This window comes from Ranitomeya imitator, chromosome 10 (assembly GCF_032444005.1).
Source record: "Ranitomeya imitator isolate aRanImi1 chromosome 10, aRanImi1.pri, whole genome shotgun sequence".
In the NCBI taxonomy this organism is placed as follows: Eukaryota; Metazoa; Chordata; class Amphibia; order Anura; family Dendrobatidae; genus Ranitomeya; species Ranitomeya imitator.
In genome coordinates, this window is record NC_091291.1 from 43135037 (window position 1) to 43195984 (window position 60948).

Here is a 60948-nt window from a genome sequence, read left to right on the forward strand (position 1 = left end):
CTGCTAACATTAATGATCTTTACTCAAAAGAAAGAAGGGAGACGTACAAGAATTATATATGCAAATTGCCTCTTCTGAGAAAAAGAGGACTTAAGGTACCATCACATTTTATAGTGGTATACACTTATGTCCTTTCTATCCATTAGGTCCTGTGGTTACTAACTTGGACAGATACACTCTATGGGTATCTTATTGTACTTATTTATAAACACATGTATTTTCTTTTGGAAAGAAATTTTTGCATTATGATTGTGCCCATATGATGTTATATATTTGAAATGTTATATTGGTTGTTCCTACCTTCTGTGCCAAGATACATTCTAGTCTGTGGGCTGTGTTTTGTACTACCGTCATTACGGGTATTTTTGGTGTATTTTAATTGGTTTTAACCCCTTAGTGACAGAGCCAATTTGGTACTTAATGACCGAGCCAATTTTTGCAATTCTGACCACTGTCACTTTATGAGGTTATAACTCTGGAACGCTTCAACGGATCCCGCTGATTCTGAGATTGTTTTTTCGTGACATATTGTACTTCATGTTAGTGGTAACATTTCTTCGATATTACTTGCGATTATTTATGAAAAAAACGGAAATATGGCGAAAATTTTTAAAATTTTGCAATTTTCAAACTTTGTATTTTTATGCCCTTAAATCAGAGAGATATGTCATGAAAAATAGTTAATAAATAACATTTCCCACATGTCTACTTTACATCAGCACAATTTTGGAAACAAAATTTTTTTTTGTTAGGGAGTTATAAGGGTTAAAAGTTGACCAGCAATTTCTCATTTTTACAACACCATTTTTTTTTAGGGACCACATCACATTTGAAGTCATTTTGAGGGGTCTATATGATAGAAAATAATGAAGTGTGACACCATTCTAAAAACCCTCAAGGTTCTCAAAACCACATTCAAGAAGTTTATTAACCCTTTACGTGCTTCACAGGAACTGAAACAATGTGGAAGGAAAAAATGAACATTTAACTTTTTTTTGCAAACATCTTAATTCAGAACCATTTTTTTTATTTTCACAAGTGTAAAAACAGAAATGTAACCATAAATTTTGTTATGCAATTTCTCCTGAATACGCCGATACCCGATATGTGGGGGTAAACCACTGTTAGGGCGCACCGCAGAACTTAGAAGTGAAGGAGCACCGTTTGACTTTTTCAATGCAGAATTGGCTGGAATTGAGATCGGACACCATGTCACATTTAGAGAGCCCCTGATGTACCTAAACAGTGGAAACTCCCCACAAGTGACACCATTTTGGAAACTAGACCCCTTAAGGAACTTATCTAGATGTGTGGCGAGCACTTTGAACCCTCAAGTGCTTCACAGAAGTTTATAACGTAGAGCCGTGAAAATAAAAAATCGCTTTTGTTTACACAAAAATGATCTTTTCGCCCACAAATTCTTATTTTCACAAGGGTAACAGGAGAAATTAGACCACAAAAGTTGTTGTGCAATTTCTCCTGAGTACGCTGATACCCAATATGTGAGGGTAAACCACTGTTTGGGCGCACCGCAGAGCTTGGAAGAGAAGGAGTGCCGTTTTACTTTTTCAATGTAGAATTGGCTGGAATTGAGATTGGACGCCATGTCGCGTTTGGAGAGCCCCTGATGTGCCTAAACAGTGGAAACCCCCCACAAGTGACACCATTTTGGAAACTAGACCCCTTAAGGAACTTATCTAGATGTGTGGCGAGCACTTTGAACCCCCATGTGCTTCACAGAAGTTTATAACGTAGAGCCGTGAAAAAAAAAAATTGCATTTTTTCTACAAAAATGATCTTTTTGCCCACAAATTTTTATTTTCACAAGGGTAACAGGAGAAATTAGACCACTAAAGTTGTTGTGCAATTTCTCCTGAGTACGACGATACCCAATATGTTGGGGTAAACCACTGTTTGGGCGCACCGCAGAGCTTGGAAGAGAAAGACTGCCGTTTTACTTTTTCAATGTAGAATTGGCTGGAATTGAGATCGGACGCCATGTCGCGTTTGGAGAGCCCCTGATGTGCCTAAACAGTAGAAATCCCCCACAAGTGACCCCATTTTGGAAACTAGACCCCCCATGGAACTTATGTAGATGTGTGGTGAGAACCTTGAATGCCCAAGTGCTTCACAGAAGTTTATAATGCAGAGCCGTGAAAATAAAAAATATTTTTTTTTTCCACAAAAAAGATTTTTTAGCCACCAAATTTTTATTTTCACAAGGGTAACAAGAGAAATTGGACCCCAAAGGTTGTTGTCCAATTTGTCCTGAGTATGCTGGTACCCCATATGTGGGGGTAAACCACTGTTTGGGCGCACGGCAGAGCTCGGAAGGAAGGAGCGCCGTTTTGGAATGCAGACTTTGATAGAATGGTCTGCGGGTATTATGTTGCGTTTGCAGAGCCCCTGATGTACCTAACCAGTAGAAACCCTCCACAAGTGACCCCATTTTGGAAACTAGACCCCTCAAGGAACTTATCTAGATGTGTGGTGAGAACTTTGAATGCCCAAGTGCTTCACAGAAGTTTAGAATGCAGAGTCGTGAAAATAAAAAATATTTTTTTTTCCACAAAAAAGATATTGTAGCCCCCAAGTTTTTATTTTCACAAGGGTAACAGGAGAAATTGGACTGCAATAGTTGTTGTCCAATTTATCCCGAGTACGCTGATGTGCCATATGTGGGGGTAAACCACTGTTTGGGCGCACGGCAGAGCTCGGAAGGGAAGGAGCGCCTTTTTGGAATGCAGACTTTGATAGAATGGTCTGTGGGCATTATGTTGCGATTGCAGAGCCCCTGATGTACCTAAACTGTAGTAACCCCCCACAAGTGACCCCATTTTGGAAACTAGACCCCCCAAGGAACTTATCTAGATGTGTGGTGAGAACTTTGAATGCCCAAGTGCTTCACAGAAGTTTAGAATGCAGAGTCGTGAAAATAAAAAATATTTTTTTTTTCACAAAAAAGATTTTGTAGCCCCCAAGTTTTTATTTTCACAAGGGTAACAAGAGAAATTGGACCGTAGAAGTTGTTGTCCAATTTATCCCGAGTACGCTGATGCCCCATATGTGGGGGTAACCCACTGTTTGGGCGCACGGCAGAGCTCAGAAGGGAGGGAGCACCATTTGACTTTTTGAGCGCAAAATTGGCTGTCGTGTTTGGAGACCCCCTGATGTACCTAAACAGTGGAAACCCCCCAATTCTAGCTCCAACCCTAACCCCAACACACCCCTAACCCTAATCCCAACCTCATCCATAATCCTAATCACTAACCCTAACCATAATCACAACCCTTACCCCAAAACAACCCTAATGTCAACCCTAACCATAACCCTAATCAAAACCCTAAATCCAACACACCCCTAATCCTAATCTCAACCCTAACCTCAAACCTAACCCTAATCCCAATACACCCCTAATCACAACCCTAACCTTAACCCTAATCCCAAACCTAACCCTAATCCCAAGCGTAACCCTAATGCCAACCCTAACCCTAATACCAACCCTAATCCAAACCCTAACCCTAATCCCAGCTCTAACCCTAACTTTAGCCCCAACCCTAGCCCTAACTTTAGCCCCAACCCTAACCCTAGCCCTAGGGCTACTTTCACACTTGCGTCGTTTGGCATTCCGTCGCAATCCGTCGTTTTGGACAAGAAACGGATCCTGCAAATGTGCCCGCAGGATGCGTTTTTTGCCCATAGACTTGTATTGCCGACGGATCGTGACGGATGGCCACACGTCGCGTCCGTCGTGCACTGGATCAGTTGTGTTTTGGCGGAGCGTCGGCACAAAAAATCTTTCAATTAAACGTTTTTTTGTACGTCGCATCCGCCATTTCTGACCGCGCATGCGTGGCCGTAACTCCGCCCCCTCCTCCCCAGGACATAGATTGGGCAGCAGATGTGTTGAAAAACTACAGCTGCTGCCCACGTTGTGCACAATTTTCACAACGTGCGTCGGTATGTCGGGCCGACGCATTGCGACGGCCCCGTACCGACGTAAGTGTGAAAGAAGCCTAACCCTAAGTTTAGCCCCAACCCTAACCCTAAATTTAGCCCCAACCCTAATCCTAAATTTAGCCCCAACCCTAACCCTAAATTTAGCCCCAACCCTAGCCCTAACCCTACCCCTAACCTAACCCTACCCCTACCCCTAACCCTACCCCTAACCCTAACCTAACCCTACCCCTAACCCTACCCCTAACCTAACCCTAACCTAACCCTAACCCTACCCCTAACCCTAACCTAACCCTACCCCTAACCCTACCCCTAACCTAACCCTAACCTAACCCTACCCCTAACCCTAACCCTAACCCTACCCCTACCCCTAACCCTAACCCTACCCCTAACCCTACCCCTAACCCTACCCCTAACCCTAATTTTAGCCCCAACTGCTGTTCTCCTGCCGGCTGGCAGATGGAAACAGATGGCGTGCGCACTGGGCATGCGTCCGCCATGTTCTGCTGCCGGCGGCCAGGAGGAGCAGCAAGAGGATCCAGGGACCTAGGTGAGTATGCTAGGGTCCCCGAATCCCCCTATTTCTCTGTCCTCTGATGTGCGATCACATCAGAGGACAGAGAATTACACTTTACTTGTTTTTTTTTTTTTTTGCGGTCGCCGGTAAACAGTTAATTACCGGCGATCGCAAAACAGGGGTCGGTAATACCGACCCCGATCGTGCTCTTTGGGGTCTCGGCTACCCCCGGCAGCCGAGACCCCAAAGATTCTCCCGGTGCCGGCCGGCGGGCGCACTGCGCATGCGCCCGCCATTTTGAAGATGGCGGCGCCCACCGGGAGACACGAGGAGCATTGGGGGAGCTAGGTGAGTATTGGGGGGCCACCTGGGACCCCTTTTCTCTGTCCTCCGATGTGCGATCACATCGGAGGACAGAGAAATTAAAAAGAGATCGCTTTTTTTTTTTTTTTTTGCGATCGCCGGTAAACGGTTAATTACCGGCGATCGCAAATGCGGGGTGGGTTAAAAACCCCCCGAATCATGTTCTCTGGGGTCTTGGCTACCCTCGGCAGCCGAGACCCCGGAGAAAATCGGCCTCTGGGGGGCGCTATGGACTTTTTCCACAGCGCCGTTAATTAACGGCGCTGTGGTTTAAGTACCCTTAGCGGCCGCCGTTAAAAGGCGTATCGGCGGTCGCTAAGGGGTTAATGTATGGTCTGTTTACAGTGTTTGTGTAATAAACTTTGGATATATATTTTTTGCTAACTTTGTGATCCTGTTGATCTCCTATTCAACATGTCTTTTTTGCTCTCTACAATTTATTCCGATATTTACCCTGGTTACAAGTGAACACATCGCTGGATCGGCATCACACACGCCGATCCAGCGATGACAGCGGGTGATCAGTGACCAAAAAAAGGTCCTGATCATTTCCCAGCGACCAACGATCTCCCAGCAGGGGCCTGATCGTTGGTCGCTGTCACACATAACGAGATCGTTAGCGAGATCGTTGCTACGTCACAAAAAGCATGACGTTGCAACGATATCGTTAACGAAATCGTTATGTGTGAAGGTACCTTAAGAGATAACGTTTTTCCTTGTGGAGAGTGACATACCAGCTCTGGCTTGTCAAAGTAAGGAGGTTTATTCGCCGTGCAATGCTCCTCTGGGAAATTAAATATGCAAATTGCCTCTTCTGAGAATCAGAGTCAGAGAGGCCCGGCGCTTGCACACTGCAGTACTTTGCTCTGCCCTCAACAGGGCAGACAAAGTACGCTTGCGCCAGAGCCGCAGCTTGAAGACAAGAAGAGGACTTCATCGTAAGAAGATGGGAGGCCCCAGACCGCGACACCCATCGGATCAGACCGCCCGCCCAGGTGAGTATAATCTAACCTCTTTTTCTCATCTTTCAGGTTACATCGGGAGGCTTATCTACAGCATTCTAGAATGCTGTAGATAAGCCCCTGATGCCGGTGGGCTTAGCTCACCTTCGATTTTGGGGGTGACAGGTTCCCTTTAACATAGGAACCCTTCTTTGATTTCACCTTCATAATTCTTGCATCCATTGAACTTGTGAGTTTTTGGAGAGTTTCTGCTTGTATTTCTTTGCATGAAGTCAGAATAGCCTCCCAGAGCTGCTCCTTTGATGTGAACTGCCTCCCACCATCATAGATCTTTTGCTTGATGATACTCCAAAGGTTCTCTATAGGGTTGAGGTCAGGTGAAGATGGTGGCCACACCATGAGTTTATCTCCTTTTATGCCCATAGCAGCCAATGACTCAGAGGTATTCTTTGTAGCATGAGATGGTGCATTGTCAGCATGAAGATGATTTTGCTCCTGAAGGCACATTTCTGCTTTTTATGCCATGGAAGAAAGTTGTCAGTCAGAAACTCTATATACTTTGCAGAGGTCATTTTCACACCTTCAGGAACCTTAAAGGGCCCTACCAGCTGTTTCCCCATGATTCCGGCCCAAAACATGACTCCTCCACCTCCTTACTGACTTTGCAGCCTTGTTGGGACATTGTGGCCATCCACCAACCATCCACTACTCCATCCATCTGGACCATCCAGGGTTGCTCGACCCTCAACAGTAAACTAGACTGTTTGAAAATTAGTCTTCATGTATGTCTGGGCCCACTGCAACCATTTCTGCTTGTGAACACTCTTTAGGGGTGGCCGAATAGTAGGTTTATGCACCACAGCAAACCTATGAAGGATCCTACACCTTGAGGTTCGAGGGACTCCAGAGGCACCAGCAGCTTCAAATAACTTTGCTGCTTTGAAATGGTATTTTGGCAGCTTCTCTCTTAATCCAATGAATTTGTCTGGCAGAAACCTTCCTCATTATGCCTTTATCTGCATGAACTCTGTCTGTGCTCAATTTCAGTCACAATTCTCTTCACAGTATGATGATCACTCTTACGTTTTCGTGAAATATCTAATGTTTTCATACCTTATCCAAGGCATTGCACTATTTAACGCTTTCAGCAGCAGTGAATTCCTTTTTATTTCCCATATTGCTTGAAACCTGTGGCCTGCTTAATAATGTGGAACATCATTTTTAAGTAGTTTTCCTTTAATTAGAATCACCTGGAAAACTAACGGGCAGCACGGTGGCGCAGTGGTTAGCAACCCCACCAAGGACTACATCTGCAAAGAGTTTGTATGTTCTCTCCGTGTATGCGTGGGTTTCCTCCGGGTACTCCGGTTTCCTCCCACGTTCCAAAGACATACTGATAGGGAATTTAGATTGTGAGCCTCAACGGGGACAGTAATGATAATGTGTGCAACCTGTAAAGCGCTGCAGAATATGTTAGCGCTATATAAAAAAAATAAAGATTATAAAGAAAGATTATTAGTTATCACATGTGTTTAAGATTGATTTCAGTGATCCATTGAGCCCTGAGACACAATACCATCCATGAGTTTATTTGAAAAACAAAACAATTAAATATTTAAGACACTTAAATCCAATTTGCATAATAATTTGGGACACGGTTTATATAATGCAGACCCCCCCACTGCTAGAGTTCTATAAATGTTACATGTGCAGTGATGAATTTCCCACTGTGAGGAGACCTGCAGTTTAATATGCATTTATGTTCAGAACTTTCTGCAAAAAAATCAAAATTCATAGCAAAGAGTCGACTGAAATCCAGATCGACGCAAATCTGGAAAAGTAGTTGCTACTAGCAACATAATCAATACCACCTAACATCGCAGCCACACAAAAGTAAACAGCTCCAGCCATTACATTTGGGGTGAGTCTATTAAATGTTTTACCAAAAGTGGCGGCATGAATTTCAAGTTACCGTAATCATTTTGTGTGGTCCATGGGTGAAGGTATAAATAACTAAATTGTCCCTGGCGGAAAAAATGATTTTGCACCAATGCTTTAGCCCTGTACAGGGATATGGATTTAAAATGGGGTCCACTGGATTACTTCCATGGAAGGGCTGTTATCCAGAGAAGTGAATAAGAATCAAAAGAATAGTTGGGTAGCAAGGTCAGAATCAGGAGGTCGGTGTGGAGAGAACATCATAAAGAATGAGAATAGTCAAATAGCAAGGTCAAAAGTCAGGACTGTCCACTGGGAGAATAGCAAGGCACAAGTACACAGAAGCTGGTCAGATTATAACTGGCAGAGAACAGAAGGCTTTCATTGAAAAAATGCAAAGTGTCTCCTTTCCATTACACTGCTAATCATGGACAGCACATGGATAGCACATTGAAGTCATCTGTGTGCTGGGCATGATTTTCACAGACCAAAAGATTTTTATCTGTAATTTTGATCCGTGATTCAGATCAAAAACAGACAAGACTCTATAATTTTTTGTGGACCACTCAGTCCACAAAAAACACAGACGTGTGACCAACCCCATTGACTATAATGGGCAGGCGTTATATATGTGAAAAACGCAGATAGAAGACATACATGACCCACAGATTTCTGAGTCAAACCCAATCAATAAGTTGAGATCTCAGGTTTGAGGCCAAAATTAATTCAGACCCTAAAATTGACCTCAAAATTCATTTAGCTGTCAAGATGTCAACATCTAAAATTATTTTAGTATTCAAAATGCTGAACTGAAAGAAATTTAGACCCAGGAATTGGCCCCAAATCAATTCAGACCTTCACTTAACCCCCAAATTAATGTAGTCCCCAAAATAAATTCAGACCACAGAGTTTCTTTAATGGAGACCCTAGAGTTGACCTGCAACATTATTTGAAACCTCAGATTCAATTTTGTTGATACTTCAAGCCCCAAACTCAACTCCAAAAATCATACAGACCCAAGACAACCTCAAAATTGTTGGGAGTTGGGACTCAGATGTTAGACTAAGACCGTCACTCACTGCAATGGTCCTTTTCCTCCCTTATTGGAGATTAAGGGCAGAAGAGTGAATGGAGCATCGGGAAGATGTAGTCTGCCCATTACACACAGAACCAATGTCAACAGCATGGATGGACAGAAGTCTACAAAGTGTCCTTCAGTTTGGTATGGTCCATTATTCTGTATATAGCAGTATCTCCCAACCTTACTTTCCTAGAGAACCCTATTCCGCTCGGACAGAGGATTACGACACATGTCCAGACTTCTCAAAGTAGCGATACCCAAAGGCTCCATTACCAGTATAACAACAGATAAAGGTTTCACACAGAAATCACACTAAGGCCAAATGCTTACATAGACTGATTCCCACCTTCCTATAATTCAGTATTCTATTTTCAAGCACTGCCATCGCATTGTCACATCCAGCTTCAAGCACCCTCTCCGACTGGCAGTCATCCTCTTTGCAGATCACTATACTTAAAGGGAATTTTTTTTTACTATAGGTCTAAAAAACAAACAGGCAGGTAGTTGTTAGCTATCTACTAGTTCATCCCGGTGTCGGCACAGAGTGGTCATTGGCCGCTCCTGCCAGTGATTCAGCTGTTCAACATCAACAGAGCAAGTCTTCCTCTTCCGCTCTGCTCTGTCAACAGGGCGCGACTGCCAACATCATGTTGATTGACAGCTGAATTCCCACAGTTAGGCAGTGGGGAGCCAACCGTAAATCAGCATAGTGTCAGCAGTCAGGTCCCATCAACAGAGCAGAAAATAAGCTGCTGCTCTGTTGACATGATGTCAACAGAAGCGCTGAATCTGTAAGAGATGTCTGTGACTGTTCTATACCGGCAGAGATCGGATCCGGGCACGACAGGTAGGTAGGAAGCAACTACCTGCCTGTTAGCTTTTAGGCCCATAGTAAAAAATAAAATTGTCCAGTACAAGTAGTTGCCTCCTACCTACTTGTCGTGCCCGGACCGGTTCATTTATCTCTAAACCCCCAAGGCCAATATTAGTTCACCTAGAGCTGCTCTTCTGCGCAGGTCTACTCAGAAAAGTCCCCATCTGGAGACCTGCTCATCATAGCAGTTTGCTAGGTCTGAGGCTAATGCACCAAACAGGCAGACAGCCGCGAGCCACATGTCATGGACTCTTGAGCCACAGGTTGGGGATGCCTGCTCAATAGACACCATCATTACACCCCTGCACCTACTTATCAACTGCTGTGTGAATTAGTTTTCAGTCTCTGAATGGAAGAATATATTTTTTTCCAATAGCTGGAAACTTAAAATCGTTATTAGAAATATAGTAGTAAGTGGCACAGGTTGGGATCATACGCTGATTTTATTTTGGTATGGAGTCACAAATGCAGGTACGGTATTGGATATTATTGTTTAAAAAAGAAAAGATGAAGGCTCATCTATATATTCAAGACAAGAAGTATCAAAATAGGTTTGGAGATCCTGAATATATATTTCACATTATCTGTGATGAAGACGCAACTTCTGTTCCTGGAAATACGGTACATTTTTCTTTTTTTTGTTGCATCCATGTTATCCGTTAGCCACAGCAAGATGTATTGTGTCCTCTTCATACATTCCGCCATCTAATGCTTTCCGAAGCTTGAACCAGAAGAATTCATCACCCTTGGGGTCTTCAGGCCAGTTAATGTATGTATTCTGCTTTATCAGCTTCCGTAATTTGTGATAGGCAGAAAGTCTAAAAAAGAAATTGAACAACATAATGAGCTGTGAGGATCTCTGGCTGTGGGAATAAAAGCCTATCATAACACAATAGATGTTCTCATCACACAAAGACTTCAATGGCTTTTTTAACATTTATTTTTACTAATGGGATTTCTAAAAGCTAAACCATCATGAAACAGGACCCGACAGAATCCAAAGGAAGAAATAAAGCAGATGAAATCTCACACACTCAGATGACTCAAGTTCACCAGAGGACAGGAAACACAGTTTTCGGAGATTATGGCTCTGATCCTTTATTTTCTACTATAAATAGCTCACTTGTCTGAACGTCTCCTCTGTCCAAAAGTGTAAATTTGTGTGGGAGCTGACCTATCTCTTTAGTGCTTTTAGTGGGAAATTTAAAAAAAGGATTGGACCAACATCTTCAACTGGACCAATATAATCACCAACGTGTGTGCATCAAGGTAAATACTCCGTAATCGAGATCATGTCTGACCATGAGGACCTGGTAGTGGAGGGAACTCCTCAACAAGCAGAGCTGAAGACTTAAAGTAAAGGCCTCCATGCACATTGGATTAAAGTAGGTTGTTGGTTGAATGATGAATAGAAAAAAACATCTATATTAAAAATGCACAGAACAAAGTTAGTAAAATATGCATGTACTCTTTATTGCCATACTAGCTGTACTACCCGACTTCGCCCGGGTTAATAACTGCTGTTAGCAAAATAAAATGTGTTAACAAGCATTTGTTCTGTACACAAAAACCACAAAACAAATAGATAGAAATATAATTATTAAAAGGCAAAAACTAAGCTAACAGAAGCATTTCACAACATATATTTCAACATCAGAGATATTCCACACAGATTTAACTAAATTGGCCAAGTAATGTGGAGTAATCTTCTACTACTTATTCGAGAGCCTTTTGATAAACGACATTCTTAGTTTTTCCTTCAGGTGCAAAGACGAACAGATTTTTGGCTGTTCCAACTCTTGAACAGGCCACATAAAGTTGACCATGAGAAAAGCATGGAGATTGTAAATCGATTCCAACTACTTTCAAGGACTGTCCCTGAGCCTTGTTGATGGACATAGCAAATGCCAGTCGAACAGGAAACTGGAGGCGTTTAAAATCAAAAGGCAAATCAGATGGAATGAGAGGAATTGTTGGAATGAAAACATCTCCTGTGGCACATCCTGTCAAAATGGGTTGCCTCAATTACATGTGGAAACAGCTTCTTAATCAAGAGTCTTGTTCCATTACACAGCTTTGGTGGATCCAAATTTCTCAATAGCAGAATAAGTTTTAGAAAGAGGTTGTGAGGATGAAGTCCTTGTGGCTCCAAGGAATTGAGGAACTCAGTTGGATAAAATAATGATTGAGCAGGGTCTAGTACTGTATCCACTGACTTATAGGTTGTGCACACACTTGGAAGGAGATTTAGAATTTGAAGATTGATCTTGTTGATGCTGTCATTTTTTGGAGCTAGAATAGCCCTTTCACACAGCCAGCCAGAATTTTTGAAGTGGAGTTAAATGTTTGGTAAAACCTTGGCTTTCAACTCCTCAATGGAAGTCACAATGCAACAAAAGTTGCTTGGGAAGGTGATCTGTCCAGTGGTTGAGTTTACTGGTGTCTTGCCATCTCCAATAGTCAATAGCTGGCTCGAAAACAGTCCAGCAGAAACATCGCCTGTCATGTAGACCCTCATGTTTGTGTTCAGTGATATTTTCTTTACTTTTCTCCAAAGGTACGATGCTTTGAGACAGGCATTGAGTTTGTCTGCAGGGATTGATCTTGGAATAACATGTAGTGTTTGGCGGAAGTCACCTGCCAAAACAACTACTCCTCCCATGATATATCTTTCATTGGCCCGTAATGCAGCTTTTCTTTTCGCATCAGCTGACATTCGTGCCATGGAATTCCTTTTCTTATGAGGCATTATTGTGGAAAAAATAGTCTGTAACTGGCAGTTTCTATACCCACTCACATAGAGGTAATGTGACTGACATCAGCCTTTCCACCAACACACCCTAACTGACATGCTATTACCTTACACAAGCTTTGTTATACTGAGAATGCCATTTGTTGCCTATATTAACCAATCAGAGCTCAGATTAATTAACTGTTGCAAAATAGAAGCTGAGCTGTGATTGGTTGCTATTGGCAACCTGATAAATCCCCAGCCAACAGGAAGCCCTCCCCCCTGGCAGTATATATTAGCTCACACATACACATAATAGACAGGTCATGTGACTGACAGCTGCCGTATTTCCTATATAATACATTTGTTGCTCTTGTAGTTTGTCTGCTTATTAATCAGATTTTTATGTTTGAAGGATAATACCAGACTTGTGTGTGTTTTAGGGCGAGTTTCATGTGTCAAGTTGTGTGTGTTGAGTTGCGTGTGGTAACATGCATGTGGCGACTTTTATGAGATGAGTTTTGTGAGCCAACATGCGTGTAGCAACTTTTTGTGTGATGAGTTGCATGTGACAGGTTAGTGTAGCAAGTTGTGTGCAGCAAGTTTTGCGCATGGCAAGTTTTATGTGTGGTGCATTTTGAGTATGTGCAAGTTTTGTGTGAGGAAACTTTTGCATGTGTTGCAACTTTTGTGCATGTAGCAATTTTTCCGCATGTGCAAGTTTTGCGTGTGGCGAGTTTTCCATGAGGTGAGTTTTGCACGTTTGGCGAGTTTTGCATGTGGCAAGTTTTGAATGTGGTAAATTTTGCGCATGGCGAGTTTTGAGTGGTGACGTTTGTGTTTCTACTTTTATGTGGCGAGGTTGGTGTATGTGTGGTGAAATGTGTGCTGAGGGTGGTATATGTGTTCAAGCACGTGGTAGTGTGTGGCGCATTATGTGTGTGTGTTAATATCCCCGTGTGTGGTGAGTATCCCATGTCGGGGCCCCACCTTAGCAACTGTACGGTATATACTCTTTGGCGCCATCGCTCTCATTCTTTAAGTCCCCCTTGTTAACATCTGGCAGCTGTCAATTTGCCTCCAACACTTTTACTTTCACTTTTCCCCCATTATGTAGATAGGAGAAAAATTGTTTTGTGAATTTGAATGCGCGGGGTTAAAATTTCGCCTCACAACATAGCCTATGACACTCTCGGGGTCCAGACGTATGACTGTGCAAAATTTTATATATAAACAAGGATGAATGACCTCGTGGAGATCAAAACATCCAACACCGCGGAGACACCATCACGTGTTTCTCAACGCAGTGATCCAGAACACTGCCCCCATCCCTTATGGGAAATATGCAAATGCATGTAGAAAAGCCACGGAGACACCATCACGTGTTTCTCAATGCAAGCAATAAATAGCCAGGTCTTTCACCGGGAAGGAACAACCACGGGAAGGGCAGCATCCAAAAAGGAAAACCACCTATGCCAAAACATGGTATCTATCCACAGACAGCTGTTTCGGGGTATTTGCCCCTCATCAGTGTGGAGAAGGAAACTGGCTATTAGGAGCAGTGCCTAGTAAAAGGACTATAAACATAAGGATGAATGACCTCGGGGAGATCAAAACATCCAACACCGCGGAGACACCATCACGTGTTTCTCAACGCAGTGATCCAGAACACTGCCCCCATCCCTTATGGGAAATATGCAAATGCATGTAGAAAAGCCACGGAGACACCATCACGTGTTTCTCAATGCAAGCAATAAATAGCCAGGTCTTTCACCGGGAAGGAACAACCACGGGAAGGGCAGCATCCAAAAAGGAAAACCACCTATGCCAAAACATGGTATCTATCCACAGACAGCTGTTTCGGGGTATTTGCCCCTCATCAGTGTGGAGAAGGAAACTGGCTATTAGGAGCAGTGCCTAGTAAAAGGACTATAAACATAAGGATGAATGACCTCGGGGAGATCAAAACATCCAACACCGCGGAGACACCATCACGTGTTTCTCAACGCAGTGATCCAGAACACTGCCCCCATCCCTTGTGGGAAATATGCAAATGCATGTAGAAAAGCCGCGGAGACACCATCACGTGTTTCTCAACGCAAGCAATAAATAGCCAGGTCTTTCACCTGGAAGGAACAACCACGGGAAGGGCAGCATCCAAAAAGGAAAACCGTTGAGAAACACGAGATGGAGTCTCCGCGGCTTTTCTACATGCAATAGCGTTATTGTGTCTGACAGGTTCCCTTTAAGCAATTCAATCCTCAAACTTAATTTTCTCACAAGCGACATGCACACACCTAATGTTCTTAAATGTAATCCTATTGTATCTGTTTGTCTCTCATTACACTACTTAGTTTATAGGATTTTCAGAATGTGGATTACCTGTGTGCAGAGCTTATATACAGTTCTGGAGTAGTCATTGTAAGGGTTCACACACTAGTGCATAAGGGCTCGCTCACACTGATGTATAAGGGCTTGCTCACAGTGGTGTATAAGGGCTCGCTCACACTAGTGTATAAGGGCTTGCTTACTCTAGTGTATAAGGACTTGCTTACACTAGTGTATAAGGGCTCGCTCACACTAGTGTACAAAGGCTTGCTCACACTAGTGTATAAGGGTTCGCTCACACTAGTGTATAAGGGCTCACTTACTCTAGTGTATAAGGGCTCGCTTACACTAGTGTATAAGGGCTCACTTACTCTAGTGTATAATGGCTCACTTACTCTAGTGTATAAGGGCTCGCTTACTCTAGTGTATAAGGACTTGCTTACACGAGTGTATAAGGCTACGTTCACACTAGCGTTGTGCGCCGCTGCGTCGACAACGCGACGCACAGCGCACCGAAAAACGCGTGCAAACGCACGCAAAAACGCTGCGTTTTTCGACGCGTGCGTCGTTTTTTGATGAAAATCGGACGCAAGAAAAATGCAACTTGTTGCGTTTTCTTGGTCCGACGCTAGCGTCAAAAAAGACGCACGTGTCGGAAAACGCAACAAGCAAAAACGCATGCGTCCCCCATGTTAAACATAGGGGCGCATGACGCGTGCGTCGCCGCTGCGTCGCCCGACGCTAGCGCGACGCACACTAGCCGAACGCTAGTGTGAACGTAGCCTTAGGGCTCGCTCACACTAGCATGTAAGTCGGACAAATGCAGTCTGATAAAAAATCGGATTGCACTAAGACCAGTATTATTCAATGAGGCAGTTTAGATCAGCTTATTTTTTCATTACAGTGAAACCTATGGGAGGTGGAGCCGCATATTCATCACTGTAATAAGCGGCACCACGTGACCGCTCATACAGGAAGAGCTGCGACACTGAGAGGATGGAAGCGCCGAGGGAGCCGGGTAAGTATTTTAATGCCAGCGGGCGGGCGCACAGGGGGAGTGAGGGGGGAGATTACCGGGAACTTTATTTTAAACACACACAAAAAAAACAATGATTTTTCATTCCTTCGCTCCAGCGAACGCTGCTGGAGAGAAGAAATGAATGGGGCTTCAGCACCACAAGCTGGGGGGACAGCGCTTACTGTAGCGCTGTCTCCTGCATGGCACACGGACAGCATCCGTGTGCGGTACGTGTTTTACACGGACCCATTGACTTTAATAGGTCCGTGTGATGCGTGCGCTCCCACGAACACTGACATGTCTCCGTGTTTTCCAAACGGACACACGGTCCATGAAAACACGCTGACATCTGCAGTGACACATTGATTTTAATGTGTCTACGTGAGTCAGTGTCTCCGGTACGTGAGGAAACTGTCACCTCACGTACCGGAGCCACTGACGTGTGAAACCGGCCTTACTGAGTTAAAAGTGCTGCTTGTAAGTGGGGCCTAGGGACTCTGGTCCAGCAGGTGACTGCAAGTAATCTGGAGATGGCTTGTGTGCAGTTTGTCCATTGTTCAGTAATTGACTGTAGTCTGCCCGGTACTTTTTTTAAACCCATTCCCGCCGCGGCCCTTTTCCATTTTTGCGTTCTCGTTTATCGCTCCCCTCCTTCCCAGAGCCATAACTTTTTTATTTTTCCATCAATATGGCCATGTGAGGACTTATTTTTTGCACTTTTGAACAACATCATTGATTTTAGCATGCTGTGTACTAGAAAACGGGAAAAAAAATCCAAGTGCGGTGAAATTGCAAAAAAGTGCAATCCCACACTTGTTTTTTGTTTGGCTTTTTTTGCTAGGTTCTCTAAATGCTAAAACTGACCCGCCATTTTGATTCTGCAGGTCATTTTGAGTTCATAGACACCAAACATGTCTAGGTTAAATTTTATCTAAGTGGTAAAAAAATGTCCAAACTTTAAAAAAAATTGCGCCATTTTCCGATACCCATAGCGTCTTCATTTTTTATGATCTGGGGTCGGAGGAGGGCTAATTTTTTGCGTGCCGAGCTTATGTTTTTAATGCTACCATTTTGGTGCAGATACGTTCTTTTGATCGCCCGCTATTACATTTTAATGCAGTGTCGCGGCAACCAAAAAAACATAATTCTGGCGTTTCAAATTTGTTTCTCACTATGCTGTTTAGCGATCAGGTTATTGCTTTTTTTATTGATAGATCGGGCGATTCTGAACGCGGCGATACCAAATATGTGTAGGTTTGATTTTTTTTATTGTTTTATTTTGAATGGGGCAAAGGGAGGTGATATAAACGTTTATATATATTTTTTTTTTCAACTTTTTTTTTTACTTTTGCCATGCTTCAATAGCCTCCATGGGAATCTAGAAGCTGGCAGAACTCGATCCACACAGATCGCTCCTATATAGCTGAATTACAGGCTTGCTATGAGCGCCGACCACAGGGTGGCGCTCACAGCAAGCCGGCATCAACAAATTACAGGCTTGCTATGAGCGCCGACCACAGCAAGCCGGCATCAACAACCATAGAGGTCTCAAGGACACCTCTGGTTGTTATGCCTATGCATCGCTGACCCCCGATCACGTAACGGGTGTCAGCAATGTGCTCATTTCCGGCCACATTGCCGGAAGCGGTAGTTAAATGCTGTTGTCAGCGTTTGACAGCGGCATGTAACTACTTAATAGCGGCGGGTGAATCACGATTCCACCCGCCGCTATTGCGGGCATTTGTCAGCTGTTCAAAACAGCTGACATATCCCGGCTCTGATGCGGGATCAGCGCCGGAGCCCACATCAAAGCGGGGGTACCGACCTCTGCTGTAATAGTACGTCGGAGGTCGGTAAGGGGTTAATAGTAATATTGGTGGTGCAGCGTATTGCTGATAAAAAAGAGCAGCTGAATGCGATTACTAAAAGTGTAAAGAAGTGTTACCATCAGAAAACCTAAACTACCGTCTGTTGAAGTCGTGTATCAGAGGTACACTTACTTGAGTGATTAACGTGCCACCAATGTACTAACTACCGGATCACCTCATTAGCTTCTACTATTGGACACTTCATCCTCCTATGGCTCCTCCTCCTAAGTTTTCAACTTCCTCTACTACAAAAGTGAGTACACCTTACTTTTTGTTATTCACATCACAACATATAATCTTTCTGCTTAGCGTGGTGAATATCGTAATATAAAAAGTGCATGCCGTACAGACCATCAGTCATCCGATTTTTCTGGATACAGTTCCGGTCTGTAGCCTAGGATACTAAATGGTCCTGTAAAAGATTAATAGCTGCTGAGTAATAAAATGGATGGCACACGGGCAGCACACGGATGACAAAGTGAGAAAAAAATCATCCCACTCTTCTGGATAATAATAATAATTTTATTTATATAGCGCCAACATATTCCGCAGCGCTTTACAAATTATAGAGGGGTCTTGTACAGACAATAGACATTACAGCATAACAGAAATCACAGTTCAAAATAGATACCAAGAGGAATGAGGGCCCTGCTCGCAAGCTACAAACTATGAGAAAAAGGGGAGACACGAGAGGTGGATGGTAACAATTGCTTTCGTTATTCGGACCGGCCATAGTGTAAGGCTCGGGTGTTCATGTAAAGCTGCATGAACCAGTTAACTGCCTAAGTATGTAGCAGTACAGACACAGAGGGCTAATACTGCATAAAGTGTATGAGAACATGATACGAGGAACCTGATTATGTTTTTTTTTTTTTTTTTTATGATAGGCCACATAGGGATTGTTAGGTTAATGCGCTGAGGCGGTAGGCCAGTCTGAACAAATGAGTTTTTAGGGCATGCTTAAAACTGTGGGGATTGGGGATTAATCGTAATAACCTAGGTAGTGCATTCCAAAGAATCAGCGCAGCACGTGTAAAGTCTTGGAGACGGGGGTGGGAGGTTGTGATTATTGAGGATGTTAACCTGAGGTCATTAGCGGAGCAGAGAGCACAGGTAGGGTGGTAGACTGAGACCAGAGAGGAGATGTAGGGTGGTGCAGAGCCATGGAGTGCTTTGTGGATGAGGGTAGTAGTTTTGTACTGGATTCTGGAGTGGATGGGTAGCCAGTGTAATGACTGGCACAAGGTAGAGGCATCGGTGTAACGATTGGTGAGGAATATGATCCTGGCTGCAGCATCCAGGACAGATTGGAGCGGGGAGAGTTTTGTAAGAGGGAGGCCGATTAGTAGAGGGTTACAATAGTCCAGACGAGAATGAATAAGTGAAACAGTAAGAGTTTTTGCAGAGTCGAAAGTAAGAAAAGGGCGAATTCTAGAAATGTTTTTGAGATGCAGGTAAGAAGAGCGAGCCAGTGATCGGATCTCGGGGGTGAATGAAAGCTCACAATCAAGGATGACCCCAAGGCAGCGGGCATGTTGCTTTGGAGTAATGGTGGAACCGCACAAGGAGATGGCAATGTCAGGCAAAGGTAGGTTAGTAGAGGGAGAAAACACGAGGAGTTGAGTTTTTGACAGGTTCAGTTTCAGATAGAGGGAGGACATGATGTTAGAGACAGCGGTAAGACAATCACTCGTGTTTTCTAAAAAGGTCGGCATGATAACAGGAGAAGAAGTGTATAATTGGGTGTCGTCAGCATAGAGATGGTACTGGAAACCAAATCTACTGATTGTTTGTCCAATAGGGGCAGTATGCAAAGAGAAGAGGAGGGGGCCTAGGACTGATCCTTGAGGAGCCCCAACAGTAAGGGGAAGGTGAGAGGAGGAGGAACCAGCAAAACATACAGTGAAGGATCGGTCAGAGAGATAGGAGGAGAACCAGGAGAGAACGGTGTCCTTGAGGCCGATGGAGCAGAGCATAGTGAGGAGGAGCTGATGATCCACAGTGTCGAATGCTGCGGAGAGATGCAAGAGAATTAGCATGGAGTAGTGACCATTAGATTTAGCTGTTAGTAGGTCATTAGAGACTTTAGTGAGGACAGTTTCAGTAGAGTGTAAAAAGCGTAAACCAGATTGAAGAGGGTCGAGAAGAGAGTTATCTGAGAGATAGCGGGTACGGAGAAAGAGACCGATTTTTTATACACTAGTGTGAGCAAACCCTTAAAGGGGAAATCCAACCAAAATGTTCTTCTGATACGTTATGGATAGTGATAAGCGAGTATACTCGTTGCTCGGGTTTTCCCGAGCACGCTCGGGGGACCTACGAGTATTTGTTATTGCTCGGAGATATAGTTTTCATCGCCTCAGTTGCATGATTTATGGCTTCCAGATACGCTGAATACATGTGAGGAATGCCTGTTTGTTAGAGAATTCCCACATGTATTCAGCTTATCTGGAAGCCGTAAATCATGCAACTGAGGCGATGAAAACTATATCTCCGAGCAATAACAAATACTCGGAGGTCACCTGAGCGTGCTCTGGAAAACCCAGGCAACGAGTATACTCGCTCATCACTAGTTATAGACAAATGTGAGAAGATCCAACATCCACATAGATTTGCATGTGATTGAAGTTTTATACAACCCTGTTCACTAATATGTTACTCATAGTTCCCAACCATATTGGATTTAGCGGCACAGTCCTGATTTGAGGACTCAGTCCCATCGTCCCTGCACTTCAGAGCTTTTGACACGGCTTCTGTTACTCACCTCTCTACGTCATCGTCCTCATCGCTCTGTTGAACCTCCTCCTCCTTAATATATTCACCCCTTTCCTGTGATCGGGTTCCCCAACTCACGTTTCCATGTTTGCAGGCTGCAGCTCTACCTATGAGCCACAGACCATAATGTTGAATGGAGAATTTGGTAATCTTCACCTATATTGCTGGCAATGAACCCTGAAGCAGATTATACTATTATACTTAGAGACACATTGCATAATGTGTCTCTATGTATAATGTGTGCAAACTGTAAAGCGCTGCGGAATATGTTAGCGCTATATAAAAATAAAGATGATAAAGATTATAATTGCATATACGGTAATAATGTACTTCCATGTCCCTTGTATTCTAGAGGTGAAGAAAAAGTCCAATTTTTTTTTTTTTTATAAAACTACTAAAAATAGTAAAAAGCAATTACAAAAATGTAATTTTTTTCTTGAGTCTCCAAGGCATTTGAACCCATAACCTTCAACATTACATGCAGGAGCTAAAGCTACTGAGCCACAATCATAATGATGTAATAGGGAGAATTCTGTATACTTGATCTGTATTGCAGGCTCTGACTCCACAGGCAGATGGTAATGATACATTGCACACAGCTAAGTATTTCTACATATTTGTTTTAGGCCGGAGTCACACTAGTCTGTAATACGGACGAGTGCTATGCGATAAAAAAATCACATGTTAATCTATGGGGCAGCTCCCATCATCCGTTTTTTTCTTGGCCGTATTACGCTTGTGAGTGAAATCGCAGCATGCTGCGATTGTCCGCGTATCTCATCCGAGAAACGCCAATGCAAGTCTATGGGTGCGAGAAAAAAACGCACAGCACACAGACCACGCATGTGACTTGCGAGAAATTCTCAGGCAATGGGCAGGTGACAGGAAGTTGGATCAGCCATTATTCAGGAAGCTTTGGCATGTTAATTAGCCTGGGAAGTTACAAAACAAGCCACAAGCACGCCTCCACGGAGTATAGCAAGATGGCAAGGCAAATTAATGTTGATCTTCTGATCGTTTTGGTGCAGGAGAGGCTCGAAATATGGGATGTACGTGAAGCACATTAAGCAGTCCGTGCCCGCAAGGACGCCTCATGGAAGGGTATATGCCGGCAAATGTTTGCTACATATGAAGAAAGTACACCTAAGGTGCAGCATGAAATGAGTAAGTACTACCCGATTTTTTGTAAAAAAAAGTAGCTGCTTAAAAGGAATCAACAAATGCAAAAACCATCATCATATGTGATGTTATGCTTGTTAGCCTGGCAGTTTTAAAGATTGTCAAGTAGCATGTCACATTAGGCTTTAATCTAAATTTGCCTATAGTTGCTCTGTCTTCCTAATGTAAAAAAATTTGTTGTTAACTTTGTAGTGTCTGATGTCATGAGACGGTGGCGAAGCTGCCGTGACCAGTTCCGCAGAGAGCGTCAGAATCGTGCCAGGAGTGGGTCAGAGGGACCCAAAAAAAGAAAATATATTTATTATGATCGTTTAAATTTTCTGGCTCCAGTTCTTGATCTCCGTCCATAAGTGGTTGAGTCAGCACACCACACTTTTGCCACGTGGTGTTACAGTATGAATTATTATTTTTTTTTATTTAATTTTTTATGAACAACAGAACAGATTCAAACATAACTGAGCAGGAGACTGGCTCAGATTCGGAGGTCCACATCGACCCAGTTGGTGAGGTGAAAGAACAGGCTGGAGCATCTTCCCAACCGTCAACAAGTCATCAACAACTGCCACCAGCATGGCCTTCTGCGGGACACGAGCCAAATAAAGAGGATCGTGGGCAGAGTAGCAGCCCAACATTCCAGATTGATACCTCACCACAGCCTGCAGTCGTTTCACGCCGTGGCCACCGCAGGAGGGAGCTTGCCACAACTGGGACCAAACAGCAAGTGGATACTGGGGTATTGAACTACCTGTCCCGCACTGCCAATGATGACGGGGAAGAGGCTTATGCATGTAGTCTGGCATGCTATTTCCGCACAATCACCCGAGAAGTGAGGCTGCGGGCCAGAGGTGCACTTCAAATAGTTTTAGATGCATGTACCCCACCCAATAACCATATTCCCATATTGTCTTACCTTGAAAGATGGCAACTTTCACGGCAAAGCAGCCTCCAAATGGCTGCACAACCAGAGGAGAACCCAATATCAGAAACTGAACCCCCTTCCACACGGAGTCCTTCACCACAAATACCTGAAGGCCCAATACAACACCGGCCACAACATGGCCAATTCATGCCACCAGCTGCACCTCACCAGTATGGCCACTTGACCATGCCCAGTGGAGGAGATTGGCCACTACATGGGTATGTTTGACATGGACATTCTGGGGGTTATCCACAAATGGGTCCCGCCAATACCCAGGTTATCATATTCGCCAATACCAAATTGCTGAGTACCAACATGTTCCACACCCAGTCCCTTCCATGCTCCATCATGCAGCCTCAGGCACCACTCATGGCTCATGGTCAATTAGGCACACAAAGCACTCAGGCTGCGGCCCCCGCCATCTCCACCTTCATACATAAATTTGTAATGTTTATTTATTTTTTTTTTTAATTTTTTTTTTTTATGTTTTTTTTTTTTTAAGTTTTAAAAAAACTTGCTTTGAGGGCTGATAATACTGTCCATAACTTTCATATGTTGTGAATACGGTTATTGTGACATACAAACATTATGTCAGTAAACTGAGTTAGTTAAAAGTGTGTGTATCTTTTTTAAAAAATATATTGGTGATGATTTTAACATAATTTTGAAAACACATCACAAGATTGAAAATGTAACATCATTTTATTTTACACACATAACCAAAAAAATTTAGAGCATAGACACTGCATTCTCTTGCCACGGAGTTGATCCCTCTGGGGAAACAAAAATAACTAGTAAAGACATCCCGCACTTTTAGTCCAAAGGGCGGACGACGTGGATGATGCCCATGTGAAGTAGTCAGGACATTATTTGCATCCTCCACATCATCACCATCATTTGCACTACAGTCGTGAATTCTTGTGAAGTTGTGAAGAACAACACAAGCTTTTATAACTTGATTCACATTTTCCTCACTTAATTGAAACGCAGACTGTAGAACACGCCATTTGGCACTTAGAATGCCAAAAGTGCACTCCACCAGGCGTCGGGCACGAGAAAGGCGGAAGTTAAAGATTCGACGCCGGAGGTCCAGGGTTTGGCACGGATAAGGTCTCATGAGGTTCCTAGTTAATTGGAAGGCCTCATCATCAACCATTACATAAGGGACAGCTTCAAGATTAGACCGTGGTAGCTGCCGTGGAGGTGGGAGGTCCAACTGATGACTGCGCATACGACGACCCATAATGGAAGAATGGAACACTTGGGAGTCTCCTGTTCTACCATAGGCCCCGATATCAATTATTCGAAACATGTATGCGCTGTCAACCAGGACCAACAGCACTACAGAAAGTATTCTTTATAATTATAATATTGTGATCCAGGGTTGGGTGGCTTCTGGACACGGATGTGCTTCCCATCCAGGGCCCCAATACAGTTAGGAAACTGGCACATCTCCTGTAAGCCACGGGCAATACGCAGCCAGTCTTGCTGTTTTGGCTCAGGCATGACCGACTCATGCAATCGTGACCAAATTTGTGAGCACGTAGCCCGAACAATGCCTGAAATTGTGGATTTGCCGATTAGGAACTCCAGATGTAGGGCCGCGTAGGCCAGGCCAGTTGCTAGAAAGCTAGAATATAAAGTAAAAAAAAAGGGTTAGGACATATCCATGCATCATCATACCAAGGTTGCGAAAAAATAACATTTACAATGGAGAGTGCAAACTAAGCCATGCCTCAAAAATTTACAGCAGGTGTACAATGCCTAGGGAACACAGCCGAAATACAAATAGCAAGTAATATGAAAGGCATAATGATCTTATTTATAAAAAATAAAACCTAGGCGGCAACAAATTATAACAAAGGAAATGTATGTGTAGAACATAAATCAAATACATACGCAACATACAGTTTTTGGACATACCGTAAAGTAAGTAGAAGCCGCTCCTCTGCGGAAATAGCCTTGCGCATCAAGGTGTCCTTATAGGTGATACCAGGTCGCAGAGTCTCAAGAAGAATATCAAATATGGCCAGGCTCTTCCGAGTATATTGGTAAAATTTGTCTGGATGGCAGCATAGTGCAGCATACAGTACAGACCAAAAGTTTGGACACACCTTCTCATTTAAAGATTTTTCTGTATTTTCATGACTATGAAAATTGTACACTCACACTGAAGGCATCAAAACTATGAATTAACACATGTGGAATTATATACTTAACAAAAAAGTGTGAAACAAGTGAAAATATGTCTTATATTCTAGGTTCTTCAAAGTAGCCACCTTTTGCTTTGATGACTGCTTTGCACACTCTAGGCATTCTCTTGATGAGCTTTAAGAGGTAGTCACCGGGAATGGTTTTCACTTCACAGGTGTGCCCTGTCAGGTTTAATAAGTGGGATTTCTTGCCTTATAAATGGAGTTGGGACCATCAGTTGTGTTGTGCAGAAGTCTGGTGGATACACAGCTGATAGTCCTACTGAATGGACTGTTATAATTTGTATCATGGCAAGAAAAAAGCAGCTAAGTAAAGAAAAACGAGTGGCCATCATTACTTTAAGAAATGAAGGTCAGTCAGTCCGAAAAATTGAGCAAACTTTGAAAGTGTCCCCAAGTGCAGTGGCAAAAACCATCAAGCGCTACAAAGAAACTTGCTCACATGAGGACCGCCCCAGGAAAGGAAGACCAAGAGTCACCTCTGCTTCTGAGGATAAGTTTATCCGAGTCACCAGCCTCAGAAATCGCAGGTTAACAGCAGCTCAGATTAGAGACCAGGTCAATGCCACACAGCGTTCTAGCAGCAGACACATCTCTACAACAACTGTTAAGAGGAGACTTTGTGCAGCAGGCCTTCATGGTAAAATAGCTGCTAGGAAACCACTGCTAAGGACAGGCAACAAGCAGAAGAGACTTGTTTGGGCTAAAGAACACAAGGAATGGACATTAGACCAGTGGAAATCTGTGCTTTGGTCTGATGAGTCCAAATCTGAGATCTTTGGTTCCGACCACCGTGTCTTTGTGCGACGCAGAAAAGGTGAACGGATGGACTCTACATGCCTGGTTCCCACCATGAAGCATGGAGGAGGTGTGATGGTGTGGGGGGGCTTTGCTGGTGACACTGTTGGGGATTTATTCAAAACTGAAGGCATACTGAACCAGCATGGCTACCACAGCATCTTGCAGCGGCATGCTATTTCATCCGGTTTGCGTTTAGTTGGACCATCATTTATTTTTCAACAGGACAATGACCCCAAACACACCTCCAGGCTGTGTAAGGGCTATTTGACCAAGAACGAGAGTGATGAGGTGCTACGCCAGATGACCTGGCCTCTACAGTCACCAGACCTGATCCCAATCGAGATGGTTTGGGGTGATCTGGACCGCAGAGTGAAGGCAAAAGGGCCAACAAGTGCTAAGCATCTCTGGGAACTCCTTCAAGATTGTTGGAAGACCATTCCCGGTGACTACCTCTTGAAGCTCATCAAGAGAATGCCAAGAGTGTGCAAAGCAGCTATCAAGGCAAAAGGTGACTGCTTTGAAGAACCTAGAATATAAGACATATTTTCAGTTGTTTCACACTTTTTTGTTAAGTATATAATTCCACATGTGTTAATTCATAGTTTTGATGCCTTCAGTGTGAATGTACAATTTTCATAGTCATGAAAATACAAAAAAATCTTTAAATGAGAAGGTGTGTCCAAACTTTGGTCTGTTCTGTACATACGACGAAAATGGCCTTTTGTCACCCGTTGCCTCATAAGGGGATGGACCCACATTCTTCTACGCCTCCTCGGATCCACAATCACTCGGTAAAGTGCCCCAAAACGCTGGGACAAAACCCAGTGTAAAAGCACCTGCTCAGTGTGGTTAAAGGTTAGCCTATATGACATGTTGCAGACACATCAGCTCACAAAATATATCAGCAAAAACTTCCAAGCCAAGCAAGGAGGAGGGGACTTGTTCTTGAGCCAGTAAATAGGGTGACACATTAATTTCTAATGATTTTCAGCCCAGGGAACCATTATTTGCTTATTTTGCAAGTGTGTGAGAAAATGTCCCCATACGCATGACACACGGATACTTTGGTGAGAAAAAAATGCATCCTGGCGTTGTACACGGATGACATACGGAGAACATTTGTGCGATTCTCGGCAGACAAAATCGGGCAGATTTTTTTATACATTGTGTGTGACCCCAGCCTTAAAGAGGGAGGATGAATGAGATTTTTTTTTCATCATATAAAATTACGAAAAAAAAAAAAATGAAAACACTTGATAATGAAAAAAAAATGTAATTTTGAATGCATTTATTGAAAAAATAGTAAGCATCACAATTCAGCAAATAACATGGATATATTTGGAGCCCCTGTAATCGTAATGACCTGCACAACACAGCGAATAGATTAGTTATGGGGATCGGTAAATGGCATAATAAAAGGCGTGTTTTATGTTTTTATCTATTAAAGCCATAAAAAAATGTAATGAAAATGTAACGCTGAGGCCGTGATAACACGTGGCCTCAATTCTGCCTTCTTTCTATTGCTTGTCACTGGGGTCACTTGTGAAGTATTAACCCCTGTGAATCTCATCCTCCGGCATAGGAGACTGTGACTTTGTATATTTTTTCTGTACATCATAATGGTGTCAACTTGTCCCACAAAAAAAATGGCTTCTTTGGCGGAAATGGAATAAGGAAAAGAAAGAACTAAAAATATAAATAAAACGAACTTCAATATTAATCATATTTTTGTTCTGATTTACTGTAGATCCTGGTATAAAATGTCCCTGTTCTGCATTTTCTACATGTGTTCCGCTTTTAGATGCTTACACATCAGAATTTTCTTTGCTATGGTCGACCTACAGAAAAAGTCCCATCCGTCTGTCCAGTCTCCCGCTACATCTATAGGGCCGATCTTCGAATATATCCTGTATAATATCGCCATCTAGGGGCTATCATAAGGTATTAATCTGTTTTCATGTTGAATTGATTGCAGTGGGCTTTTAGCCACATAATTAATATAAATAATCGAAATAATGAACCTCTCCATTTTTTTAAAAACAATTTCCAAGGCCCAATTCGATTCTCCACATATTTCACAGAATGGAAATTCATATTATTCAAGCACATGGTGACGGCAAAACTCAAATGCAGATGGGGCAATAAGCTTGAGTGTTGGACTGTGCTATCACTTTACAACCCCTGGAGGCACCAACCACGTGATGTGTTGTATTGTGATGTGTGAATAATGCCTTGCGTCTTTTGTATATATAGTTTCAGGTGGATTGTAATGTACAGTAAAAAGGGCGATAAGTACTGTTAGTATAATGTGTTTCTGCATAGTGTAAGGTATAGTAGATAGTTGACGATAGGGTAAGATAGAGTTAATGTTTGTGACTAGCCCATAGTGGGAGGGGTTTAGGGAGGGTGACTGTTTCCCACTGGGAAGTGAGATAGGGTTTGGAGTTTAAAGTGAGCAGTGCCATAGTGGAGAGTGACCCCAAATGAGAGGAGACTGAAAAAGGAGGGATAGCGTGATCCAGAGGAAAAGTGTCAAATGAGACAGAGTGGGCTTCCTCCGGAGTTGGATCCTGGGAGAGGACGCCTAGCTTGTGACGCAGAAGATAACGAGCCTCAGCAGGACGGAGAGAAGGGGACTAGTGAAGGGTTCCGGGGCGGGAAGTCCAGGGCGCTAGTAGTGGAAGAAATAGGATACGTAACTGCTTAGAAATTAGAGTGAACTTTTGAATCAGGACTGTAGCACTAAAGCTGGGCAGTGGACAAGTATGGAGGCACAGTGTGTCTAGAAAGCCCTGGAGTAAACTACAGATTAAGGATCCTGTGTGAAAATGCTTCATACTACAAAGGAAACGTCCATAAGACTTTGTACCCGCTACCTCTTGTTTATAACATTTACCAAGTTACCGTTCACGAAAGAGTTTATTTCTTATGACTGGTGGTCTCCCTCATTGAACTGTGAAACATCCGGTCCTGGCCAACCAGCAACATCGGTTACTTGCGGCCTGGACCCCCACCTTCTTGTAACGTTGAAGACGCGTGCCTCGCCTGGGGCTACTGCCCTGTGCAGCATTACACACTGGCACTGCAGTAGCCAGAAGCTCATATCTTCACCAACTTCTCCTCCTCTCTGAAGCCTCTTGCTTGCTACACTTCCAGGTATATCACTGCAACAAACAATGGCCACAAACAGGAGTCAGTGTTGAGAGCTTACCTACACTGTGTGCGCATTGCTGGGCTTCAGCAGAGTCAGTGTGCACGTGCACGGCCATTTTTTTTATTTCACACAGCTCTCGCTCTTGCTCGCTATTGCTCGCTCTAACACACTTTAAAAGCTGTTTCTCATGAACTTATTCAAAAGCACACAGCTTTCCAACCTCCCTCTTTCTTGCTTGCAAGGGGCAGCGTTTTGCTAATCGTTAGACAGTTTGAGGAATAAAAATCTTTTTTTGGGAGATTGTACCTGGAAAAAAGCCCTTATTAATCAGTAGTTTCCTGCAAGGGTTCACTAGGCCACACGTGTAAAAGGGTCTAATATTCACGGGAGAGGATGGCAAATAGTTTAACACATTTTGAGCAAAGAATGATTGAAGATTCCAGTATGAAAGAAGGATTACGTAAAAAAAATAACTATAGTTATTGCACGGGGAGCCATTTACACGCAGACTATAGTGCCTGAAATGAGGGGACTTTAGTAAATTTTTAATTAGGACCCAGCAACTTCAACTCACACTTCTGGCTACAGTGGTTTCTATTAGAGATGAGCAAATAAATTCAAATGGAGTCAAACTCTACTAAAATTTAGCAAAAATCCACATCTGGATTGTTTGTAAATTGCTTCTTGGGCGGATTGCTAGCCTCAATTTTTCTACACAATGAAAAGGTTAAAAAAGAGAAAAAATCCATATACTCACCATACCGATCACCTCTATGGTCCCTCCGCTCCTCACTGTCACCCATCCGGTTCTTCCTGCATTTTCTGATCCCTGCCACTTGGACTGAAATTTACTTCTCACACTGAGCTGGGATTTCTGGGTCTAATGAGCCCCAAGGCGGTTCTGCCCATGCAAGGTCTCAGTGCACGTCTACACAATCAAAAGGTTAAAAAAGAGAAAAAATCCATATACTCACCTTACCAATCACCTCCATGGTCCCTCCGCTCCTCACTGTCACCCGTCCGGTTCTTGCTGCATTTTCTGATCCCTGCCACTTGCACTGAAATTTACCTCTCACACTGAGCTGGGATTTCTGGGTCTAATGAGCCCCAAGACGGTTCTGCCCATGCAAGGTTTCGGTGCACGTCGTCATGTTATGACATCATGACCGTTCATAAGCTTGAACAGAACTCTTGAGGGCATTATCAGAGCCTGAAGTCCCAGCCCAGTGCGATAGGCTCGAGTATTTGAGCGAAAGCGGTGAGGGATCAGAAGATGCAACCCAGACTGAGTGACAGTGAGGAATGAAGGGGCCGGAAAGATGAGCGATAAGGTGAGTATAAGGATTTATCTAATATCACCTTTCATATGCTCTGGAGTTTGGAGAGACCCCAAAGCATAATAAGGGACATTAAATAAATTTTCTATGAACCAAACTTTCTAGGAAATAAAGCGGGCAAATTCTAATTTTGCCTGATTCGCTCATCTCTAGTTTCTATATAAATTACTAGACAGTTGATATTACTAGATTCCTATATATTTGTTTATTACCTTACTTACCAACGTGCCTTCATATAAACTCTATAGATGTAAAGCTTTGCACTATAATTTCATTTAATCACCCTTACCTGAAGTCTGCGATTTCTTCCAAAAACACCACAAGCAATACATCCTCCTTCTCGTAAAAGACTCGCGAACAAGCCATTTCCGCTTCTATTTTGCACCATTCACTTTCCAAATAATTTCTGCTGACGATACACAAAGTTTTACGGCTGTTGTTAATGGCATCTTGGATATTATCAATGTGGTAGGATCCGGGCATGAAATCTCTAGGTTTAAAGCAAAGTTTATACTTGCGTCGTCCTTGGCTTTCCAGATGATGCAGTAATTCATTTATGACCCAGTCTTCGTCATTGGAGCAGTAGGAGATGTAGGCATCGTACGTATAGAGTCTCTTTTTCTTTTGACTCCTCCATGAAAGCCAAGCTTTCAATAAGTGATAGAAGTAAAGCATGGACCACTTCAGTTTTACTGTTAGAAGACTTGTGGTCAAGAAGAGTAACGTGAAAGCAAAAGAGACACTGAAAAATAAAACAGACATGTCCGTCCTACAAAAACTTAGATCCAGGCTGAGGAAATTGAAATCATGGGCGACTTGTCCAAGGCAACTGTACGATTGCAAAAATGGTATCTGCACCTGAGTGCTAAATTCAGACCAATTCTGGAACCAGTAATTGTCGCAAGAACATAAGAGAGGATTCATAAACAGGTCCAAATTTCTCAAGTTAGTCAATGGTTTCATGAGCTTTTCACTAATGTTCTTAAGTTTGTTGCCTCGTAGAGAAAGGTTCTCCAGGAAATTAAATGAAGCAAACATGTCTTCAGGAAGATTTGTGATTTCATTGTTGTCCAGGTGAAGAGATCTTACTTTATTACATTTTTTTATTAATTCCAAAGTGGAATTAAAATCGGATCCTTTGGAGGTTTCGGACATATCAAAGTCTGTCAAATTGGGCAAAAATAAAAAAGATACATCTTCAAAAAAGGAGTTCGAAATGCCTCGGACATCCAGATTTTTAAGGGATTGTAGACCTTGAAAAAGTTCTGAAGAAACTGGATCCTTATACCGTCGTGTTTGGTAGCTCATATCTAAGGATTCGAGATCCTTAAGCTTCTTAAAAGGACTTTTAGTATCGCGTTTACTTAAACCAAGACAATTTCTACTAATATCTAGACTTAGGAGCGTTTTTAAGGAATTGAAGGTGACATCTGAAAATTTATAAATAATGTTATTAGCTAAGTCTAGTCTCATTAATGATGACAGCTCTCGAAAGCTATTACCCTGAATTGCATGGAGTTTGTTGTCTGACAATAAGAGCGTTTCAAGTCTGTATAGTTGGTAAAAAGACTGCCTCTTAATTATCGATATACTGTTGTCCCGTAAATCTAGTAAATTTAGGTTCCGAATATATGTGAAGGTAAAAGGCTCGATTTCTGCTATTTTACAGCTACTCAGAATAAGGGTTTTGAGATTGAGTAGGCCCTCAAATGATTTGTTGTTGATATTGGTTAAGGAATTTTTGGAGAGGTCCAAGTACTGAAGACCAATTAAAGGACTGAATAATCTATCGTGTAGATAATGAATTTGGTTTCTCTCGAGGATCAAAGTATGAAGATGTATAAGACCAGACCATGAGCTATTTTGGATGATTTGTATTTTGCACTTGTTAAGATACAGAACTTTGATGTTCTTAAACGTTTGAAGATCGCTCTTCAGCAGTACCTTAAGAGGACTTGTTGAAAGCACGAGTGACGTCAGGTTGGTGCACTCTCCAATTTTCTTAATGTGGGAACTTGAAACTTTTGAACGCGATATGTACAAATCTCTTAATTGGGGGAAAGATCGGAAAACCTGACATGGAATAGACAAATTATTATCAAGTTTGGGTCTCATGCTGGACCAGTGCAGTTCTGTTAAATGAGGTAGGTGGACTCCGAGAAGAAAGGAAATGTTCAATGGGTTTTCATCAAAGTTGATCTGGGCTAACTTTGGCACATTTACAAAGGCGCTAGCATTTATAGCGCTCATATTATTTTTCATCACCATGAGGTCGGTCAGATTGGGCATGTACAAATAACTAAGGTCCAAGACACCAATTAAATTATAGTTCAGGTCTAAAATGTTCAGCGACTGAAGAGCGATCAACTTTGGAGAAGAAGATAAAGCCGTCACATTATTAGAGCTCAGGTTCAGTTTAGAAAGCTCCGCTAAATCATTTACAGCTTCTGCCACGTTTGTAAAATTGGTAATATTATTAGAAGACCAATCGAGTTCTTGTAAACGATGAAGAGGGGTTAAACTAAAACCTTGTATTGTACTGATTCTGTTATATGGGATTTTGAGAATTCTCAGATTTGTAAAATCGCTCATGTCCCAATTATCCAAAGTTTGTAGTTCATTATAACTAAGGTCCAGAAAACAAAGATTTTTTAAATTTTTGAACGCCCCTGACTGGACCTTACCGATTTTATTACTGTTCAGTCGAAGATCTAGAAGTTTGGGCAAATGGAAAAAAGTCTTGTGTTCCACTAGGGTTATGCCGTTTTGTGATGCATTCAGCCATTGCGTTTGATTAGGGAGATGTTTTACGGCTTTGATTAAGTTGTGGATTTCTTGTCCTATACAGTTCGCGTATCGTGAGTTCTCGTAGGCCAAGAAACACTTGGCGTATCCATAGGCAGATATGGGAGGTGCAATTTGGATTAATATTGATAACAGGATTATTTGTTTGGCGGCGCAATAATAATTCATGTCAGAACATTCTCTGGTCCTCAAATAAAAGAAATAGTCGTAATCTGAAAAAAAAAAGAAAGAAAAATGTACACTTTCTCTGCAAATCAGACATACATCATAAGACCATAAGCTTGAAATAAACTTGCTGAAACTTGGAGGGGTCGTCAAGTCACAAGATATCGATGACCAATCCTTACGATAGTGGTGATGGCGCCCTCATCCATCAGCTGTTATCAGAAAACGATCAACTGACGGGTTTGGGTCCCGGGTGCCAGACCCCTCACTGATCTCATATTGATAACCTCTCTTGAGGATGGGTCATCAATATCATGTGATTGGATAACTGCTTTAAAAGGAATATGTTACATTTGAGAGACACCGATTCCAGTGATGTATCACTTACTGTGCAACTTGCTGTAGTTTTGATAAAATCCCTGTTTTATCTGCAGGAGATTTAGCAGTTCTCTGAATGCTGAGCTCTGTATAACCCCACCCCCACCACTGATTGGCAGCTTTCTGTGTACACTGCGCATAGGCAGAAAGCTGACAATCAGTGGAGGGGGCAGGGTTCTACAGAGCTCATGAATACTGAGGACTACATGGCAGCAGGTTTTTAGTCCTCAAGTGATAATCTCCTGCAGTGATTTTATCAAAACTATAGCAAGCAGCCCAGTAAGTGATACATCACTGGAATCAGGTTATCTGTCTATACAACATGCTGCTCTCAGATTAGATAGCAAATACCTGAGGACATATTCCATTTAGATATAGTCACACCATGATATATATGCTGATATGCTTTTTTGGGGATTTACAAGATATATTTTATTTTTCCTTATCTGCAGCACTAATAGAGACACATTTACACACGCTCTGAATGTTTGTTAGGTAGGTAATTAATAGCACAGATTTGATGGACATTAATACTATTCTCAGAGCTGGTGTCGAGGAAATCATTCCTTCTGCTTTAGGGCCATCATTGCTATGTAGTGATATATTAGTTCTCCCATGATGCATGCCCTATGTAGCAATGCCCGAGTAAAGGTTACGACATCTACTGAATCTGTCACTGACTTATTGATGCAGATCAACCATTTATTTATTTTACTCACTTATATAGCGCTATCTTATTCCGCTGCGCTTTACATTATCATCACTGTCCCCATTGGGGCTCACATTGTTATTTCACTATCAGTATGTCTTTGCAGTGTTGCAAGAAACCAGAGAACCCCAAGAAAACCCACCCGAACACAGGGAGAACATACAAACTCCTTGCAGATGTTGTCCTTGATACCAACAATAGGTGATAAAAACACACCAACAAAAAGAGTATAATCCTATAAATAATTTTATTGTACACCAAAGAAAATATAAATAAATAAAAATAGACATAAAATAAGAAAAGAACCACTGGAAACCAGTAACAGGACACACACTGGCCAGCACCTAATGCCCTTTAACAACATATAAGTAGAAATTCAATGCTCCATAACAAAGCAATAACGTATACCAGAATGACATACATCAATATATAAATTTCCTTACAGCTGCTGGTCTTCAATGAGCGCGTTTAGGACCTGAGGAATGACGTCGCGGCTTCTGATTGGTCACGTGCCGCCCATGTGACCACGATGCGACCAATCAGAAGCCGCGACGTCATTTTCAGGCACTAAACTCCTCATTCTAGGAATTTAGGACCTGCGGAATGACGTCGCGGCTTCTGATTGGTCGCGTGGCAGTCACATGGGCGGCACGCGACCAATCAGAAGCCACGACGTCATTCCGCAGGTCCTAAACGCGCTCATTTTAAACAAAGAAGCCTGCCGGTTATCCGCGTGATGTCCAGGGGCCGCCGGAGAGGTGAATATATCAATATTTTTTATTTTAATTCTTTATTTTACACATTAATATGGATCCCAGGGCCTGAAGGAGAGTTTCCTCTCCTTCAGACCCTGGGAACCATCAGAATACCTTCCGATACTTGGTGTCCCATTGACTTGTATTGGTATCGGATATCGGTATCGGCGATATCCGATACTTTTCGGGTATCGGCCGATACTATCCGATACCAATACTTTCAAGTATCGGACGGTATCGCTCAACACTAGTCATCAATATAAGATTGGTGAAGGTCGGACACCAGGAACCCCTCACCAGTCAGCTGGGCATCTCTGTACATTGTTTATTGGCTGCTACCGGGCACAGCAGGTCAGCTCCTATTCTGTTTATTTGAAACTGATCAGCAGGACCCGGCTGTGGTTGCAAAGCAGTGTGTGGACCTGCTGTCAGGGATATAACGACTGTGGTTGCAGAGGTCGCCACTTGCCACCACAACCGGGCCGTGAGGGTGAGGGTACTGCCAATGTCAGGGCAAACCTCAACTGCATGTGCGTCCGAGGATGGGGCATATATATATGTATATATATATATATATATATATATATATATATATATACACCAGGATGGGGCCCATTCATATCAGTAAAGAGATTGAGATTTGTCTCAAGGAAGCACTGGGAATGTATATCATAGACCAACAATTGTATGAGTATTTGTGGGTGGACTTTTCAACGACACCGATGCTATATATAATCCCTAAAATACACAAGGGGTTAGATAACCCACCAGGGCGCCCCATAATTTCGGGGGTGGGCTCAATTTTTAATAAAATGGGCATATTTTTGGATAGAATTTTCAACCCCATTGTGAAGCAGGCAAAATCATACATAAAAGATACAACAGACTTTCTAAAAAAAATTAGAAGCGATAGAGTTGCGGAGAGGTGATTATGGCGTCGTTCGACGTAACCTCTCTGTACACTTCTATTGATCACGAGAGAGGTTTAAATGCTATAGGAAATAAATTGGAACTGGCTGGTTATACGGAGGAGGGAAATACGTTTGTACTAAAACTGCTGGAAATAATTCTGAAAAGAAATTATTTCCTATTTGGCGATACGTTTTATACTCAAAAAAGAGGTACAGCTATGGGGGCCAATATGGCCCCTGCGTATGCGAATCTAGTTATGGAGGTCCTGGAGGAGGGCTTCGTCTATGTATCCCACCACTTCCAGTATGTTAAGGTGTGGTGGAGGTACATAGACGACGTCTTCCTCCTATGGACAGGTACAAATGATATGTTAAATGAATTTCATCAATACCTCAATATCATAGATGAGACTATAAAATTCACACTAGTATCTTCAACTAAAGAAATGCAATTTCTTGATGTATTAGTCCAACAAGAAAACAATGAGTTGATTACAAAACTCTATGTCAAAAAGACAGATAGAAATAATCTATTGGTGTACGACAGCCAACATCCACGTAAAATGATCGAGTCAATACCGCTGAGTCAGTTGTTGAGGGTGCGGCGAATGGTCAAAAAAGAGGAGGATGCAGATGAAGCATTGGAGTCATTAGTAAAAAAAATTTATAGAGAGAGGGTACCCCAGAAAGCTTTTAAGGTCGGTTAAAGAAAATGTAAAAAAGAAAGATAGAAAGGCACTAATTATGAAAGCTACGAAGGATAAAAAACAAATCAACCGTGTTCCTTTTGTGAGTACATATGTGGAAGAAAGCAGGGAGGTGAGCAGGATTATCTCAAAGCATTGGGGTATGCTTGGTAGGTGCCACCCAGAAATAAGTGAATTTTCAATGCCACCACTCTACTCCTACAAAAAAAGCAAAAACATAGGGGATTACCTAATAAAATCAGACATTGGGCCTTTAATGAGAAACCAACAATTGACACTAACGGGCAGGAAGAAAAGGGGTTGTTATCCTTGTTTGTCCTGTGTGAATTGTACACATATGCTGAAGGGCCCCACTTTTGAGCACCCTGAAACAGGTAAAATCTATCAGATAAAAGAGTTCCTGACATGTGATACAGACCATGTAATATATCTCCTAACCTGCCTGTGTAATCTTTGGTATATTGGCGAAACAATATGTGCATTTAAAGTGCAGATGAACTAACATAGGTATACCATCAGAAAGAAAAGAATGGACCTCCCAGTCCCCAAACATTTTGTGGACTGTAACCATAAAGAAAAAGATCTTAAATGTAGGATTATTGATGTGGTCCCGATCCAGAGGAGGGGAGGTAATAGGGAACAAATTCTAAAAAAGAGGGAGCTCAAATGGATCTATGAGTTGAAAACACTCAAACCGAAAGGATTAAATGCAGATTTTAATATTCATACGGTGTTATAGGGGGGTATGTACTAGCCTTTTTCCTTCCTGTATGTAATTGGGGCCAGGATGTTTTAAGATATGTCGGATACTTCATATCAGTAATTTTTATCTTATTTTTTACCCAACAGATGCTATTCCTGAAAAATGTCACCTGGACAGAATGTGGTATCATGGAGGACAGCGATATTAATTTGCTTTTGTTTATTTTTATTTTTTATTATTACTAAATATATACGAATATTCAATGTAATTCTTGCTGTTTGGCTATTACAGTACCTATGAGCCGGGTGGATTTTTCATCTAAATAAATAGTAAAAACAACTGAGTGTTGAATGTCTTTAGTATATGAGATAAGTGGACCAGGACAATGGTGAAAATACCATATAGATGTTATGTCTGCAACACTTTGGTCCGGAGGTACAACTGAGGGGCAGAGTAACTCTATTGGCTCACGGGGGCTGTTTTGAGAAGCAGTCGTCCGTAGTGCCGAGGTATGTTTACACACCTTATATAGTCCATTTAAGTCCATAAAGGAATATATTTGGCACTTATAAATTTTAAATAAACATTAAATAATACATACTTCCTATTGGGTGTTAGATCCGCTTTATTTTGGGTGTGGGTGCTTTGTGTAGCCAGACAGCACTCCATGGTAAATGGCTGATTTTAAATTAACATAAGGCCCTTTTTATATGCAATTGTGCAGTCGCTGACATATGAGTGTCTTAACGGTATATACTTACCTAGCGCTGCAGCGCGAGCACTATTAATGTGCATAAGTGTATAGACAATATAGTGAATGATCAGCCACTACCAACATGGCGGTTTTCGGCGCTACTGCGCATGCGCCATGTGAAAAATGCCACACAGAGCGCCTCATTGGCTGATATGGCGTTTCAACATGATGATGCGTCTGTGACATGCGCAGTGAGCGGCAGAGAACGCCGACTTGCAGGCATGTCGTCCTCCATGAGCCCACATGAGTGACAGGGGTGAGTGCAGAGGAATGTAAATATAACTAACATAAATATATCTATTATTATTATAATTGTGAATATCTTCAGGATAATCTGCTGGGTTACAGATAGCTTGGTTTTAATGCACATAAGCACAACGCACCTCATATATGAGCACTGGATGCAAATGTAAATGAGCACTAGATGTAAATATAAATGAATATGAACAATGTATATATCATTATGAACACTAATAGTATGTAAAAATAAAAAAAAATAAAAAAATTTAATTGGACCTAATTTAACATGGGTTAAGACACATATAAATAGATACTAGGAATGGTTACTCACTGCTTGATAAAGGCTTAGATGGAGCTGAAACGTCGTCTGGTTATGTGGGTCGATTAAACCTTCCACATTTTTCACTTAAACTATGGAGTGCTGCCTCTTTTTTGAGTGTCTATATATATATATATATGAGGATGATGAACATTATATATATACCTGGATAGGGACATTATGCCAGGATGAGGGACATATATACCAGGATGTGACACATTATACTAAGATGGGGCACATTATATCATTATAGGGGACATATACACCAGTATGGGGCCCATTATATCAGGATGGGGAACATATATACAAGGATGGGGCACATTATACCAGAATTGGGAACATATATATGAGAATGGAGCACATTATACCATGTTGGGGGACATATATACAAAGATGGGGCACATTATACCAGGATGGGGCACATATATACCAGGATAGGGCACATATATACCAGAATGAGACCCATTATATCAAGATGGGGTACATATATACAAAGATGGGGCACATTATACCAGGATTGGGGACATACACTGCTCAAAAAAATTAAGGGAACACTAAAATACAACATACTAGATATCTCTGAATTAAATATTCCAGTTGTAAATTGCAAATATATTCAGTTGCAAATATTCCAGTTGCATAGTGGAATGTGTTCAGAACAATAAAACATAACAATTATCAATGTAAATCAAAATGAATATCCCATGGAGGTCAGGATTTGGAATGATACTCAAAATCAAAATGGAAAATCAAATTACAGGCTGATCCAACTTCAATGGAAATGCCTCATGAGTCATGACAAGGAAAAGATGCTCAGTATTGTGTGTGGCCTCCACGTGCCTGTATGACGTCCCTACTGTACAATGCATGGGCATGCTCTGTTGTGAATTCTGTTGTCGAACTCCCTCCTGTGGTCATGAATGGTACTTCGGCGAGTTCTGTCCATGGACTCCCTCTGGTGGCTGTGAGTGGAGCTGCTGCTTCTGAGGTTCCTTCCACAGGTGACGTAGTTTGTTCTTTGGCTGGCTGTTCTATTTAACTCCACTCAGATCGTTACTCCATGCCAGCTGTCAATGTTCTTGTACTGGTTCAGTTCGCTCTTGGATCTTTCTGGTGACCTGTCTACTCCAGCAGAAGCTAAGTCCCTGCTAGTTATTTATTAGTTCATTGTTCCTTGTCCAGTTGGCTATCATGATCTTGCCCTGCTAGCTGGAAGCTCTGGGATGCAGAGTGGCACCTCCGCACCGTGAGTCGGTGCGGAGGTCTTTTTGCACACTCTGCGTGGTCTTTTTGTAGGGTTTTGTGCTGACCGCAAAGATACCTTTCCTATCCTCAGTCTGTTTAGTAAGTCTGGCCTCCCTTTGCTAAAACCTGTTTCATTTCTGTGTTTGTGACTTTCATCTTAACTCACAGTCAATATATGTGGGGGGCTGCCTTTTCCTTTGGGGAATTTCTCTGAGGCAAGGTAGGCTTTATTTTCTATCTTTAGGGCTAGTTAGCTCTTAGGCTGTGAAGAGGCGTCTAGGTCGTGTTAGGTACGCTCCACGGCTATTTCTAGTTGTGTGATAGGATTAGGGGTTGCAGTCAGCAGAGCTCCCACTTCCCAGAGCTTGTCCTGTGTGAGTTTAACCATCAGGTCATTCCGGGTGCTCCTAACCACCAGGTCCATAACAATGCTCCTGATGAGGTGGACTAAAGCATCCACCAACTCCTGGACTGTCTATGGTGAAACGTGACGTTGGTGGATGGAGCAAGACATGATGTCCCAGATGTGCTCAATCGGATTCAGGTCTGGGGAACGGGCGGGCCAGTCCATAGCTTCAATGCCTTCATCTTGCAGGAACTGCTGACACACTCCAGCCACATGAGGTCTGGCATTGTTCTGCATTAGGAGGAACCCAGGGCCAATCGCACCAGCATATGGTTTCACAAGGGGTCTGAGGATCTCATCTCGATACCTAATGGCAGTCAGGCTACCTCTGGCGAGCACATGGAGGGCTGTGAGGCCCTCCAAAGAAATGCCACCCAACATCATTACTGACCTACTGCCAAACCGGTCATACTGAAGGATGTTGCAGGCATCAGATCGCTCTCCATGGCATCTCCATACTCTGTCACGCCTGTCACATGTGCTCAGTGTGAACCTGCTTTCATCTGTGAAGAGTACAGGGCGCCAGTGGCGAATTTGCCAATCCTGGTATTCTGTGGCAAATGCCAAGCGTCCTGCACAGTGTTGGGCTGTGAGCACAACTCCCATCTGTGGACATCGGGCACTCAGACCTTCCTCATGGAGTCGGTTTCTAACCGTTTGTGCCGGCACATGCACATTTGTGGCCTGCTGGAGGTCATTTTGCAGGGCTCTGGCAGTGCTCCTCCTGTTCCTCCTTGCACAAAGGCTGAGGTAGCAGTCCTGTTGCTAGGTTGTTGCCCTCCTATGGCCTCCTCCACATCTCCTGATGTACTGGCCTGTCTCCTGGTAGCGCCTCAGGCCTCTGGACACTACACTGACAGACACAGCAAACCTTCTTGCCACAGCTTGCATTGATGTGCCATCCTGGATGAGCTGCACTACCAGGAGTGTGAAAGCAAAGCCAACATTCAAAAGTGACCAAAACATCAGCCAGAAAGCATTACTGAGATGTGGTCTGTGGTCCCTGTTATGATCTGGTGGCCTAGGAGCTGCATGAGACAGACTCTAGAGAAGGTGGTCCCTGTACTGACCGCAAACCCTGAACCTAGCAGCGCAACTAGAAGTAGCTGTGGGGGGTACCTAACACTCCCTAGACCCCTCGGCACAGCCTAAGATCTAACTTCCCCTAAAGACAGAAACAGGAAACCTATCTTGCCTCAGAAAATCCCCAAAGGATAGATAGCCCCCCACAAATATTGACTGTGAGAGAGGGAAATAACATATGCAGATATGAAATCAGATTTTAGCATAGGAGGCCATACTAGTTAAAAAGAAAGAATAGAACAGAGTACTATGCGGTCAGTATAAAAACACTAGAAAATATCCACCACAGAAAATACGAATCACCACATCTGACTAAAGACATGGGATGTATATCTGCATCTCCAGAGACACAGCTTGGCTGCAAAAAATCCTTCCCAGACAAAGCTGGACAAGACAAAAACATGAATATGCACAGAACTATAAGGTCCACAGCAGGTGGACAGCAAAAACAAAGCCAGGACTTATCTTTGTAGAAAAGCACAGCAAACTGGAGAGACCAGCAGGGAAGTGAATCCTTCAAAAACAATGGACAACTGGCAGGGACTAAAGAGTCCTGCAAAGCTATATACCCCAGTCAGTTTTGCAATTAATAGATACATCTGTCCACTCCTGCAGTCCAGGCACAACTGCATTACCCTCTACAACCACCGGAGGGAGCCCAAAAGCTGAATTCACAACAGTACCCCCCCTTGAGGAGGGGTCACCGAACCCTCACCAGAGCCCCCAGGCCGATCAGGATGAGCCCGATGAAAGGCACAAACCAAATCAACGGCATGGACATCAGAGGCAGAAACCCAAGAATTATCCTCCTGGCCATAACCCTTCCACTTGACAAGGTACTGAAGCTTCCGCCTCAAAAAACGAGAATCCAAAATCTTCTCAACAACATATTCCAACTCCCCATCGACCAATACAGGGGCCGGTTGATCAACAGAGGGAACAACGGGCTCCACATATTTCAGCAACAAAGATCTATGGAAGACATTATGAATAGCAAAAGAGGCCGGAAGCGCCAGGTGAAAGGACATCGGATTAATAATCTCAGAAATCCTATAAGGACCAATAAATCGAGGCTTAAACTTAGGGGAAGAAACCTTCATAGGAACATGACGGGAAGATAACCAAACCAGATCACCAACCCGAAGCCGGCAACCAACACACCGACGACAATTAGCAAAACGTTGAGCCTCCTCCTGAGACAGCACCAAATTGTCCACCACATAAGCCCAAATCTGCTGCAACCTGTCGACCACAGAATCCACACCAGGAAGGTCAGAAGGCTCAACCTGCCCAGAAGAAAAACGAGGATGAAAACCAAAATTACAAAAAAAAGGCGAAACCAAAGTAGCCGAACTAGCCCGATTATTAAGGGCAAACTCGGCCAATGGCAAAAACGCCACCCAATCATCCTGATCAGCAGACACAAAGCATCTCAAATAGGTCTCGAAGGTCTGATTAGTTCGCTCAGTCTGGCCATTTGTCTGAGGATGAAATGCAGAAGAAAAAGACAAATCAATGCCCAGCTTGGCACAAAAGGCCCGCCAAAACCTAGAAACAAACTGGGAACCTCTGCCGGACACAATATTCTCCAGAATACCATGCAAATGTACCACATGCTGAAAAAACAACGGAACCAAATCAGAAGAAGAAGGCAATTTAGGCAAAGGCACCAAATGAACCATCTTAGAAAATCGCTCACAGACAACCCAGATAACCGACATTCTTTGGGAAACAGGAAGATCGGAAATAAAATCCATAGAAATATGTGTCCAGGGCCTCTCGGGGACCGGTAATGGCAAAAGCAACCCACTAGCGCGGGAACAGCAAGGCTTAGCCCGCGCACAAATCTCACAGGACTGCACAAAAGAACGCACATCCCGCGACAAAGAAGGCCACCAAAAGGACCTACTAACCAAATCTCTGGTACCAAAAATCCCAGGATGGCCAGCCAACACAGAACAATGAACCTCAGAAATCACTTTACTAGTCCATCTATCAGGAACAAACAGTTTCCCCACAGGACAGCGGTCAGGCTTATCAGCCTGAAATTCCTGAAGACCCCGTCGCAAATCAGGGGAGATGGCAGAAAGAATCACCCCTTCCTTCAAAATGCCGACCGGCTCAAGAACCCCAGGGGAATCAGGAAAAAAACTCCTAGAGAGGGCATCCGCCTTAACATTCTTAGTACCAGGAATGTACGAGACCACAAAATCAAAACGGGAGAAAAACAGGGACCATCGAGCCTGTCTAGGATTCAGCCGTTTGGCAGACTCGAGGTAAATCAGATTCTTATGATCGGTCAGGACCACAATACGGTGCTTGGCCCCCTCAAGCCAATGTCGCCACTCCTCAAATGCCCACTTCATAGCCAACAACTCTCGATTGCCGACATCATAATTGCGTTCCGCAGGCGAAAACTTCAGAGAAAAGAAGGCACACGGTTTCATCAAGGAACCATCAGAATTCCTCTGAGACAAAACGGCCCCTGCCCCAATCTCAGACGCGTCAACCTCAACCTGACATGGAAGGGAAACATCTGGCTGACGCAACAAAGGGGCAGAAGTAAATCAGCGTTTAAGCTCCTGAAAGACAGAAACAGCCGCGGAGGACCAATTCGTCACATCAGCACCTTTCTTGGTCAAATCGGTCAGAGGTTTAACCACACTGGAGAAGTTGGCAATGAAATGACAATAAAAATTAGCAAAGCCCAAGAATTTCTGAAGGCTCTTCACAGATGTGGGCTGAATCCAATCATGAATGGCCTGAACCTTAACCGGATCCATTTCTATAGATGAGGGAGAAAAAATGAAACCCAAAAAAGAAACCTTCTGCACTCCAAAGAGGCACTTTGACCCCTTCACAAATAAAGCATTATTACGGAGGATCTGAAATACCATCCTGACCTGTTTCACATGAGACTCCCAATCATTGGAAAAAATCAAAATATCATCCAAATATACAACCATGAATTTATCAAGATAACTCCGAAAGATATCATGCATGAAGGATTGGAACACAGATGGGGCATTAGAGAGTCCGAATGGCATCACAAGGTATTCAAAATGGCCTTCGGGCGTATTAAATGCAGTTTTCCATTCGTCACCCTGCTTGATACAAATAAGATTATATGCCCCTCGAAGGTCAATCTTAGTAAACCAGCTAGTAGAGTTGAGCGACCTTGACCTTTTTAGAGTCGAGCCGGGTTTCGCGAAACCCGACTATCTCAAAAGTCGGGTCGAGTGAAATCGGCCGATTATGACGTAAAGTCGGGATCGACCGAAACACGAAACCCAATGCAAGTCAATGGGGCAGCATAGTCGGCAGTGAGTGGGGGCCAGGAAAACACCTAGAGTGCCCATTTTAATGTCAAAACCATCCATTCTTCTTAATGAAGCTTGTCAAGCGTAATTTACCTTATAATAATTGGAAAGCATTTGAAATTGGGGGTCATTTGGCTAAAGTTGTGGTGGGTAGGGCTGGTTCAAGTAATTAGTGGGCCCAGGAAATCTGGACCACGTCACGGCAGTGGAGCAGGGAGAGGTAAGTATTTCAACTTTGCAAGTGCTGTGAACCTGAGCAAGCAGGGGGGGCCCACTCGTTGGCATTGGCACTGGCACAGGGCCCCTCAAAGTACAGCGGTGTGTTTGCACGGCGGGGGCGCCTCCCACCGGCAGCAACACTTTTGCGTACCATGAGAGGCCCTGTGCCAGTGACGTCGCCAACTAGTATTCCTCCCCCCACCTGATGAAGGAACCTGCACTTTCATCTGCACCTTCCTGTTTGTCCCCGTGTAAGGTGGTATGGTATGCGGGAAGGGGGACCTGACTTTCAGCAGGGTCACAATCTTGCAGTGTAGCGTGCACGGGAAATGTTGCGTTATGGGTCAATGTACCAGCAGACTCATCTATCACTGGCTGGGCAATGGGCAGGATGAAGCGGAAACACAGATATAGGCCCAAAGAATAAAGTGGGCTAAATGCAGTTCAAAATTGGTAACACAGGACTAATCAGGGGGCATTGCAGTGGAGGACAACTGGAATGAGAGGCTGACACAGAGAGTAGGCCCAAATCAGTAAGGAGTCGAAATGCAGTTCAAAATTGGCAACAGTAGTAAACAGGCGGCACAGCTTTGTTCAGTGGAGGAGAACAGCAAGGAGTGGCAGACACCGATAGTAGGCCCCAACCCAACTAGTAGGCCAAATGCAGTCTAACATTAACAACTACTTAACGAGCGCCTGAAAACGGAATTTCAGGACAGGAAACCAGGAGAACAGCAAGGAGCGGCAGACACCGATAGTAGGCCCCAAACCAACTAGTACGCCAAATGCAGTTGTTCCGTTTAACCACAATTTAATGAGAGCCTGAAGATAGAAGTTCAGGAAAGGCAACCTGGAGAACACCTTGGAGTGGAACACACCATCTCTCTACACCCCATACCCAATTTGTAGGCCTAATGCAGCGTAGTTTCCAACAACTACTAAACGAGAGCATGATGATCGAAGCATTGGCGAGGAAACCTGGGGAACACCTTGGAGTGGAACACACCATCTCTCTACAGTGGAACACACCATCTCTCTACACCCCATACCCAATTTGTAGGCCTAATGCAGCGTAGTTTCCAACAACTACTAAACGAGAGCCGGAAGATCGAAGCAATGGAGAGGAAACCTGGAGAACACCTTGGAGTGTAACACACCATCTCTCTACACCCCATACCCAATTTGTAGGCCTAATGCAGCATAGTTTCCAACAACTACTAAACGAGAGCCGGAAGATCGAAGCTCAGGAAAGGCAACCTGGAGAACATCTTGGAGTGGAACACACCAACTCTCTACACCCCATACCCAATTTGTAGGCCCAATGCAGCGTAGTTTCCAACAACTACTAAACGAGAGCCGGAAGATCGAAGCAATGGAGAGGAAACCTGGGGAACACCTTGGAGTGGAACACACCATCTCTCTACAGTGGAACACACCATCTCTCTACACCCCATACCCAATTTGTAGGCCTAATGCAGCGTAGTTTCCAACAACTACTAAACGAGAGCCGGAAGATCGAAGCTCAGGAAAGGCAACCTGGGGAACACCTTGGAGTGGAACACACCATCTCTCTACACCCCATACCCAATTTGTAGGCCCAATGCAGCATAGTTTCCAACAACTACTAAACGAGAGCCGGAAGATCGAAGCTCAGGAAAGGCAACCTGGGGAACACCTTGGAGTGTAACAAACCCTCTCTCTACACCACGGAAGGGCTGATTCTTAGGAAGGAAGGCTGTCGGAAAGAAGCAGGGCGCGTCCGAGGGTGATTATATTCTTATTAGGTATATACTCACCCTCGGACGCACCCTGCTTCTTTATTTGTAATGAATGTTTAGTTGCAATGTGGTTTTGACTTACTCTATTTTTTTGGTAAATAATGATTTTATTATTTTCATTGTTTTGCATCTTCTTGGCAATAATATAAAGAAGACGCGACAGGACAACACTCGGTGGATGCCATATCTGTGTTTAAAATTGAAAAAACCTTTCAGTTAACTACTTGCAGGAGAAAGTTATTGTAGCTGGTGGCCATTTTTAGTACTGTACCAGATTTTTGTTGTATGTGTTTGTTTTTAATGTTAAAATGTCTGCATTTGATATCTCTCCAGTATTTTCTTTTTTATAAGCAAAATACTTATTTTTATATTTTCTGATGTTGGTTCCAGGGGTACACGGGCAGCAGTGGTGTGGTCAGTGGAGGCCTAGTGGAAGGAGTGACCGCAGACAGGCATCGAAGGCCTAAAATAATAACACATGGCTGTAGGCAATTTTAAATTGGTTACAGGGGTACACGGGCAGCAGTGGTGTGGTCAGTGGAGGCCTAGTGGAAGGAGTGACCGCAGACAGGCATCGAAGGCCCAAAGTAAAAAAATTGGGCTGGCTGTAGGCAATTTTAAATTGGTTCCAGGGGTACACGGGCAGCAGTGGTGTGGTCAGTGGAGGCCTAGTGGAAGGAGTGACCGCAGACAGGCATCGAAGGCCTAAAATAATAACACATGGCTGTAGGCAATTTTAAATTGGTTCCAGGGGTACACGGGCAGCAGTGGTGTGGTCAGTGGAAGCCTAGTGGAAGGAGTGACCGCAGACAGGCATCGAAGGCCTAAAATAATAACACATGGCTGTAGGCAATTTTAAATTGGTTCCAGGGGTACACGGGCAGCAGTGGTGTGGTCAGTGGAGGCCTAGTGGAAGGAGTGACCGCAGACAGGCATCGAAGGCCTAAAATAATAACATATGGCTGTAGGCAATTTTAAATTGGTTCCAGGGGTACACGGGCAGCAGTGGTGTGGTCAGTGGAGGCCTAGTGGAAGGAGTGACCGCAGACAGGCATCGAAGGCCTAAAATAATAACACATGGCTGTAGGCAATTTTAAATTGGTTCCAGGGGTACACGGGCAGCAGTGGTGTGGTCAGTGGAGGCCTAGTGGAAGGAGTCACCGCAGACAGGCATCGAAGGCCTAAAATAATAACACATGGCTGTAGGCAATTTTAAATTGGTTCCAGGGGTACACGGGCAGCAGTGGTGTGGTCAGTGGAGGCCTAGTGGAAGGAGTGACCACAGACAGGCATCGAAGGCCTAACATAACAAAAATGTCAATACAATGGTATTGTCAGTGGCAGGCATTGAAGGATGTCAGCGCATAGACTAAACATTGGTGGAGCTGTGAGATAATTTTGCAAGTGGTAGAGCACTGTTTGAGCTGGGGTGGGGGGAAACTGTCTTGTGGCCGGCGGTACAGGCCCAGGGCCCCTCATATTACAACGGTGTGTCTGACGTTGGGTGCGCACCACCACCGCCAGAGACACTTTATTGTACTAGGAGGGACCCAGTGGCAGTGCCGTCGACCAAAAGCGGGCTCACCCACCTCTTCAGACAAACTGCACTCTCACGGGTGCTGTCGCCAAGTGTCGATACCACGGCCCCGTGTGGGGAGTTTGGCCATTTAGTGAGGTGTAAACATGTCGTATGCTGGACAATCAGGTGCAGAAAATTACGAGATTGGAAAAGGCATTCAGAATAGTCCACAGGCAAGACCTTTTCATAGGAAAGCTAGGGGTCAGCCGGGCAAGGTGGGGCAAAAGATTTCGAAATCCAGTTGTGGTTCATTTTAATGAAGGTTAGATCATCTACATTTTGGGTAGCCAGACGAGTCCTTTTTTCTGTTAGTATTGAACCTGCAGCACTGAATACTCTTTCTGATAGGACACTAGCTGCCGGGCAAGCAAGCTCCTGCAATGCATATTCTGCCAATTCTGGCCAGGTGTCTAATTTTGATGCCCAGTAATCAAATGGGAATGACGGTTGAGGGAGAACATCGATAAGGGATGAAAAATAGTTTGTAACCATACTGGACAAATGTTGTCTCCTGTCACTTTGAATTGATGCTGCAGTACCTGTCCTGTCTGCGGTCATAGCAAAATCACTCCACAACCTGCTCAGAAAACCCCTCTGGCCAACGCCACTTCTGATTTCTGCCCCTCTAACTCCTCTGGTCTGCTGGCCCCTGCAGCTCGTGTGAGAACGATCACGGGCGCTGTGTGCAGGGAATGCCAGAAGCAAACGGTCAACAAGAGTTGATTGTTTGGTTGCTAATATTAGTTCCAAGTTCTCATGTGGCATTATATTTTGCAATTTGCCTTTATAGCGAGGATCAAGGAGGCAGGCCAACCAGTAATCGTCATCATTCATCATTTTAGTTATGCGTGTGTCCCTTTTGAGGATACGTAAGGCATAATCCGCCATGTGGGCCAAAGTTCCAGTTCTCAAATCTGCGGTTGTGCTTGGTTGAGGGGCAGTTTCAGGCAAATCCACGTCACTTGTGTCCCTCAAAAAACCAGAACCCGGCCTTGCCGCGCCACCAATTTCCAGTGGCCCCGGAAAAGCTTCCTCATTAAAAATATAATCATCCCCATCATCCTCCTCGTCCTCTTCCTCCTCTTCGCCCGCTACCTCGTCCTGTACACTGCCCTGGCCAGACAATGGCTGACTGTCATCAAGGCTTTCCTCTTCCTCAGCTGCAGACGCCTGATCCTTTATGTGCGTCAAACTTTGCATCAGCAGACGCATTAGGGGGATGCTCATGCTTATTATGGCGTTGTCTGCACTAACCAGCCGTGTGCATTCCTCAAAACACTGAAGGACTTGACACATGTCTTGAATCTTCGACCACTGCACACCTGACAACTCCATGTCTGCCATCCTACTGCCTGCCCGTGTATGTGTATCCTCCCACAAAAACATAACAGCCCGCCTCTGTTCACACAGTCTCTGAAGCATGTGCAGTGTTGAGTTCCACCTTGTTGCAACGTCTATGATTAGGCGATGCTGGGGAAGGTTCAAAGAACGCTGATAGGTCTGCATACGGCTGGAGTGTACGGGCGAACGGCGGATATGTGAGCAAAGTCCACGCACTTTGAGGAGCAGGTCGGATAACCCCGGATAACTTTTCAGGAAGCACTGCACCACCAGGTTTAAGGTGTGAGCCAGGCAAGGAATGTGTTTCAGTTGGGAAAGGGAGATGGCAGCCATGAAATTCCTTCCGTTATCACTCACTACCTTGCCTGCCTCAAGATCTACAGTGCCCAGCCACGACTGCGTTTCTTTCTGCAAGAACTCGGACAGAACTTCCGCGGTGTGTCTGTTGTCGCCCAAACACTTCATAGCCAATACAGCCTGCTGACGTTTGCCAGTAGCTGCCCCATAATGGGAGACCTGGTGTGCAACAGTGGCAGCTGCGGATGGAGTGGTTGTGCGACTGCGGTCTGTGGACGAGCTCTCGCTTCTGCAGGAGGACGAAGAGGAGGAGGAGGGGGTGCGAACGGCTACAGCCAATTGTTTCCTAGACCGTGGGCTAGGCAGAACTGTCCCAAACTTGCTGTCCCCTGTGGACCCTGCATCCACCACATTTACCCAGTGTGCCGTGATGGACACGTAACGTCCCTGGCCATGCCTACTGGTCCATGCATCTGTTGTCAGGTGCACCTTTGTGCTCACAGATTGCCTGAGTGCATGGACGATGCGCTCTTTAACATGCTGGTGGAGGGCTGGGATGGCTTTTCTGGAAAAAAAGTGTCGACTGGGTAGCTCGTAGCGTGGTACAGCGTAGTCCATCAGGGCTTTGAAAGCTTCGCTTTCAACTAACCGGTAGGGCATCATCTCTAACGAGATTAGTCTAGCTATGTGGGCGTTCAAACCCTGTGTACGCGGATGCGAGGCTAAGTACTTCCTTTTTCTAACCATAGTCTCATGTAGGGTGAGCTGGACTGGAGAGCTGGAGATCGTGGAACTAGCGGGGGTGCCGGTGGACATGGCAGACTGAGAGACGGTGGGAGATGGTATTGTTGCCACCGGTGCCCTAGATGCAGTGTTTCCTACTACGAAACTGGTGATTCCCTGACCCTGACGGCTTTGGCCTGGCAAAGAAACCTGCACAGATACTGCAGGTGGTGCGGAAAATGGTGGCCCTACACTGCCGGAAGGGATGTTGCGTTGCTGACTAGCTTCATTGGCCGAGGGTGCTACAACCTTAAGGGACGTTTGGTAGTTAGTCCAGGCTTGCAAATGCATGGTGGTTAAATGTCTATGCATGCAACTTGTATTGAGACTTTTCAGATTCTGTCCTCTGCTTAAGGTAGTTGAACATTTTTGACAGATGACTTTGCGCTGATCAATTGGATGTTGTTTAAAAAAATGCCAGACTGCACTCTTTCTAGCATCGGATACCTTTTCAGGCATTGCAGACTGAGCTTTAACCGGATGGCCACGCTGTCCTCCAACAGGTTTTAGCTTTGCCATGCGTTTTGGGCAAGATACGGGCCCGGCAGATGGAACCTGTTGCGATGTTGATGCCTGCTGCGGCCCCTCCTCCTCCGCTTCAGAACTGCTGCCGCCTGCACCCTGTTCCCCCAATGGCTGCCAATCGGGGTCAAGAACTGGGTCATCTATTACCTCTTCTTGTAGCTCGTGTGCAACTTCGTCTGTGTCACCGTGTCGGTCGGTGGTATAGCGTTCGTGATGGGGCAACATAGTCTCATCAGGGTCTGATTCTTGATCAGCACCCTGCGAGGGCAATGTTGTGGTCTGAGTCAAAGGACCAGCATAGTAGTCTGGCTGTGGCTATGCATCAGTGCACCTCATGTCAGATTCAACTTGTAATGGGCATGGACTGTTAACTGCTTCACTTTCTAAGCCAGGGACGGTATGTGTAAAGAGCTCCATGGAGTAACCCGTTGTGTCGCCTGCTGCATTCTTCTCTGTTGTTGTTTTTGCTGAAGAGGACAAGGAAGCGACTTGTCCCTGACCGTGAACATCCACTAACGACGCGCTGCTTTGACATTTACCAGTTTCACGAGAGGAGGCAAAAGAGCTAAAGGCTGAGTCAGCAAGATAAGCCAAAACTTGCTCTTGCTGCTCCGGCTTTAAAAGCGGTTTTCCTACTCCCAGAAAAGGGAGCGTTCGAGGCCTTGTGTAGCCAGACGACGAACTTGGCTCCACAGCTCCAGACTTAGGTGCAATATTTTTTTTCCCACGACCAGCTGATGCTCCACCACTACCACTACCCTCATTACCAGCTGACAATGAACGCCCCCGGCCACGACCTCTTCCACCATACTTCCTCATTGTTTTAAAAACGTAAACAAACTAACGGTATTTGTTGCTGTCACACAAATTACACGGTGAGCTATAACTTCAGTATGATTTAGCTACCCCTTTACAGGTGAGTGAGACCACAATGAAAATCAGGCACAATGTTACACACTCTGTTGTTGGTGGCAACAAATGAGAGAGATGCCACACACGCAGGACTGTCACTGAAGCACAAATGTAAATATTAATCTCCCACTGATTTGATTTTTTTTTTTTTTTTCAGGGAGACTTTAGAAAAAAAAAATAGAATAAAATGATTTTTTCAGGAAGAATTTAGAAACCAAAGAAAATAAAATGATTTTTTCAGGGAGAATTTAGAAAACAAATAAAACAAAAAAAGGCTTTCTATGGCCCACTGAGTGAGAGATGACGCACACAGGAGTCAGGAGTGGCACACAAGCCCAGAGGCCAATATTTATCTCCCACTGATTGATGTAGTGATTTTTTCAGGTAGATTTTGGAACCCAAATCAAGCTAAAAAAAATAATAGGCTTTCTATGGCCCACAATTGGAGAGAGAGAGAGAGATGGCACACCCAGGAGTCAAGACTGGCACACAAGCAGAAAGGGCAATATTAATCTCCCACTGATTTGTTTTTTTTTTTTTTTTTTCAGGGAGACTTTAGGAAAAAAAAAATAGAATAAAATGATTTTTTCAGGAAGAATTTAGAAACCAAATAAAATAAAATGATTTTTTCAGGGAGAATTTAGAAAACAAATACAACAAAAAAAGGCTTTCTATGGCCCACTGAGTGAGAGATGACGCACACAGGAGTCAGGAGTGGCACACAAGCCCAGAGGCCAATATTTATCTCCCACTGATTGATGTAGTGATTTTTTCAGGTAGATTTTGGAACCCAAATCAAGCTAAAAAAATAATAGGCTTTCTATGGCCCACAATTGGAAAGAGAGAGAGAGATGGCACACCCAGGAGTCAAGACTGGCACACAAGCAGAAAGGGCAATATTAATCTCCCACTGATTTGTTTTTTTTTTTTTTTTTTTCAGGGAGACTTTAGGAAAAAAAAAATAGAATAAAATGATTTTTTCAGGAAGAATTTAGAAACCAAATAAAATAAAATGATTTTTTCAGGGAGAATTTAGAAAACAAATAAAACAAAAAAAGGCTTTCTATGGCCCACTGAGTGAGAGATGACGCACACAGGAGTCAGGAGTGGCACACAAGCCCAGAGGCCAATATTTATCTCCCACTTTTTTTTTTTTGTTCCAGGGAAAATTTATAAACCCAATAAAAAAAATAATAAATAGGCTTTCTATGGCCCACTATCTGAGAGACAGAGAGAGATGGCACGCTTAGGACTGGCACACAAGCCCAAAGGCCAATATTAATCTCCCTTTTTTTTTTAAGGGAGAATTTATAAAACCAAAAAAAAATAAATAAATAGGCTTTCTATGGCCCACTATTTGTGAGAGAGATGGCACGCTCAGGACTGGCACACAAGCCCAGAGGCCAATATTAATCTCCCACTTTTTTTTTTTTTTCCAGGGAAAATTTATAAACCCAATAAAAAAAAATAAAAATAAATAGGCTTTCTATGGCCCACTATCTGAGAGAGAGAGAGATGGCACGCTTAGGACTGGCACACAAGCCCAAAGGCCAATATTAATCTCCCACTGATTGATTTATTGATTTTTTCAGGTAGAATTTAGAACCCAAATAAAGCAAAAAAAAAAAAAAAAAGGCCTTTCTATGGCCCACTGAGTGAGTGATGATGCACACAGGAGTCAGGAGTGGCACACAAGCCCTGAGGCCAATATTTTTCTCCCACTGATTGATGTAGTGATTTTTTCAGGTAGATTTTAGAACCAAAATCAAGCAAAAAAATAAATAGGCTTTCTATGGCCCACTGAGTGAGTGATGATGCACACAGGAGTCAAGAGTGGCACACAAGCCCTGAGGCCAATATTTTTCTCCCACTGATTGATGTAGTGATTTTTTCAGGTAGATTTTATAACCCAAATCAAGCAAAAAAATAAATAGGCTTTCTATGGCCCACTGAGTGAGAGATGACACAGACAGGGATGGCACTCTAGCAGAAATGTCAATCTTAATCTCCCACAAAAAAAAAAAAAAAACAGGGAGTGTCCTTCAATTTCTATCTCCCTGCAGTAATCTCAGCCAGGTATGGCAGGCAGCAATAAGGAGTGGACTGATGCACAAATTAAATAAAAAGTGTGGACAAACCAAAAAGATAGCTGTGCAGAAAGGAAGGAACAAGAGGATTTGTGCTTTGAAAAAAGCAGTTGGTTTGCACAGCGGCGTACACACAGCAATGCAGCTATCACGGAGCCTTCTAGGGCAGCCCAATGAGCTACAGCTCTGAGGGGAAAAAAAAAAAAAAAATGTAGCTTCCACTGTCCCTGCACACCGAAGGTGGTGTTGGGCAGTGGAAATCGCTACAGCACAAGCGGTTTGGTGGTTAATGGACCCTGCCTAACGCTATCCCTGCTTCTGACGAAGCGGCAGCAACCTCTCCCTAAGCTCAGATCAGCAGCAGTAACATGGCGGTCGGCGGGAACTCCCCTTTATAGCCCCTGTGACGCCGCAGACAGCAAGCCAATCACTGCAATGCCCTTCTCTAAGATGGTGGGGACCAGGACCTATGTCATCACGCTGCCCACACTCTGCGTTTACCTTCATTGGCTGAGAAATGGCGCTTTTCGCGTCATTGAAACGCGACTTTGGCGCGAAAGTCGCGTACCGCATGGCCGACCCCGCACAGGGGTCGGATCGGGTTTCATGAAACCCGACTTTGCCAAAATTCGGCGACTTTTGAAAATGAACGACCCGTTTCGCTCAACCCTACTAGCTTGCACCCTTAATCCTAGCAAACAAATCAGTAAGCAAAGGCAAGGGGTATTGAAATTTGACTGTGATCTTATTCAAGAGGTGATAATCAATACAGGGTCTCAAGGAGCCATCCTTCTTGGCAACAAAAAAGAACCCCGCTCCCAACGGTGAAGAAGATGGCCGAATATGCCCTTTCTCCAAAGACTCCTTAATATAGCTCCGCATGGCGGTATGTTCAGGCACAGACAGGTTGAAAAGTCGGCCCTTAGGGAACTTACAACCTGGAATCAAGTCAATAGCACAATCACAGTCCCTATGCGGTGGAAGGGAACTGGATTTGGGCTCATCGAATACATCCTGGAAGTCAGACAAAAACTCAGGAACTTCAGAAGAGGGGGAAGAGGAAATTGACATCAAAGGAACCTGATCATGAACCCCCTGACAACCCCAACTAGTCACAGACATGAATTTCCAATCTAACACCGGATTATGTAGCTGCAACCATGGAAAACCGAGCACAATATCATCATGCAAATTATGCAACACCAGAAAACGACAATCTTCCTGATGGGTTGGCGCCATGCGCATGGTCAGCTGTGTCCAAAACTGAGGTTTATTTTTAGCCAACGGTGTAGCATCAATGCCCCTCAAAGGAATAGGGTTCTGCAAAGGCTGCAAGGGAAAACCACAACGTCTGGCAAATTCTAAGTCCATTAAGTTCAGAGCGGCGCCTGAATCCACAAATGCCATGACAGAAAATGATGATAATGAGCAGATCAAGGTCACAGATAACAGAAATTTAGGTTGTATAGTACTGATGGCAACAGAACTAGCGATTCTCTTTGTACGCTTAGGGCAATCAGAAATAACATGAGCAGAATCGCCGCAGTAAAAACACAACCTATTCTGATGCCTGAATGTTTGACGTTGAGGTCTAGACAAAATCCTATCACACTGCATAGGCTCAGGGCTCCGTTCAGAGGACAACGCCACAGTGTGCAGAACTCTGCGCTCGCGCAAGCGCCGATCAATCTGAATGGCCAGAGACATAGAATCACTCAGACCAGCAGGCGTGGGGAACCCCACCATAACATCTTTAATGGATTCAGAAAGACCCTTTCTGAAAATTGCCGCCAAGGCATCCTCATTCCATTTAGTCAGTACAGACCATTTTCTAAATTTCTGGCAATACGATTCTGCCGCTTCTTGACCTTGACACAGGGCTAACAAGATTTTCTCAGCCTGATCCACAGAATTAGGCTCATCATACAACAACCCCAATGCCTGAAAGAACGAATCAACATTAAGCAAAGCAGGATTGCCAGTTTTCTGGGAAAATGCCCAATACTGTGGGTCACCACGCAGCAAAGATATGATGATTTTAACCTGCTGAATAGGATCACCAGAAGACCGGGGTCTTAATGCAAAAAACAGTTTACAGTTATTTTTGAAACTCAAAAATTTGGATCTGTCACCAAAGAATAAATCAGGAGTGGGAATCTTAGGTTCTAAGGCAGGAGTCTGAACAATATAATCTGAAATACCCTGTACCCTAGCAGCAAGCTGATCCACCCGAGAAACTAACTCCTGAACATTCATGCTAATACTAGATTCTGTAGCCACCCAGAGATAAAGAGGGAGGATAATACCAAACAGGCTAAGGAGAAAAAAATGGCTCAAAAGCTTCCCTCCCTTCTTCTGAGATGCAATTAACTCATTGTTGGCCAGTTGTACTGTTATGAACTGGTGGCCTAGGAGCAGCATGAGACGGACTCTAGAGAAGGTGGTCCCTGTACTGACCGCAAACCCTGAACCTAGCAGTGCAACTAGAAGTAGCTGTGGGGGGTACCTAACACTCCCTAGACCCCTCGGCACAGCCTAAGATCTAACTTCCCCTAAAGACAGAAACAGGAAACCTATCTTGCCTCAGAGAAAATCCCCAAAGGATAGATAGCCCCCCACAAATATTGACTGTGAGAGGAGAGGGAAATAACATACGCAGATATGAAATCAGATTTTAGCATAGGAGGCCATACTAGCTAAAAAGAAAGAATAGAACAGAGTACTATGCGGTCAGTATAAAAACACTAGAAAATATCCACCACAGAAAATACGAATCACCACATCTGACTAAAGACATGGGGGGTATATCTGCATCTCCAGAGACACAGCTTGGCTGCAAAAAATCCTTCACAGACAAAGCTGGACAAGACAAAAACATGAATATGCACAGAACTATAAGGTCCACAGCAGGTGGACAGCAAAAACAAAGCCAGGACTTATCTTTGTAGAAAAGCACAGCAAACTGGAGAGACCAGCAGGGAAGTGAATCCTTCAAAAACAATGGACAACTGGCAGGGACTAAAGAGTCATGCAAAGCTATATAGCCCAGTCAGTTTTGCAATTAGTAGATACACCTGTCCACTCCTGCAGTCCAGGCACAACTGCATTACCCTCTACAACCATTTGCACAACAGCATGTGAATTTGATTGTCAATCAGTGTTGCTTCCTAAGTGAACAGTTTGATTTCACAGAAGTTTGATTTACTTAGAGTTATATTCTGTTGTTTAAGTGTTCCCTTTATTTTTTTGAGCAGTGCATATACAAGAGTGGGGCACATATAAACCAGGATGGGGCTCATTACATCAGGATGGGGGACATATAAACAAGGATGGGACACATTATATCAGGATGGGGCACATTATACCAGGAAGGGAACCAGAATGGAGGATATTATACCAAGAAGGAGGCCAGGTTTGAAAATATTATCCCAGGAAGGGGCCCAGTATGGAGGACACTCTTACTGGAAAATATACAAACAAAGGTTGCACTCTATCATGCTAAAGCATGTCAATGTGGAATATCTGAAATTTGAATAGCAATACCGGTTTGGAGTATTAGGAAAAAATATGAGATGCTTAGCATAAAGTTTTGCCAAATATTATGTGCCCATCAACCATCGTCAAGGTGGTCTCAATCGGATGGGTCCCTGACCTGTGTGAATACCTCTCTAAGGCTGATGTCTTGGTGAATGTGGACTTCCTTGTCAGCAATGCCTGCATTTATGGGTAAGTAGGGACCTGCTGTAATTAAAATCACCACCTGGTGGAGGGCGGAGTGCTCGGTCAGTAGGCTAACATACAAAAGACAAAAAACTGACTGGCACATCTACACTAGTGTGAATAGGTGCATACCCCTGTATGTTATTTTTGGCAGGCGATCGAGTATGGTAGGTATGGTGAAATTAAGAATATTAAAATACTTTATTCTGGCTTTGTCTTTTTTTAACTCTTTCACTACTATAGGATTAATAATGGATAGATATCTTATTGATGCCTCTCCATTATTAACCGGGCTTAATGTCACCTTACAATACAAAGGTGACATTAAATCAAAATTACCCCATATCCCACCTCTACAGGGGAGTGGGAAGAGAGGAACTTAGTGCCGGAATTGGAGCATCTTACAGATGCACCATTTCTGGGGTGGCTGGGGACTGGTATTTGTAGCCGGGGGGGGGGAGGGCAATAACCATGGCCCCTCTCTAGGCTATGAATATCAGCCCGCAGCTGTCTGCGTAGCCTTTCTGGCTATAAAATATAGGGGGACCCCATGTCATTTTTTGGGGGGAGGTCCACCTTTTTTAATAACCAGTAAAGACTACGCAGACAGCTGCGGGCTGTTATTCATAGCCTAGGAAGGTGCGATGGGTATTACCCCATTCTTGGGCTACAAATATATGCCTCCGGCTGTCGGCTTTCCCCCTCTGGCGCAGAAAATTGTGCGGGAGCCCACACAATTTTTTCCCTTTTCAAAAATTAAATATATTGTTCATTAATAAACATCAGCCTTGCTATTATATATCTATAGAGATAGATATGGATATATCTATCTATAGATAGATCTATAGATAGATAATCAATAGATAATCATATACCTATCTATCTATAGATATATTTAAAATAGATAGATATATCTTTAGATACTTAGATATATCTATCCATATATCTATCTAACTATCCATATATCTATCTACATTTATCCATAAATCGATCAATTAGATCTAATTTCTACTGTTACAGGTAGATGCAAAAAACAGTCTGTATCATCTGTATATGGTACAGGCTCAGCTACAGGCACCTGACAATGGAAGTACCAGTACATTTAATATCGGCAAGAGATTAAAGGACAGTTGTCTATCCTACAATATGTAACAAAACAAGGTAGTAAATGATGAAATTGAAAAAATGCAGTTTTAAGACAATTTCACAATTGACAGTTTTTTAATGCAGTTTTTTACGTGAATGTCAAGAACAGATTGTGTTTGGACCAGAAGGCTATGTAAAAAATCGACTTCTCTGTTTCAATCTAACCTTATCTGGGTTTTTCCTTCACCGCACACTTTGATTACTTCCTAATCAAGCATGTCTTCAAAGTTGGAGCTGTAGGACACCCTTGATATGAGTGTGATATGTGAAGGGTTTTCATAACACATTCATTACCGGAGATCACATATCCAACCGGTACAATCTTTTCTAGCTCAATGGGGATCCCAGCGAACATCAAGAATTACTGTTTTACGTAGGACATACAAGGTTATAATGGAAACTAGCTACTGAACCCATTCTACGTCCAGATAGCGAGCATTTTTATTGGTACACATTGTCTTCAATAAAATGGCGCTGGAGATCACAGTTTGCACACAAAGTAAATTATTGAAGTAATGTACTAAAAAATCAACACAGTACTGTGCACGTGCCAGTCATAGGGATAATGGCAGCAGCCGGCACATGCGCACTGCTATGTTGATGTTGTAGTACATTACTTCAATAAAATGGTGGCGGAGTCAGTGCTTGTGCACACCGCGATATAAGGGGCCATGTTGTTGAAGACACTTTGTGTGCGAATTCACATACACAGTGCATTCAATAAAATGGTGCCATAGAGTGGTAAGCGCACGCGCTGACTCTGTCACCATACTGCGCAGGCGCATCCCATCCAAGGACGCGCTATCTGATGACATCTTATTGAAGAAATTGTGTCTGCAAATTCACATAGACAGAGTGTTCAATAAAATAGCACTGTAGTGCGGTATGCGCACATGCTGACTCCAGCGCCACACTGCGCAGGCGCCGCCAATCCCGGCTTCAGACAGAAGGACACATAAAGCATTATATATAAGAAATTGGGTTTCTTGGAATAGAATATTGATGGTCTGATATTAGGGTGACACTTTGATGATGAGGGTTTGACCTCCCAGACTCCCATCAATCATCATTATGAAGCAGCCAAAAGAAAAACAGAAACATCAGTTCACCGGGTATGAAAATATCCCAAAGTAGAATGCGGTGCACGGCAGCCTCAGGCCGGTTCCTGAGCGTATGAAGCACGAAAAAAGAAAAAAAAATGCCAGCAACAGCAAAAATAAGTAAATTAAACATCACATTTATTATAGTACATAAAAATCTAAAGGACAGAATAAAAATACAATATAAAAGACGAGACATCAGGTCTACGCGTTTCGAGATGACTATATCTTAGTCTTGACATGAAATATCCCCTTGGATTTTTATGTACTATAATAAATGTGATGTTTTAATTTACTTATTTTTGCTGTTGCTGGCATTTCTCCTTTTTCATGCTATGACGCAGCCCCACAGCTCACATATAGACTTACCACATAGAGCAGATCCTTCTTTTATCCACCGCTCGCTCCTTTTCAGTATTTGGCGAGTAATGTATAAATGGATGTGCTATCTAAGGTACTAAACGTCCTGTGGAAATGGCATTCGTGAGAGTTGCCACCCGAGTTAGTTCTCCTTTCAGGATTACGTAGGAGGTTTGATCTGTGTAAATCCTGTATATCATCATCTACTTCCTAAAAACAGAATTAACAATCACAATGTCGCAACAAATGTAAGCAAAATAAGACAACAAAAGTTGATGCCACTCCTCTTCTGCATTTATTTGATGATTTATTACAAATTTATTGTTAACCTATTCTTACTCACAGTGTCATTACTAGTAAGCTCCTATGGATTGCCTGAAAGTGGCAGAAAACTTTGCATGTGTCACTGTATATGACAATTTTGTTGTACGGTTTGATGCGTATTTTAACCATTGCATGGCACAAGATCCACTGCATGGATGCAGATTCCTGTGCATGTTTTCTGCTGCTAGTGGATTAGGTTTTGTAAAACTATACAGTCAGTACAGGGAAGGAAGCCGCAGGCAGGCAGGCTACGTTCAGTTTC

The 60948-nt window shown here is 43.5% G+C and overlaps 1 protein-coding gene across 1 annotated transcript; it reads right to left on the reverse strand.

The window, feature by feature from the left end:
• Positions 1-10116: 10116 nt before the first annotated feature.
• On the reverse strand, positions 10117-60511 carry LOC138650846 (toll-like receptor 13). The gene is made up of 3 exons (XM_069740690.1): positions 60372-60511; positions 30305-33032; positions 10117-10510 (listed from the first exon to the last, which is right to left on the reverse strand). The coding sequence occupies exons 2-3, from the start codon at positions 32986-32988 to the stop codon at positions 10345-10347; spliced, it is 2850 nt and encodes a 949-aa protein (XP_069596791.1). The 5' UTR covers positions 32989-33032; positions 60372-60511; the 3' UTR covers positions 10117-10344.
• Between the last annotated feature and the right edge of the window lie 437 nt (positions 60512-60948).

Excerpts from the sequence above, each read along its gene's own strand:
- LOC138650846 (XM_069740690.1), bottom strand. The coding sequence starts at position 32,988 with ATGAATTATTATTGCGCCGCCAAACAAATAATCCTGTTATCAATATTA. Across the intron at positions 10,511-30,304 it reads GAAGAAATCGCAGACTTCAG|ACTTTCTGCCTATCACAAAT; the intron begins GTAAGGGTGATT and ends TTTCTTTTTTAG.